We start from the raw sequence: 72,089 nt of genomic DNA on the forward strand, positions 1-72,089 counted from the left end.
GCAAACTAAATAAATGGAAATATAGGAATATATCTATATAATAAGCGAAAAAGTGTGTCTCTCTGTCTGTCTATCTGTCTATCTGTCTGTCTTTGTGTCCTTTATGCACAGCCAGAGTTTTGGACCTGGCGCCACCAAATTTGGCATGGTGGTGTAGTTTGACCAGGATTAGGTTTTTGCCTAGGTTTGGACTTCGTCAGGGCCACACACTGTCACACAACCGATAAAAATGGGGACACTCTTAAATTACACATGTTCTAGAGCTTGCTCCAGTGGAAATTGGCAGTCTGCTAAAAACCTGTGTGAAAGCTACAAATGTATCCTTTTAACCTCAGTCTGAGCAAACTTGATGACTCATGCAAGTTTATATTAAATCCTGAACCTCTGTGTTTGCATGCAAGGGCGTAACTAGAACTTTGTGGGCCACATAGTAAAATTTTAAAAGGGCTCCCCAGAGGTAAAAAAAAAAACCATATACATTTGCCCACACACAGCCCATTCAGGTTATGCCACACAGACTTCATTCAGATTATGCCACACAGAGCCCATTCAAATTATGCCATGCAGTAGTAAGTACCCCTTATACACATTATGCCATGCAGTAGTAGTGCCCCTTATACATTATGCCATACAGTAATGCCCCTTAACACATTATACCACAGAGTAATGCTCTTTACAAATTATGCCACATAGTAGTAGTGCCCTATATAACACATTATTCAATACAATAGTAGTGCCCCTTACACATTATGCCCCCCTAGCAACTCTCCTCCCCATATCCCTCCAGGAGTCACTCGCCTCCCCCTGTGTGCCATCAGCAGCCAACAGGTGTGGACTTGGGGCCAGGCCGCCAACTAATTTCAGCTGGAGCACCAGTAGGCAGCAGCAGACATGAACAGACAGTGCCGGCACAATTTGAAACTGGTGCCAGTCGTGAGCCAATAGAAGCTCATAGACCGGCATCCAATCAGGAGCCGCCACTGCTGATTGGCTACCAGTCTGCGAGTTCAACTGGCGGCATTGTCTCTCCATGTCTGCCTGCCAGTGCGCCTGCTGTAATCAGCTGTCAGGCTGGCACCAAATCAACACTGCTGACACCTGGGCCCCCTTCGACGGCCCTGATTGGACCAGCCCACCTTGTGTGCGTGACTGGGTGCAGGGGGAGCTGTGGGCAGCACAGGTACCTTGCACCCACAGTAGTTACGCCACTGTTTGCATGCATGTTACCATACAGTTGGGTCCTTTTCAGGATCAATGGATTGGAGTTATAGGCGAGGAAAATGTCAACAAATAAAGGTTGCAGGTGTACTTCAGGGTCCAGTCTTCATCCCGGGGAACGCTAGTAAGTCATAAACTGCTGAAGTCATGTCTAACTCTGGTACACTGCAAAGCACCTATTTATTAACATCTGACAGTTTAATCTGCACTCGTACACTGACAACCACAGAGAACATGTTAGGGGAAGGTAATAGCCTGCGGATATTGTGGACGAGTCATGACTCAACGCAAATCACACTGCTGTTGGTCTCCAAATTTCCATTTGTATTACCACAGGTGTTTGGAGGGTGAAATCACAAACTTAAGGCAACGTTTGCCGGGTTTCCCAACCTCGGTCCTCAAGGCACACTAACAGTCCTGGTTTTAGTGATATCCATGCTTCAGCACAGATGGTTAAATCAAAATAACTAAGGTACTAATTAAGTCACCTGTGCTCAACTATGGCTATCCTTAAAACCCGGACTGTTAGTGTGCCTTGAGGACCGAGGTTGGGAACCCCTGGCCCACATATTGCTAATGGTTTAGGTTATCAAGACATAAAAAAACAAAGAATATTGAAGAAAACCGTTATACTCCCCTCCACCCCATCAATTACAAACCCCCTAAATAGAGATGTCCATGTTTTGGTTTTGGATCTGTATTTAATAAATAAATAAATAAATAAAACTAAAATGATATAAAATGATATAATTTTGACCTGTTACATGCAAGTGAGAGTTCGGTGTTTAACTCAGAAAATCCGAATCGCAGGAAGATGAGAACCGGCACTCGATTCGACTAACTTACTGTATTCTGAGCGTGCAGCTCACGGTGAGGCCCTTTGTCAGCAACTTACTTACATGGAGCTGCCAGTGGAATTGGCGTATAGCTACGGTATATAGCAAAGGAAAATGTTCACTAGAAATGCCAAAAAAAATCAATGTTTGCTTTAAAAAAAAAAAAGAAAAAAAAACGCTAAATGTGATATCTCATTTGTATTTACTAAGCATTCACATCTTTTGATGTACAACCAAATTTCCGGAGAGACCGAAGTACAGGGAGGGAATCAGATAAGAGGATGGATAAATAAAGAAATAAAATAGAATATATTGAGAAATAAGAGAACAGTTTGGATCCAGCGCTGTTGGGCAAAAAAATATAAACTCTAAAATGTTTTTAATCAATTTAGTCAATCAGCAAAAATAAAATAAAAAACCATCATGCAAAAAAAAAGACAAATTGATTATTTTATTCATAATAGGGGGAAGTAACAATATAGGAAAGAGGTGAGGAACAACTGAGGAATGAGAGGGGAATATTAAACATCGCGCTGTCCCAGGCTGTCACCACATGGACACGTGCCACATGTGACGGGGGACGGGAAGGACACTTGTGCAACACTCAAGGTCATGCAAGAGAAACAGTCTGCAGAGATGACCCGAGCGGAGATGTCCCTGACTCCTCCCCTCCCATGGGCCTTTGTACCTGCACTATATTGTGCGCACTGATAATAGGATCCCTATTGTAAGTCATTCAATCAATGTCTCCACGCACCCAGCTGGTCCTATTATCCTCCTGATGACATAGCATTGACATCCATTGTGTACATACATTAACGCTTCATGGCCACGGGAAACTAATTAACGAAATGTGAAGGAATTTTGATAACTAAAATCTTTCATAACAATAATAATAATAATAATAATAATAATAATAATAATAATAATAATAATAATAATAATATAACATTATTATTATTATTATTATTATTATTATTATTATTATTATTATTATTATTATATAGCACTTAAAGAAACTGTTTAAAAAGGCAGCACTTGGGTGCAGCACAATGGTTAGAATGGGTGAATACAAAATATAATACAATAGGACAAAATACTATTACGAGATAACCAGAGATTCTTCACTTCCAGATTTTTTTCATCCAGCTCACAAAAGTTACAGGTGAGGCAGCCATCTTGGGCGTGATGCCAGTGCCATTAGTAAGGCACTAATCCACTAATGCACACAGGGCACATGTGGTGGAGCCAACCCAGAGTGGGATTTCAGATTTTGCCTGGGCAGATTGCAGCTTTTTCCCACAGGGATTACATCCATTTCCTGATGGGATTGCAGCATTTTCCCAGTGTGATTGCACCTTTCCTGGTGGTATTGCAGCCTTTTCCTGATGAGATTGCAGCATTTTCCCAGTGTGATTGCAGCCTTTCCTGGTGGTATTGTAGCCTTTTCCTGATGGTATTGCAGCCTTTTCCTGGTGGTATTGCAGCCTTTTCCTGATGGGATTGCAGCCTTTTCCTGGTGGTATTGCAGCCTTTTCCTGGTGGTATTGTAGCCTTTTCCTGATGGTATTGCAGTATTTTCCCAGTGTGATTGCAGCCTTTCCTGATGGTATTGCAGCCTTTTCCTGGTGGGATTGCAGCATTTTCCTGATGGGATTGCAGCATTTTCCCAGTGTGATTGCAGCCTTTTCCTGGTGGTAATGTAGCCTTTTCCTGATGGTATTGCAGTATTTTCCCAGTGTGATTGCAGCCTTTCCTGATGGTATTGCAGCCTTTTCCTGGTGGGATTGCAGCACTTTCCTGATGGGATTGCAGCATTTTCCCAGTGTGATTGCAGCCTTTTCCTGGTGGTATTGTAGCCTTTTCCTGATGGTATTGCAGTATTTTCTCAGTGTGACTGCAGCCTTACCTGATGGTATTGCAGCCTTTTCCTGGTGGGATTGCAGCATTTTCCCAGTCTGATTGCAGCCTTTTCCTGGTGGTATTGTAGCCTTTTCCTGGTGGGATTGCAGCATTTCCTGATGGGATTGCAGCATTTTCCCAGTGTGATTGCAGCCTTTTCCTGGTGGTATTGTAGCCTTTTCCTGATGGGATTGCAATGCCGGTAATACAGGCATTGTGGGGCCAAAATGATACATGATACAGTGTGCGATACATGAGCTATAACCAGGTAACAGTGCGGTACATGAGCTATAGCCAGGTAACAGTGTGATACATGAGCTAGAGCCAGGTAACAGTGCGATACATGAGCTATAGCCAGGTAACAGTATGGTACATGAGGTATAGCCAGGTAACAGTGCGGTACATAAGCTATAGCCAGGTAACAGTGCGGGACATGAGCTATAGCCAGGTAACAGTGCGATACATGAGCTATAGCCAGGTAACAGTGCAGTACATGAGCTATAGCCAGGTAACAGTGCGGTACATGAGCTATAGCCAGGTAACTGTGCGGGACATGAGCTATAGCCAGGTAACAGTGCGGGATATGAGCTATAGCCAGGTAACAGTGCGGCACATGAGCTATAGCCGAGCTATAGCCAGGTAACAGTGCGGCACATGAGCTATAGCCGGGTAACTATAGCCGGGTAACAGTGCGGTGCATGAGCTACAGCCAGGTAACAGTGCGGTACATGAGCTACAGCCGGGTAACAGTGCGGTACATGAGCTATAGCCGGGTAACAGTGCGGCACATGAGCTACAGCCGGTTAACAGTGCGGCACATGAGCTACAGCCTGGTAACAGTGCGGTACATGAGCTACAGCCGGGCAACAGTGCGGTACATGAGCTATAGCCGGGTAACAGTGTAATACTTGAGCTATAGCCGGGTAACAGTGCGGCACATGAGCTATAACCTGGAAACAGTGCGGTACATGAGCTATAACCAGGTAACAGTGCGGTACATGAGCTATAGCCAGGTAACAGTGCGGTACATGAGCTATAGCCAGGTAACAGTGCGGTACATGAGCTATAACCAGGTAACAGTGCGGTACATGAGCTATAGCCAGGTAACAGTGCATTCACATGAGCTATAGCCAGGTAACAGTGCGGTACATGAGCTATAGCCAGGTAACAGCGAGGGACATGAGCTATAGCCAGGTAACAGTGCGGCACATGAACTATAGCCAGGTAACAGTGCGGTACATGAGCTATAGCCAGGTTACAGTGCGATACATGAGCTATAGCCAGGTAACAATGCGGTACATGAGCTATAGCCAGGTAACAGCGAGGGACATGAGCTATAGCCAGGTAACAGTGCGGTACATGAGCTACAGCCGGGTAACAGTGCGGGACATGAGCTACAGCCGGTTAACAGTGCGGCACATGAGCTACAGCTGGGTAACAGTGCGGTACATGAGCTACAGCCGGGCAACAGTGCGGTACATGAGCTATAACCAGGTAACAGTGCGGTACATGAGCTATAGCCAGGTAACAGTGCGGTACATGAGCTATAGCCAGGGAACAGCGAGGGACATGAGCTATAGCCAGGTAACAGCGCGGCACATGAACTATAGCCAGATAACAGTGCGGTACATGAGCTATAGCCAGGTTACAGTGCGATACATGAGCTACAGCTGGGTAACAGTGCGGTACATGAGCTATAGCCAGGTAACAGCGAGGGACATGAGCTATAGCCAGGTAACAGTGTAATACATGAGCTATAGCCAGGGAACAGCGAGGGACATGAGCTATAGCCAGGTAACAGTGCGGTACATGAGCTATAGCCAGGTAACAGTGCGGTACATGAGCTATAGCCAGGTAACAGTGCGGTACATGAGCTATAGCCAGGTAACAGTGCGATACATGAGCTATAGCCAGGTAACAGTGCGCTCACATGAGCTATAGCAAGGTAACAGTGTGATACATGAGCTATAGCCAGGTAACAGTGCGGTACATGAGCTATAGCCAGGGAACAGCGAGGGACATGAGCTATAGCCAGGTAACAGTGCAGCACATGAGCTATAGCCAGGTAACAGTGCGGTACATGAGCTATAGCCAGGTAACAGTGAGATACATGAGCTATAGCCAAGTAACAGTGTGCTCACATGAGCTATAGCCAGGTAACAGTGTGGTACATGAGCTATAACCAGGTAACAGTGCGGTACATGAGCTATAGCCTGGTAACATTCCGGTACATGAGCTATAGCCAGGTAACAGTGCGGTACATGAGCTATAGCCAGGTAACAGTGCGGTACATGAGCTATAGCCAGGTAACAGTGCGGTACATGAGCTATAGCCAGGTAACAGCGAGGTACATGAGCTATAGCCAGGTAATAGTGAGGTACATGAGCTATAACCAGGTAACAGTGCGGTACATGAGCTATAGCCTGGTAACATTCCGGTACATGAGCTATAGCCAGGTAACAGTGCGGTACATGAGCTATAGCCAGGTAATAGTGCGTTCACATGCACTATAGCCAGGTAACAGTGTGATACATGAGCTATAGCCAGGTTTTAGTGTGGTACATGAGCTATAGCCAGGTAACAGTGTAATACATGAGCTATAGCCAGGGAACAGCGAGGGACATGAGCTATAGCCAGGTAACAACACAGCACATCTGAAGACGACTCACAGACAGGCCGATCTGCACAATCAGCGATTCATTCCAGATTGTATTCATTTCACGTTCTCCCTGTCAGCCACAGAATCCGGGAACCACATCTGATATACCAGGTGCAGACCCCCTGCACCTGGTATATTAGCAAAACATCACAAGAAGGAAGAGGATGTGACACCCAAGCCAGGGATTTTCTTATTTTGTGTTAGCATACAGCTTAGCTGCACTGAGAATAGGGGTCTAGGAGGAGGGAGAGGATCGTTTCAGTCTGTAACCCACCCACCCACCAAGTTAATCATCCAAATACAGCAAAACAGAATGAGCAGAGTGGGGTTACTCATGGGAATTAATGTATGATCTCATCTGCTTTGTGTTCTGCAGAACAAAGGACAACTCGGCTCCTTATTGTGTAATGGTGTTACGCTTGTTAACCCTTCCTTTATAGGGAGCAGGCCGAGGGAATAAAAGTTCATTACTGTGTATTGCGTCAGTCAGAGACTTTGTTGTGTCTTTTTCTGCATTCACCGTTGTATAATTATTCATTATTGTTTTATACTAATGTTTCAGTATTAATGAGTCTGAAAAAACTAGATCATAAAATAACATATGACAGTTTAAAGCAGGACATAGTATATAATACAGATAGGGCGATACGGCCTCTTTAAATCAGGGAGACGTCCAATTTGTTTGTGTTCACTCTTACTATTTCCATCTGTAAAACAAGTAATGCTGTAGGTAATACAGAACCCGGCTGTATATTTAGTGTAAATGTAAAATAGTTTTTCTTCACTATTTCATTTCAGTAGTGATTTCTGTCTGGTCAGATACACAAATATGGCAAGTTGCTCAAATCAATTTAGTGGTCCTCTACAGGTGCCTGCAAGGGAGGGGGCTAATCAGAGCTTCTACTATAGCCCACAGGTGACCCCATAAGCTATAAACTGGGGCAACTCTCTTTGTGGACATTTGGGGCTATAAAATGAAAGGTATTATATATACACTGTGCATTTTCTTGTTTATTGATTTAACACATACTTGCCTACTTTTGAAAAAGCATGTCAGGGAGAGTGTGAGAGCAGCACCTATGAGCGCGTGTTACAGTGGGCGTGTACTGATAAATCTGAGAGGCGTGTCATACATGTGATGGGCGTGTACTGATAAATCTGAGAGGCGTGTCATACATGTGATGGGCATGTACTGCTACATCCGAGAGGCGTGTCATGCATGTGATAGGCGTGTACTGGTACATCCGAGAGGCGTGTCATACATGTGATGGGCATGTACTGCTACATCCGAGAGGCGTGTCATGCATGTGATGGGCATGTACTGCTACATTCGAGAGGCGTGTAATGCATGTGATAGGCATGTACTGCTACATCTGAGAGGCGTGTCATACATGTGATGGGCATGTACTGCTACATCCGAGAGGCGTGTCATGCATGTGATAGGCGTGTACTGCTACATCCGAGAGGCGTGTCATACATGTGATGGGTATGTACTGCTACATCCGAGAGGCGTGTCATACATGTGATGGGCATGTACTGCTACATCCGAGAGGCGTGTCATGCATGCGATAGGCGTGTACTGCTACATCCGAGAGGCGTATCATACATGTGATAGGCGTGTACTGCTAAATCCGAGAGGCGTGTCATAAACCTGACTTACATCCAAATGTAGACGAGCCCCAAAGCAGATAGTTAGATACCACTTGAAAACACACTGATACTACTCAGAAAATGCATGTAGCCATAGGGATCACTGTGCCTTATATCCATAGGGATCATTGTGCCTTATATCCAATACAGGGAAATTATACTAATGATCCCAATTGCAACTGCTGAACATATATATCTCATTAAGGGGAGATATATCAACAGTTCTAAAAAGTGGAGAACCAATCACCTTCTACCTGTAATTTTATACCGTAGAATGTTCTTGATAAATGCTAGCCAGAAGCTGATTGGTTAATATAGAACTTCTCTACTTGTTCACTTCCCCACTCTTTAAAAAGTCTTGGTACATCTCCCCCTAAATCATACCACACACAGGCAAGTACATTATTTCAGATTTGCCTACTCTCCCGAACACGGTCAGTTCTAGATGTTGTTGAGCTCAAGTCAAAAGTTCCCTTTGGCCACTTCCCCAAAAATATAATACAAAGCAAAAAAAAAAAAAAGGGCATTCTTCTGTGTGCGCCGAAGGCATGCGCACTACTGAAAAGGGGGTGTGGCTTTGTGACACACCCCCTGTTCATCACTCTAGGGGGCAAGCCCAGCAGAAAGTGGATGCACTGCTACAGTGTGCTGCTGCTCCATCCTCTTCCGTGGCCTCTCCAGGAATACCATGCGCTATGATGTCACGACCACCGGCATTCTGGGAGACTGGGAGGGATTGGGAACAGTAGCAAAGTTTGTGAATATGGCACAGCCAGAGTTTATATGTCATGTCACACAGAGCCCATTCATGTTATGCCACACAGTACTACTCCTTATACACATTATGCCACACTGTAGTAGTGCCCCATATACCACATGATGCCATGCACAGTAATGCACCTTACACATTATGCCACACACAGTAATGCCCCTTACACATTATGCCACTCAGAATAAAACACCTTACACGGTATGCCACACACAGTAATGCCCCTTACAGATTATGCTGCACATAGCAATGCCTCTTACACAGTATGCCACACACAGTAATGCCCCTTACAGATTATGCTGCACATAACAATGCCTCTTACACAGTATGCCACACACAGTAATGCCCCTTACACAATATGCAGCACATGGTAATGCCTCTTACACAGTATGCCACACACCGTAATGCTCCTTACAGAATATGCCACACACCGTAATGCCCCTTACACAGTATGCAGCACTCAGTAATGCCTGTTACACATTATGTCACACAGAGAAATGCCCTTTATGATACATTATACCACACACAGTAATGCCCCTTACACATTATGCTACACATATTTATAAACATTCGTCTTATTATTGAGTTTTATACATAAATACCTGGCTGCTTAGAAGAGTATTCAAGTCTCCTGGAGCTGCCCATGTCCATCTGGCACTACCCATTTCCTGTTTAAAGTGTTCGGTCCGGGTGGGCGATCATGTTGCGCTGAATAGTGTCATCGTAGTCCCGCTCCCGGTTTGTAATGCTGGTAATCTTGCTGGTATAGTGGGGGGCGGGGCCACGATGATGTGATTGTTCCATCATGCCCCTGCACTACCCACCTATGTGCACCACGCCCCTCATTGTGCTAACCTTCTTGTCCCCCTCTCGGAAGGGGCAGCCAGAAAGTTGGCAGGTAGGCATTAGCTCCTGTAAGGGATGAGTGTGGCACTTTTATCTTTTGTCACGTTAATCAGTAGAACGACTAAGTTTGTTTGTGAATGTTGGCAGAAGTCCTCACTGTCACTGTATATACATACGTACAATGGAAACAATGTTCTTTTTTTAAAATTAACTGTATTTATCCTCTTCTTTAAACATAACACCTCGATATGTCCGATGCGTGACTAGTGTTTTATTATAAGAAGAATTGACATTCACGAATGATCGCTGGAAGCCGGGGATTATCACCACGCAAATTCTGTAGAGAAAAGTCTACAAAGACAGATGAGATAACGTTTAATAGGATAAATATAACAGATTCAAATCTTAAGCGTATAAACCAAGATAAGCTTTGCGGTATGCATTTTTCATAAGTCTACCACATTAATATGGGCTCCTGGTAACAACGCAGAAATAAATAACAATGGCGACCGATTATTATAGTTTTGTATCTATCAACATATATTTTTAGTTTGCATCCAGGGACCTAACAAGCTACAGTCATAATTTACTGTACAATCTTCTTGTTTATGGTTCTTGCACACTGGAGGTCAGGGAATGTACAGTCACATCCAGTGACCAATGCTGTATTTATTCCTGTATGTGCAGAAAGCTGGGCAATCAGCTGGTGCCAAGTGTCAGAATCAGTGTCCAATTTGGTATCTGGACTATAGATAGCCAGCTAACAGGTCACCAATGTCTAGATAGATATCAATAGGAACAAAAGGTCATCACAGTCAGGAAAAGGGTCGACGCAGGTTTTATTCAGGGTTATTATCGTTATTATTATTATTATTGTTTATTTATATGGCGCCACAAGTTTTCTGCAGCGCCTTACAAAGTACATAAACAAATAGCTTGATTTACAGTGACTTACAGTACAATACAATACATTACAGGACATGGATAATATACATTGCTACATTCGCGACCATAACACCCAGATAAGCAACAATGCAAAGCAATCAAGTGTTAGGTGCCCTGGTAGAGAGTAAGAAGTAGATGAAGGTATAGTAAGGAGAAGCACAAGAGGGTAGAGGGCCCTGCTCATAGGAGCTTACATTCTAAGGGGGAGGGACAGACAGACAGGGATGACACAGATGGGGTGGGCAGGGAGGAAGGAGTATGTAGCAGCAAGTTAAGATGAGAGCTGGATGGCTTTGACGAAATAGTGGGTCTTGAGAGCCCGTTTGAAGGATTGTAGAGAGGTGGAGAGTCTGATGGGAAGCGGGAGAGAGTTCCAAAGGTGGGGAGCAGCACGTGCAAAATCTTGGAGGCGGGAGTTAGGGTTAGGCACTTGGAGGGTTAGGCACTTACCCCAACAGTTAGGGTTAGGCACTTACCAGAGGGTTAGGCACCAGGAGGGCGGGTTAGTGTTAGGCACTTATCAGAGGGTTAGGCACCAGGAGGGCGGGTTAGGGTTATGCACTTATCAGAGGGTTAGGCACCAGGAGAGCGGGTTAGGGCTAGGCACTTATCAGAGGGTTAGGCACCAGGAGGGCGGGTTAGGGTTAGGCACTTATCAGAGGGTTAGGCACCAGGAGGGCGGGTTAGGGTTATGCACTTATCAGAGGGTTAGGCACCAGGAGAGCGGGTTAGGGCTAGGCACTTATCAGAGGGTTAGGCACCAGGACGGCGGATTAGGGTTAGGCACTTACCAGAGGATTAGGCACCAGGAGGGCGGGTTAGGGTTAGGCACTTACCAGAGGGTTAGGCACCGGGAGGGCAGGTTAGGGTTGGGCACTTACCAGAGGGTTAGGCACTAGAAGGGACGGTTTTGGTTCAGGCACCTACCCTTATGTATGGGTTAGGCACCAGGAGTTAGGGTTAGGTACCAGGAGGGATGGTTAGGGTTAGGTACCAGGGGAGGGTTAGGGTGAAGATTAGGGCTAAAAAACAAAACAATGTCGACCATTTGTGTGTCGATCATTTTTATGCCGACCTTTGTCCCTGTTGACCAGGGATCTTCAAACTTGGCCCTCCAGCTGCTGTGGAACTACACATCCCAGCATGCACTGCCACCTTTTTGATATAACAGCATGCTAAAACTATGTGCAGTGCATGCTGGGATGTGTAGTTCCACAGCATCTGGAGGGCCAAGTTTGAAGACCCCTGCTGTTGACCATATGTACCTGTCGACCTTCCATGTTGACCTTTGCTGTGTCAACCTTTTGTCCCTGTTGATCTTTTGTCCCTGTTGTCCAATTGCCTGTCTAGCATTTGGGGCCAAATGTAATAGGGTGAGAGTTTAGAATATGTCTTCAAAATGGGAAAACATCTGGATGAGAGTTTACATCGTGAGAGTTTTTCAAGTCTAAAAACAGTCGAGTTTGCATGTACTGGGACTGTGGCCCTGATTCAGAGCCGGACGCTCTGACAGAGCGCTCGCTCTGAATCAGGGCCGTCCTTCCTCTATCAGAGCCGAAAGCACTCCCACTGACATCACTTGTGATGTCAGTGGGGCCGGCCCCAGACGGTAGGCGTTCTCATGGGAACGCCTCCGTCTGGCCAGCCACTCCCCCGGCACGCCCACCAAATGGGACGTGCTGTCACTCACCATCGACAGCATGCCCCCTTGTCCGTCGCTATCTGGGTCTTGCGCATTAGCACGATGGAGCCGGGTCCGTCGTGCGCATGTGCACTGGGCCAACATCGACCCGCTCGCGAGCGCTCAGCGCTCACGAGCTTGTCTGAATTAGGCCCTCTGTTACATTGGCCGAGTATAATATATGTGAGAGGTTACATTTGGCCCTTGGTCTCTATCTTGATTAACGACCTGTAAACTGTATGGGGGAGATGTACTAAACTCTGGAAAGTGATAAACTACCAGCCAATCAGTTCCTAACTGTCATCCTACAGGCTGTGTTGGAAAAATGACAGATAGGAGCTGAGTGGCTGGTCGTTTATCACTCCCCAATTTGTGAGGCGCTGCGGAGCACATGGCGCCATATAAATAAATGATAATAATAATAATAATTTATCACTTTCCAGAGCTTATCTTTTATACCATAACCATCGAATCCATCCGCATTACATTAGTGATCACATTGGATGAGACCCAGCTGTTTGGCCCCTGAGCAGTCAGATTCCTTGCAGCATGCCTGGGGCCAATTAGTGCAATCAGAAGAAAACCACAAACGATTTTGATTGTATTGTATTATTGTTATATCGCCTGCGATGTAAGCGCATGACCTGGCCGAGAAGACCTGTTTTTTTCCATCGCTCCAAGGTTAGATGCCCTCACATATAAATCAGGGCTTCTCCGCCTGTTTTATCCCATTCCCCACTTATAACCGCAAATCTTTGCTTGAACCTCAAATCTATGAAATACTGTATATAATCGATACTATGTTTAATTCGTATGTTGTTTTTCTTTACTAAGATAATACATTGTTGCTTTGAGTGGCAGCATGATTTGTCCAGGTACAAATTTACACCCTTAGGGACCCCAATTAGAGTCAGGAGAAAATCCAGCTAATGGCTGCAAATCTACGCTTGGGTCTTACATCAAAAACAGGAAACCAGAAGAGTTTTTAAAAAAAAAAAAAAAGATTTTTTGAATGAGGGAATATTACATGTGTGTATTATGGTCACATACCTTAGACATGTTGGCGTATTTAGTTAAACATATCTTTTTAAATTAAATGGGCAACAACTCCCTCTCCCCTGCCCCGAAAGCTCGCTACCAGGGTGTCATCCTAGGCTTTGCCCTCTCTATCACCGATCACATCCAGTCCCTTTGCCACTCTTTCCGCTCACACCTCTGTAACATTCACAGTATCAGGTCATTTATCACCCTGGAAGTCACCAAACACTTGGATTTACACATTTATCATCTCTTGTAGCAATTACAGCAACTTCTCCTCACCTGTCTTCTCATCTCCCACCTCCCACCTCACCTATCTTCAGTCTCCCCTCTGCCCATCGAAATTCTCTTCCTCATCCCTCCACCTCTGTCAGTCCCTCTCTGTCCTATCCAGAATCAAGTGCAGATAACAATTAACCACCTGCAAAGCCTCCAACACTGATCTCCTCCCTACATCTCCAGCCTTGTGTTCACATACTCCCTCTCTGCTAATGTCTGCCGCCTCCCCTCCCCCCTGATCATCTCCTCCCACTCCTGCCCCCAGGATTTCTCCCCTGCTGCACTAAACCTAACCCCTGGAATTCCCTCACTCGCCCACTTACACTTTCACCCAGCCTCCGAGCCTTCAAATGTGCCCTTTACACTCTCTAGAATGTTAGGTTTTGCGTGCAGGGCCTCTTCTATTGTAACTTTTTGTATTTATGTCATCATCTGTATAAGCAGTAATGTGGGGGAGGGTTATTGTGTTAAACATTTACATTATAATGCAAGTGATCTTCACAGTGTGTACAAATCTATAATATAACCGAATGAGCAAAATGAATGACACGTAAACTAGTGATACATAATGTCCGTGTTCAGAATGCCAGGGATAGATATAACATGTACAGTAAGTAACATCTGTCCTTTATGAGCTGTTTGTAGAAGTTACAAAATAACAAGCATGTAATAGTAATGCCACGCTCCTGCGTAGCAAAGTGAAAAAAGTGTTCGGCTTCTCTGTTTATTGTGAAGCCACGGTCCTAGCTCTTCTCCATATGTTGCCAGTTGTGTATGTCTATATAATAATTCTCTAAGGTCTGTGCTGTCTGCAAGACGCATGCGTAGTGGGAACAGGGACACACGCTGCCCCTCTGAGGACCACCACTGCCAGGAAGATGGGATGCACCCAGGCAGAGAGGAGCAGGATCTGCAGAGCCTCCGGGAAAGGCATAAGTGCAGGAGACAGTGCGGCAGTCAGAGCAGGGGGTGGATAGAGTGAGGGGCGGGGCTGGCAGAGTGGGGGGGCGGGGCTGGACAGAGTGGGGGGGCGGGGCTACACAGAGTAGGGGCTTCCCCTTACTAGTATCTAACATTTTGATATAATGAAGAAGGAATTGGGGGACAGCAGTGTTATACTGTTTGGTGAATTAGTGGACTATGTAAGAAAAAAATTCAAAATCGGTACAAGGAAATAGTATAATATCCACTAATCTGTTTTACTTTTGTGCCTCCTTGGATTCTCTATTAGCTGGTCTCTTTGATTAGGAAAAAGAAGGAGATATACAAAGTGTATTATTTTTTTTAAACAGAATATATTTTAACAATGAAAAAAACTTGTACAAGAAATAAGCGTGAAAAATGCTTATCTGGCTTTGTACAGTTTGTCCCAGAATGGGGCAGACCTGCCCCCAGGAAAGAACCCTTGTGTCCCTGGAGGGACTGGAGCAGCCTGATACTGTAGATGTGAGATCCAGATATCACAAGGTAAAAGTCCAAAGTTGTCACCCAACTGCTGGGCAGCACAGCCAAGGGAGGTTAGTATCAAAGTATCTCTATGCGTTTAGTCTAAGTAAGACTTCATCAGGGATTTGCTTTTATCTTATTCATTACATATAACTGAGATCACTACTTTCTACTCTCTCTTCTAAATAACCAAAATAACTACCGTATGAACAAGTTGTGGTTATTATAGTGCAATGACTCAGTAATAGCTACAAAATCTCATCTGTACAGTGACGTGACTGAAATCAGTTCAGGGAACGTATTTGTAAAACTGTCTGTTTTTAGGAGTATCAGTTACTGTACTGCTTTTCCTTCCCCTGTAACTATCACCAATGCACTAATCATTTTCTTTATGCAGGCTGTACAAGTTCATAGAATGTAGAAAGCACTCTTATGGGGATTCTGTTGTAAATGTTATTTATCTGGGAGCTGGTGATGAAGGAAACACAGAGGTTAGGGCTGTGCCCAGAGCTACTGCTAAGAGTGATAGGAGGTAGAGTACTAGATGGTAAAGATTATTGAATTGCTGAGTCAGAGTGGTTTTGTTGCACATGTTGGTACTAATAATTCGTCTACCAGGGATGGTGGAATGGTGCAGAGAGGTTTTAGGGCCTGATTCAGCAAAGATCGCAATTGCAAAGCTGCACGCAGGCTATCGATATGTGATGTATGCACGCAGGCTATAGATATATGATGTATACACGCAGGCTATAGATATATGATGTATACACGCAGGCTATAGATATATGATGTATACACGCAGGATACAGATATATGATTTATATACGCAGGCTATAGATATATGATTTATACACGCAGGCTATCGATATGTGATGTATGCACGCAGGCTATAGATATATGATGTATACACACAGGCTATAGATATATGATTTATACACGTAGGCTATCGATATGTGATGTATGCACGCAGGCTAGAGATATATCATGTATACATACAGGCTATAGATATATGATTTATACATGTAGGCTATAGATATATGATTTATACACGCAGCTGAATGCGCAGATGAATAAACAGCGCCCATCTGCATGGATATCGGAATAGTGCTCGACTGAAAGTCAGGCCCGTAATGAGGCCTACTTGCAGTCACTATACTGATCCAGCAATGAAAACTACACACTTTGTGCTGATAGTTACGGTGTTAAGCGATATTGTGCGACTGTGCGTGTGTCCTAAAAACTCCTATAGCGAATGTGTTACACAGAGTGTACACACGAAGGCGCTATTGCAAATTAGATACATGGTATCAGAGATGCCTTGGAAAAGTGCTGGGCATTCCTGACCTGACAATAGGGATAAGGCCAGGGGTGTAACTAGGTATTTGAAGGCCACAGCAAAAGTTTGTAAGGGTCCCTATGAACCATCCAATGGTGAAATATATAGTATATTACACATGTAACTTTGACAAGGAAGATGGGCCCCCTCAGCTCTGATATGGTAGTTACATCCCTGCTTATGGCATTCCTCCCAACTGTCCCCATTTGTCGCCACAGATTGTAACTGTCCAACCATCCCAAGGATTAGGGGCTCTATTTACTAAGCGTTGGATGGAGATAAAGTCATCGGAGATAAGGTGCCAGCCAGGGGTGTAACTAGAGGTATGGGGGCCCAATAGCCAAATTTCCTCGGGCCTCCATAATTCTACCTATACAGTGCCCCTGTAGTTGTGCCAATTATACAATGCCTCCTGTATTAAAGCCCTTTATGCAGTGCACCCAGTAGTGCCCATTATGCAGTACTCCAATAGTACCCCTTATGCGGTGCCCCACTTAATGCCCTTAGTAGTGCCCCTTAAGTTGTGCCCCCAGTAATGCCCCTAATGCAGTGCGCCCAGTAATTCCCCTAGTTGTGCCCCTTATGCTGTTGCCCCCCCTCCCCTGTGCAGTACTTACCTCTCACGCTGGCCATTGGGCAAGGCTCCAGTCCATGCCGCCAGCTCTCCTCCCGCGTAGATGCTGCCGCTGACTGGATCTAATTAGATGCACATCCGCGTACTGCATCACTGGTAACGCTGGCCTGGTGGTCAGAGGTGTCTTTAGCAGTGGCGTAACTAGGGTATTTGGAGCCCAGGGCAAATTTGAAAAGGGAGCGCCCCCCCCCCAACATCCAGATATGTGCGCGTGCCTTTGGCGCGCGCGGAAAAAAATGGGCGTGGTTACTTTAAAAAGGGTGTGTCAACATGACACACCCCTTTATTTTCACGCTGAACATTCCTATCCATATGCACCTTAACCCCAGTAGTACTCCTTATACAGTACCGCCAGTATGCAGTTGTGGTCCCTTTTATGCAGGCCCATAGTAGTGCCCCTTATACAGTATCCCCAGTAGTGGTCCCCCTTATACAGCCCCCAATTAGTTCCCCTTACTCAGTGCCCCCAGTAGTGGTCCCCCCAAATGCAGTGCCCCCAGTAGCAGTCTCCACAATGCAGTGCACCCAGTAGTGGTATCCCCTTATGCAGTGCCCTTTATATAGTGCCCCCAGCAGTAGTCCCCCCCATGCAGTTTTCCCAGTAGTGATCCCCCCATATCTAGTGCCCCCTGTAGTGGTCCCCGCAGTGCCCCTAGCAGTAAGCCCCTTATATAGTGCCCCCAGCAGTAGTCCCCCCCCTCCCATGCAGTGCCCCCAGTAGTGGTCCCCTTGATGCAGGCCCCCAGTAGTGACCCCCCCTATCCAGTGGTCGCTGTAGTGGTCCTTCCTGTTATTGCCCCCAGTTGTGGTCCCCCCAGTGCAGTGCCCCTAGTAGTAGGCCCCTTTTATAATGCCCCCAGTAGTAGTTCCCCCCCAAGTAGTGGTCCCCAGTTGAGGTTCCCCCTCCCGATTAAGTGCCCCCTGTAATAGCCCCCCCCCAGTAGAGGTCCTCCCAATAATGGTGCCCCCAGTAATAGCCCCCCCAGTAGAGGTCCTCCCAATAATGGTGCCCCCAGTAGTAGCCACCCCCCCGTTGTGCCCCCACCCCAGTAGAGGTCCCCCGAGTGGTAGCCACCCCCTCCCCCATTGTGCCCCCAGTAGTGCTGACAGGTTTTTTAAAAAAAATATATAAAAACATACTTACCTGAATCCACGCTGCTGCTCCGGACCGCGACACCTCTCCCGCCGCCGCCACATCACCCGCCAGTCCTCCCAGGCTTGCTCGCTCAGCATAATGGGAGAGACGTCATGATGTAATGGCGTCTGTCCCATTACCCACTGCAGGAACCGGACGGAAGTCCGGCTCTTGCAGTGGGTGCTGCAGCAGTCAATGAGAGTCTATCTGACTCTCATTGGCTGCTGTTTAACACACGCATCGCTGTCAGCGCTGGCGGTGATGCGTGTGTTATGCACAGCCTGAGCCAGCCTCCTGGCGCTATTGGGCAAGCGCTCAGGGGGAGGGAACGTGCTCAGCTGTGAAGCACAGGACCGGCGCTGGAAGCCTAGCGCTGGTCCTGTGTAAATGTGTAGCGCTGACCGCACTCACTGCGGTCGGCGCTACACTGGTGGTTAACTAGGGCGGGCCGGACCGTGGCCAGTGGCGCCCCCCCGTGCCACCGGTCCCACGGCGCCCAGGGCACACACCCTGCTCGCCCTGCCCTAGTTACGCCACTGGTCTTTAGTTTATGATCGCTTCAGAGACCAGCGTTCCCAGTTGCACCAGCAACTTGGCCGGCCGTGCTACAGAGGGTGCAGGAGGACACTTGCTGGGATGGCAGGTCTCCTAAGCCGCCGGGCCCCATAGGAAGCACACCCCTTGCACCCTCTATAGTTACGCCACTGGATAAGGTTAGAAATCTTTGCTGCCTAATTAATGGTCACAAAACAGAGTTCCAAACTTCCAAGGTAACAGAAGTTCCCGTGAGAGGTTGGAAGTGGGACCACCCATCACCAAATGTCTAGTCTCACCTATAATCGCAGTGGCTAATTTATACACGCCCCTGCAACGGCGTTCAAATGCACCCCCCCGTCACCACCCACAAAATGGCACTTCATGTCAATCACTCTGTGATGGGACCGCGTAGTCACTGCGATCGCAGTCCCCGATCGCAATGGCTAGTTCGCCCACATGCACTGCAATGCATACTCATGTGCAGTACGCAAAAATCAGCCAATTGCGTGCGTATTAGCAACTGCGATGCACTCCGGGGCTTGGATGCGGTGGATAACGTGGAGTTACCCTATAGAAGTGTAGAATGGGCTTCTATTCGGAGAGTGGTGGGAGAGGTCTCCCCCAGTACCCCCCACAGCGTGTGCGTCCTTCTGTGCAGATGCACGCCAGAGGGACTTCTGGGTCATAGACTCGGAAGTCCCTCATTCACAAAGGACAGTTGCTACTGATGGAGCTGTCCTTTGTGATTTTCTTCATGCATAGCGGCGTAACTTACGTAGCTGCTTTTGGAGAAGTAAAACTAGTGCAGAAAAGCCCCGACGTCTGGCGGAAGGAGACGGACTCCTTCCCACATGGAAGGAGAGTGATGCGGGAGCAAACGCCATTTGAAGATGGCGAATGCTCCCACAGTCAAGCTCTGGAAATATTATATGGTCGGAGCTTGATGAATTTCTGTCCCCATACTAGTGTATGGGGACAGCAACCGTTCCGGGAGAGGAAGGTAAGTAGGAGATATCTGTGATACTAGTGTATGGGGACAGCGGCCATTCCGGGAGAGAAAGGTAAGTAGGAGATATCTGTGATACTAGTGTATGAGGACAGCGGGACATTCCGGGAGAGAAAGGTAAGCAGGAGATATCTGTGATACTAGTGTATGGGGACAGAGGGCCATTCCGGGAGAGAAAGGTAAGTAGGAGATATCTGTGATTCTAGTGTATGGGGACATCGGGCCATTCCGGGAGAGAAAGGTAATCAGGAGATATCTGTGATACCAGTGTATTAGGACAGCGGACATTCCGGGAGAGGAAGGTAATCAGGAGATATATGTGATACTAGTGTATGGGGACAGCGGGACATTCCGGGAGAGGAAGGTAATCAGGAGATATATGTGATACTAGTGTATGGGGACAGCGGGTCATTCCGGGAGAGAAAGGTTAGCAGGAGATATCTGTGATAATAGTGTATGGGGACAGCGGCCATTCCGGGAGAGAAAGGTAAGTAGGGGATATCTGTGATACTAGTGTATGGGGACAGCAACCATTCCGGGAGAGAAAGGTAAGCAGGAGATATCTGTGATACTAGTGTATGGGGACATCGGGCCATTCCGGGAGAGGAAGGTAAGCAGGAGATATCTGTGATAATAGTGTATGGGGACAGCGGCCATTCCGGGAGAGAAAGGTAAGTAGGGGATATCTGTGATACTAGTGTATGGGGACAGCGGCCATTCCGGGAGAGGAAGGTAAGCAGGAGATATCTGTGATACTAGTGTATGGGGACAGCAGGCTATTCCGGGAGAGGAAGGTAAGTAGGAGATATCTGTGATACTAATGTATGGGGACAGCGGCCATTCCAGGAGAGAAAGGTAAGCAGGTGATATCTGTAATAGTAGTGTATGGGGACAGCGGGCCATTCCGGGAGATGAAGGTAAGCAGGAAATATCTGTGATACTAGTGTATGAGGACAGCGGCCATTCCGGGAGAGGAAGGTAAGCAGGAGATATCTGTGATACTAGTGTATGAGAACAGCGGGCCATTCCGGGAGAAAAAGGTAAGCAGGAGATATCTGTGATACTAGTGTATGAGGACAGCGGCCATTCCGGGAGAGAAAGGTAAGTAGGAGATATCTGTGATACTAGTGTATGAGGACAGCAACCGTTCTGGGAGAGGAAGGTAAGCAGGAGATATCTGTGATACTAGTGTATGGGGACAGCGGGCCATTCCGGGAGAGAAAGGTAAGTAGGAGATATCTGTGATACTAGTGTATGAGGACAGCAACCGTTCTGGGAGAGGAAGGTAAGCAGGAGATATCTGTGATACTAGTGTATGGGGACAGCGGCCATTCCAGGAAAGAAAGGTAAGCAGGAGATATCTGTAATACTAATGTATGGGGACAGCGGCCATTCCGGGAGAGGAAGGTAAGCAGGAGATATCTGTGATACTAGTGTATGGGGACAGCGGCCATTCTGGAAAAGAAAGGTAAGCAGGAGATATCTGTGATACTAGTGTATGGGGACATCGGGCCATTCCTGGAGAGGAAGGTAAGTAGGAGATATCAGTGATACTAGTGTATGGGGATAGCGGCCATTCCAGGAAAGAAAGGTAAGCAGGAGATATCTGTGATACTAGTGTATGGGGACAGCGGCCATTCTGGAAAAGAAAGGTAAGCAGGAGATATCTGTGATACTAGTGTATGGGGACATCGGGCCATTCCGGGAGAGGAAGGTAAGTAGGAGATATCAGTGATACTAGTGTATGGGGACAGCGGCCATTCCAGGAAAGAAAGGTAAGCAGGAGATATCTGTAATACTAGTGTATGGGGACATGCGCCATTCGGGAAAAGAAAGGTAAGCAGGAGATATCTGTGATACTAGTGTATGGGGACAGCGGCCATTCCGGGAAAGAAAGGTAAGCAGGTGATATCTGTAATAGTAGTGTATGGGGACAGCGGGCCATTCCGGGAGATGAAGGTAAGCAGGAAATATCTGTGATACTAGTGTATGAGGACAGCGGCCATTCCGGGAGAGAAAGGTAAGCAGGAGATATCTGTGATACTAGTGTATGGGGACAGCGGCCATTCTGGAAAAGAAAGGTAAGCAGGAGATATCTGTGATACTAGTGTATGGGGACATCGGGCCATTCCTGGAGAGGAAGGTAAGTAGGAGATATCAGTGATACTAGTGTATGGGGATAGCGGCCATTCCAGGAAAGAAAGGTAAGCAGGAGATATCTGTGATACTAGTGTATGGGGACAGCGGCCATTCTGGAAAAGAAAGGTAAGCAGGAGATATCTGTGATACTAGTGTATGGGGACATCGGGCCATTCCGGGAGAGGAAGGTAAGTAGGAGATATCAGTGATACTAGTGTATGGGGACAGCGGCCATTCCAGGAAAGAAAGGTAAGCAGGAGATATCTGTAATACTAGTGTATGGGGACATGCGCCATTCGGGAAAAGAAAGGTAAGCAGGAGATATCTGTGATACTAGTGTATGGGGACAGCGGCCATTCCGGGAAAGAAAGGTAAGCAGGTGATATCTGTAATAGTAGTGTATGGGGACAGCGGGCCATTCCGGGAGATGAAGGTAAGCAGGAAATATCTGTGATACTAGTGTATGAGGACAGCGGCCATTCCGGGAGAGAAAGGTAATCAGGAGATATCTGTGATACCAGTGTATTAGGACAGCGGACATTCCGGGAGAGGAAGGTAATCAGGAGATATATGTGATACTAGTGTATGGGGACAGCGGGACATTCCGGGAGAGGAAGGTAATCAGGAGATATATGTGATACTAGTGTATGGGGACAGCGGGTCATTCCGGGAGAGAAAGGTTAGCAGGAGATATCTGTGATAATAGTGTATGGGGACAGCGGCCATTCCGGGAGAGAAAGGTAAGTAGGGGATATCTGTGATACTAGTGTATGGGGACAGCAACCATTCCGGGAGAGAAAGGTAAGCAGGAGATATCTGTGATACTAGTGTATGGGGACATCGGGCCATTCCGGGAGAGAAAGGTAAGCAGGAGATATCTGTGATAATAGTGTATGGGGACAGCGGCCATTCCGGGAGAGAAAGGTAAGTAGGGGATATCTGTGATACTAGTGTATGGGGACAGCGGCCATTCCGGGAGAGGAAGGTAAGCAGGAGATATCTGTGATACTAGTGTATGGGGACAGCAGGCTATTCCGGGAGAGGAAGGTAAGTAGGAGATATCTGTGATACTAATGTATGGGGACAGCGGCCATTCCAGGAGAGAAAGGTAAGCAGGTGATATCTGTAATAGTAGTGTATGGGGACAGCGGGCCATTCCGGGAGATGAAGGTAAGCAGGAAATATCTGTGATACTAGTGTATGAGGACAGCGGCCATTCCGGGAGAGGAAGGTAAGCAGGAGATATCTGTGATACTAGTGTATGAGAACAGCGGGCCATTCCGGGAGAAAAAGGTAAGCAGGAGATATCTGTGATACTAGTGTATGAGGACAGCGGCCATTCCGGGAGAGAAAGGTAAGTAGGAGATATCTGTGATACTAGTGTATGAGGACAGCAACCGTTCTGGGAGAGGAAGGTAAGCAGGAGATATCTGTGATACTAGTGTATGGGGACAGCGGGCCATTCCGGGAGAGAAAGGTAAGTAGGAGATATCTGTGATACTAGTGTATGAGGACAGCAACCGTTCTGGGAGAGGAAGGTAAGCAGGAGATATCTGTGATACTAGTGTATGGGGACAGCGGCCATTCCAGGAAAGAAAGGTAAGCAGGAGATATCTGTAATACTAATGTATGGGGACAGCGGCCATTCCGGGAGAGGAAGGTAAGCAGGAGATATCTGTGATACTAGTGTATGGGGACAGCGGCCATTCTGGAAAAGAAAGGTAAGCAGGAGATATCTGTGATACTAGTGTATGGGGACATCGGGCCATTCCTGGAGAGGAAGGTAAGTAGGAGATATCAGTGATACTAGTGTATGGGGATAGCGGCCATTCCAGGAAAGAAAGGTAAGCAGGAGATATCTGTGATACTAGTGTATGGGGACAGCGGCCATTCTGGAAAAGAAAGGTAAGCAGGAGATATCTGTGATACTAGTGTATGGGGTCATCGGGCCATTCCGGGAGAGGAAGGTAAGTAGGAGATATCAGTGATACTAGTGTATGGGGACAGCGGCCATTCCAGGAAAGAAAGGTAAGCAGGAGATATCTGTAATACTAGTGTATGGGGACATGCGCCATTCGGGAAAAGAAAGGTAAGCAGGAGATATCTGTGATACTAGTGTATGGGGACAGCGGCCATTCTGGGAAAGAAAGGTAAGCAGGTGATATCTGTAATAGTAGTGTATGGGGACAGCGGGCCATTCCGGGAGATGAAGGTAAGCAGGAAATATCTGTGATACTAGTGTATGAGGACAGCGGCCATTCCGGGAGAGAAAGGTAAGCAAGAGATATCTGTGATACTAGTGTATGAGGACAGCGGCCATTCCGGGAGAGAAAGGTAAGCAGGAGATATATGTGATACTAGTGTATGGGGACAGTGTGCCATTCCGGGAGAGAAAGGTAAGCAGGAGATATCTGTGATACTAGTGTATGAGGACAGCAACCGTTCTGGGAGAGGAAGGTAAGCAGGAGATATCTGTGATACTAGTGTATGGGGACAGCGGCCATTCCAGGAAAGAAAGGTAAGCAGGAGATATCTGTAATACTAATGTATGGGGACAGCGGCCATTCTGGAAAAGAAAGGTAAGCAGGAGATATCTGTGATACTAGTGTATGGGGACATCGGGCCATTCCTGGAGAGGAAGGTAAGTAGGAGATATCAGTGATACTAGTGTATGGGGATAGCGGCCATTCCAGGAAAGAAAGGTAAGCAGGAGATATCTGTAATACTAGTGTATGGGGACAGCGGCCATTCTGGAAAAGAAAGGTAAGCAGGAGATATCTGTAATACTAGTGTATGGGGACAGCAGGCTATTCCGGGAGAGGAAGGTAAGTAGGAGATATCTGTGATACTAGTGTATGGGGACAGCGGCCATTCTGGAAAAGAAAGGTAAGCAGGAGATATCTGTGATACTAGTGTATGGGAACATCGGGCCATTCCGGGAGAGGAAGGTAAGTAGGAGATATCAGTGATACTAGTGTATGGGGACAGCGGCCATTCCAGGAAAGAAAGGTAAGCAGGAGATATCTGTAATACTAGTGTATGGGGACATGCGCCATTCTGGAAAAGAAAGGTAAGCAGGAGATATCTGTGATACTAGTGTATGGGGACAGCGGCCATTCCGGGAAAGAAAGGTAAGCAGGAGATATCTGTGATACTAGTGTATGGGGACAGCAGCCATTCCGGGAGAGGAAGGTAAGCAGGAGATATCTGTAATACTAGAGTATGGGGACAGCGGGCCATTGCGGGAGAGGAAGGTAAGCAGGAGATATCTGTGATACTAATGTATGGGGACAGCGGGCCATTCCGGGAGAGAAAGGTAAGCAGGAGGTATCTGTGTTACTAGTGTATGGGGACAGCAGGCCATTCCGGGTGAGAAGGGAAGCAGGTGATATCTGTGATACTAGTGTATGGGGACAGCGGGCCAATCCGGGAGAGAAAGGTAAGTAAGAGATATATGTGATACTAATGTATGGGGACAGCGGGCCATTCCGGGAGAGCAAGGTAAGCAGGAGATATCTGTGATATTAGTGTATGGGGTTATCTCTGATATCTCCTGCATTACCTTTTTAATGAATGGCCCAGACACTTAGGGCCTCATTCAGAGGCGGTCGGAGGATGCAAGCGGTCGCTCAGAAACTGGGCGGCCACTTGCATCTTGACCGCCCACCTCTGTTGCGGTCGTTAGGCTGTGGGTTAACACCCACATCTCTAACGACCGCTCGGGTGATGGTCGCGATGGTCAGAGACCATCGCGACCATCGGGGCTTACGACGAGACCCTAGGGTAGGGTCTCACTTGTCGTAAGCCCCGAAGAGCTTCTCGCTCTGTCAGAGCCGGAAGCTCTCCACTGACATCACTAGTGATGTCAGTGGGGCCTCCCCTAAACGGCAGGCGTTCCCATAGGAACGCCTCCGTTTGGGCTGCCACCCCCCCGGCCCGCCTTCCAAACGGGGCGAGCTGTCAATCAACATCGACAGCTCGCCCCCTTTGGAAAGAGACCCGCTACGACCAGCGCTGTCGGTCGTAGCGGGTCTCACGCATGCGCACGAGGGAGCCGGCTCCCTCGAGCGCATGCGCACTGGCAAAACATTGAGGCGGCCGTGCGGTCGTAGACCGTACGGCCGCCTCTGAATAAGCTCCTTAATATCTACAAAAGCAGGTGACAATGTGCATTTTCACCTGCATTGGTAGAAATGAAGTGATAATGAATACACGGCCTGATTCAGCGAGGAACGTAGTTGCCAATAAGAGCTCAATCGGCCGATTGTTGCATGCATGTGCATCGCAGTGCGCGCGCGCGAACTAGCCAGTGCGATCTGGACTGCTATTGCAACGGCTGCGCAGACCCACCGCAGAGTGATTAACAGGCATGCCAGTGCGTTTCAACGCCGTTGCAGGAGTGTGCAAAAATTATCGACTGCCATGTCCTACGCAGTCTGAGGCCTGATAGCGTGCGATGAAGTTCTAAGTGAGGTCAGGGCTTGTACAAGTGTGCGTGAGGCTGCCATGGTAGTCGATGTTATCGATGGTTTTGTAGTCCTGCTAACCATTACGGATGTACAGTGGGCATCCTTATGTAGTGCTGAGATAGCATTGCAATGGATTAGCATACTATCGCAGTGAGACTGCGTGCGTAATCGCTATTGCATTCGCACTTGCGTTCCTTGCTGATTCAGGCCCAGAGCCCTTAATAACATCTCGCTAGCGTCTGAAAAACCTTTTCTATATGAATGAATCCTGTCCCTCTCTAGCCTGCGTGTGCTGGGAGCAGGATTATCCATATCACATTACTGCTAGTGGTCATCACTCCCGTCCTTACTGAGACCACCACGCTGATTAATGGCCGATTGGTAGCTTGGTAGCTGTGCCTTGAAAGCTTCCCGGATAATGCTTGTCACGGCAGCTCCAGACAAATGTCATGTTTATGTCGCTGCCATCGTGAAAACGACATCTGGTAAAAGGCGTGTGACATACCGGGCAATGCACTGACCCAGGGAGCCTGCGGCCTGTGACCTGCGTTCTTGGAGTAAAATCCATAGGGTGAAAGGTATCAGAGCTTCTCCTGTCTTGTGTTAAAGGAAGTACATGATGTATGTGGTCATTGCCAGGTCTCCATTACCGCTAAGTGACTCTTCCTCCTCCAGTCTCTCTGTAAGCAAGGGTCCATATATACAGCAGGGCCTCATTCTGAGCTGCACGCAAAGCGCACGCATGGAGCGTCTATTGGTGGCCACCTGTCTGTGACTTTATACAAATGCTGCTACACACTCCTGTCCATGTGTACATCTGTAGTCGCACCATGGTAACATGCAACAGCCCCATAGCAGGTGCAGTGTCTCCGTCTGACCACGGCCTCCGGAGGGAGCTGAATGTCGGCAAGTATGCTTTAATCTTGTCCGTGTGTCATTTTTCCCCCCAATACGTTCGGTTTCAACAATGTTTAACTTTATAAAAAATACATGTTTGAACCAATGATCCTATTGTTTTCATGTGTTTGTGATAGGCATATTTTAGTTTTTTCATTTCTTTATTTAAATTACCTTACGAATGTCACTGCATCAAGCCTATCATAACTCACATTATATTTTTTAGGCTGGAGGACACATGACTCATACAATAACCAATAGAATGGTTCCTGTTAATTTACCAACTACATTAGCCAATCAAATTTTTTCTCTGGCCTTTATTAAAACTGTTTTTTTTTTTTAAAAACCATTGCCATCATGAGAGCCTCCGCGTTTACCAGGCGGGAGCTTTTGGTCCTAAAGGAGGTGATGGACCGTCGGATCACCAGCCAGCCTCCCCCCATCAGCAACCACCAGAAGCGATCCGCCTATGCGGAGGTTCGCCGCCACCTGCGCTTCTTCGGCTCACGCCGACAGATCGGGCAGCTCAAGCGCAGGTGGTCGGATCTGCGCCGCCGCACGCCACGCTTGCTGGCCTGTTTTAGACAGCGGATAGCTGAAAGCAAGTATTTGTTTGTTTTTTTTCCTTTCTTTTTTTGCGGCCCTATCTGCGTGTGCTAGTTTTCAGTCTAGCCCTGTTGTTATTTTTTGGACAGGCCTGCGTGTGCATGTTTTCAAATTTTAAAATGTTCTAACATTTGTGTAGTTGTTAATTTGTGGCCCAACCCCCCCACCCCAAAAAATATTAAAAACATTTTTCTCTACTCATTTAGGGGCTGAACGCAGAATCCGCCATCGCCGCAGGCACAGACGCCGGAGTCGGCCCGTCAGTCCAATGCCAAACACAGCAGCCACTCCCCAACTTTCCCCCAATTTATGTTTTGTGTGACAAGTATGGGTGGGAAGGGGACCCAAAACACTGTGGTAGGTTCCTATGGGGCATCAAATCGGTTCTTAGTGACAGATGTACTGTATCAAATCTAAAGCAGATGAAGCAGCTACTAGCTATCATTTATCAAATGATTCTATAAAATGATAGCTAGAAGCTGATTGGTTGCAACTTCTCCACCTGTCCTCCCTTACAAGGTTTGATACATCTCCCCCTAACTGTCTACCTTCCAAGGCTGAGCTATCCTCCTGGCTGTCTGTGTAGAGGCCACTGCAGTATTATACCATTAATAAACAGTTACACTGAGGTAAAGGAAAGAGTCTGGAGGAATTTTCTTCTTACATGTAGCCGGCGAGGGGGAACAAAATCGCCCAATTGCCTCACTGTTGCGTTTTGTTTTATGTATAATGATTAGATGTTAATAAAACATTTTAGGCTTAGCGATCCTTTAATACGCAGCACAAAGCACTGAAACACGCATTATACCACCTCATATAGCAGAGAATGGAATTACCATCCATTTCCTAATACACACTGCATAAAGCGCTTTACCGCGCGTGAGGAAAATAGGCTCCGCTACACACAAATGGATAAATAGGTCTTGTTGGCTCACAGCCCGGGAAGTGTTATAGAGACACAGAGGAAGGGGGAATTCTCACATTTACTGCAATCTGTACAGGAAAAAAATAACAACCACAAGTTCACATTTATCAGTATGTTCTGATGGTCTTCTGCAGATATGCTGTGGCCCATGTTAGCTCTACATGACCTGTACATTAGCTGGATTATTTACAAGCTCCGTTTAATGCACAAATTAAATATCTGCAGTAAAACTATCTTTTGCATGTAATGTATTTCTTCAGATTTAGGGCCGTATTCAATTTGAGTCGAAATGTCGGAATCGGCGATAATTTTTCCCCAATGACGTCATTTTCGCCTACTTTAATTATCCCCGTATTGAATTACATTGACTTTTCGCCGCTGCGATAAGTCAATGTAAAAAAACGGGGATAAATATTCGCCAGCCTTTAGCAGGCAAAAAAAAGTGCAGAATTGGGGTTTAGGGGTGCAGGCTTAAAAATAATAGCCTGCACCCTTGGGAATGCCCCCTAAAAATGAAATGTGCAAAAAAAAGTAATGAAAAAAAATCGGGACACCCCAAAAAAATTATAAAAATTTTTTGGGTAAAAAAAAAAAAGGGGGAACAGTGTTTAAAAATAGTGAAATAGGTTTAGGGGTATTCTGTAAGTGAGCGACAGGTGTTTTCTAGAATAGGCTATTAGCGGCAGGTGTTTTTTTTAAGAATTTGTAAAAATCATTTATGGAACTTACAAATATGCTTGCACCCATTTTCAAGTACCGTATATACTCGAGTATAAGCCGAGTTTTTCAGCACAAAAAATGTGCTGAAAAAGTACCCCCTCGGCTTATACTCGAGTCAAGTGTAGCGCTGACCGGACGGAGTTCGGTCAGCGCTACACACTGCCAAACACACAGCCGCCGGAGCCGGCAGCTGCGTGTTTGGTGTAATCAGCAGCCGCTGAGAGTCTGTCAGACTCTCAGCGGCTGCTGCTGCTCCCACTGCGGGAGCCATCTTCCGGCTCCCGCAGTGGGTGATGGGAGACACGTCGTCATGACGACGTCTCTCCCATGCAAAGCGGCCAGCGGCGGGAGCGGAGGAGCGGACAGCGGCGGGACCAGGAGCGGGAGTTTAAGGTAAGTGTTTATTTTTTTTTTATTCTTTTCACGTCTCTCTCTACTAGGGGGGGGGACTACAGGGGGCACTACCAGGGGGCGATGACTACAGGGGGCACTACCAGGGGGCATTATCAGGGGGCACTACCAGGGGGCGATGACTACAGGGGGCACTACCAAGGGGCATTATCAGGGGGCACTAAAAGGGGGGATTACCACTGGGGGAACTACAAGGGGGGATTACTACAGGGGGCACTACCAGGGGGGGATTACTACAGGGGGGGATTACTACAGGAGGCACTAAAAGGGGGGATTACTACAGGGGGCACTAAAAGGGGGGATTACCACTGGGGGAACTACCAGGGGAGGATTACTACAGGGGGCACTACCAGTGGGGGATTACTACAGGGGGCACTAAAAGGGGGTTTACTACTGGGGGTACTACCAGGAGGGGATTACTACTGGAGGCACTGAAAGGGGGGATTACCACTGGGGGCACTACCAGGAGGGATTACTACTGGGGGCACAACCAGCTGCTGCCATTTCCCACACTAGGCTTATACTCGAGTCAGTAAGTTTTCCCTGCTTTTTGGGGTAAAAGTAGGTACCTCGGCTTATATTCGGGTCGACTTATACTCGAGTATATACTGTACCCAAAATTTGATGGGCATAGTTATTTTTCCCCTAAAAAACCTCTAAATGCTCTTCTGCATCACCTTCTTCAAAGCCGCATTCATGCACCTGCCGCAGCTATTTAAAAACCCGACTTTCTTCTGCAGGCAAAAACGGGGGTACCCATAGTAATCTCCCAGGTCTGGACATCATTAGGGGGGTCCTACAATTATTTCCCGAAAATTCCCGTATTTTTTCACCGACCAAAGTTTCACCTGTTCCCGATTTCGCCTACTTTGGAATTGAATACGGGGAATAGCGGGCACGCGCGTGATACTTTTCCGCCTTGAAAACAGGCGAAGGAGGCGAAAAGTCCAGCAGGCGAAAAATCTGGACTTTTCGCCTCAAATTGAATACGGGCCTTTGTCTCCTCCCTGCAAACCTACAATACAGATATGTCCAGTTACATTGTTGCCGCTTGTACGGTAAATCGTGAAGGGTTATGCGCACCTGCCATCCCATAGGACTGCATGGTGTGATCGCAGTGTGTGATATAGCGTACCTTAGCGTATGCAGCCGCATGGCGCGATGCGTGCGCACATTTGTAGCGCGATCAGCAACGATGTAAGCGGAAGCATCTGTAGGTGCACTTAGAGTTAACAGTGATATCTACAAGAGCCAGAGAGTAGGCATCTACGTTACGTAGCTTAAACTATTCAGGGATGACCAAATAGACCCAGAAGTGCGCAGAAGTGCGCTCAGCAAACGAGGGTTTTTTTTATAAAATCACAAACGTGAAACAAAATTACCTTTTTCTAGACGTACATTAGCTGTGTTAAAATATTGGGATACGTAAAAAATTGAATAACGAAAATAATATTGGCCAAAGTTATCTCTTTTATATTTTCAACTATTATGTTATGTGCCCTTATTTTTATATAACTATTAACTTTTATTTCTTTACATTCTTTTGAACTATTGACACTAACATGTACAACATATTACACGTCTACCCCAGTAGTGCGCCACATAAATGAGTGTTGACACTGTTATTGCTATTACTAAGATTACTTTCTGCAGCGTAATGCTGGTGTAGGCCTGATTCTGATTCGCACTCTGCGCCGATATCGGATGCAGAGCGATTTTTTTTTACAGTGCATGCATGTAAGTCGCACGGCGCGTGCATCCCAATTATAGCCATTTAAGGCTCACGCACAGAGAAGTGTATAGAAGATGTAGTGGGCATTCCCGGGGCGGTGACTGGAAGATGGCTATTCATACACGCGGACGTGCGGCGTCAGGTGTTAGGGGAGTGTTGCTGAAATGCTTACGCATAAGCTTACTCGCTCATATTAGAGGCCACACTCAGGCAGAGAACCTGCACCCGCCATAGGATTGCTGCACGTTTTGATGGTGCAACCGATGGCGGCGTCTAAAGGCGCACCAGGCGTGATGTAGACGCTGTGAGTGGGTGTACACCATATATTTGGCTGTACACCAAAGACAGGGCTTTGTAGCGACATTAGCACAAAGTCGCAGGCGTGCCACCGCCAAAAGAAGCCAAGATGGCCGCGGCTGGTTCATCTGACAATCAGGCCCAAAATGATGTTAGAATTGGTAACTGATTTCTTTTACTGCTAAAAAATGGTCATTACCCCAGAAAGTATGACGGTGATAACGCTACTTGGCGTTATCCAGGGTCTCCCCCGGTTACCGGACTCCTGCTCCGCTCTAACGGACAGAGCAGAGCCCGGAGCCGGTCCCAGTGATCAGCTGTGTGGTCTAAACAGACCACACGCTGATCTCTGCTAAAAAATAATAATTAGTAAAAAAAAAAATACTTACCCGAGTCCAGGGACCAGTGATCGGGGCTCTGGGTGATGTCCTCCCTCCGGTCAGCTGGTTTCCCAGTCTGCACTGGGGCCCGGTCGTCAGCTGATCGAGTCCCAGTACAGTATGGGATGTCAGCTGACCAGAGGCACGGAGGACATCTCCGGAGCACCGATGACTGCAGGTAAGTGTAATTATGGAAGGGGGGGGTCGTGGGGTCCGCAATTGCAGTGGGTGGGTCTTAGCATCGGGGGTGGGGCTTAGCGATTGTCGGTCAGCGCATGCGTTGGCACTTGTCACGGTATTGTTTGTGAAAATACCGTGATAAGTGTGCAGAGGGGATTCGCAGGGACAGAGCTTTATCGCACGCTCTGTCCCTATAAGGGATTTGTAGTAAATCCCTGTGATATTGCCTGAATTCGCAATGTGGATTCAGTCGGTAATATCACACTACAATCTGCATTACCAATGCGGATTGTGGTAAATAGAGCCCTAAGTGTTAAGGGATTATCTTGCAGTAAGGGAGTAGACACACATCAGACGATAGGGCGTTTAAGTAATTGCCGCTTTACTAAATAAAAGAAAACATAAACACATGAGGCCATAGTCCTATATTACTGGTGAATGAAGAAAGGCAGGACCCACAGAGGCTTGGCCTTTATTCCATTGGCAGGATATAGGGAGGAAAGTGGTGACGTAGGTACAGGAAACGCACAGACCTTCGGGCATTCAGGCTGCCTATAGTTATTGGCTCGGTCATCGCTGCACCTTACTGGCGATCTGTGTCCGCTGCCGTTCGTGGTACGACCTGCTGCCTTTGTGTGGTTCCTACAGCTTAGCACTAATGAGTCATAGTATCTCGCTCTGGGCGGGATGTACTAAAGTGGAAAATGTGGTAAAACCTCCAAAAATTTCATTTTCCATATGTACTAAGCACCGGATGCATCGCCCGGTGGGTAACGCCATCTTCAGGTGGCGTTTGTGCTCCAATCCTTCCTCGTGAGAGTGTTATTGGGATTATTGGAGGAAGGGTGCGATTTCCATGTCGATATTTAAGCCTTGTGGTGTCATGGTTCCCTTTTCATAGATCATTCTCGTTTACTCTTTGCTCAACATATTGTCCATATTTCCTCCTCTCCACGGAGTTGTTACTATCTTAAGTCCCACAAATTGTAAGCCTTTTGGGTCACTACTTTGTTTATCCTTAAAGTGTAGCGGAATACTATGATTTTCTTTTTTATTGCTAATGTTACATAAGTGCTCCTGTATTCGTGTATGTAGTTTCCTTTTGGTTTTTATATATACCGGAGTCCGCATGGGCAGGTTATCATGTATATCACTCCTATAGTGTGGCAGCTGGTCCTGTCTTTTATGGCATTTTCTTTATTGTTACTGGAGGACTGTACTTTTATTTACCACTTTCATGGTATTATTATTCTTGGGTTTTTGCAGGCTGTACAGAAACCGCATCTTCAGAAACCCATAGTAGCTGGTGTTTGTTTACTAGAGGAGTTTTGAAGGTGGCTTTTGACCAATACGGACCTTACTATAGGGGCTCGTCTGTATACTATATCTGGGTATACAGGAAGGCTTTCATTCAGATCTTCATCTGCTTGTAGTATGTGCCAATGCTTATTAATACTTTTTTCCGGTAGATTACTTTGAGCTGAAAAGTTTGAGATAAAGAGAATATTCTCTGGATCTTTATTGTTTTTTTCTTTATATTCTAAAAGATCTTTCCTGTTGATGTTCTCTATTCTAGATATTTCACTTGCCAGCAGATTTAATTTATACTTCTTTTCCTTGAAGTGTTCTAGCATTTCTTCTGACTGTATCTTAAAGTCCTGCTAAACTTCCTGCACGCTCAGGCTGCGTATGTCGTCGCATTGGCTAATTTACTGCACGTCCCTGTAACGGCGTTCAAACGTACTGGCACGCCTGCGTTACATTGGCCACCCCCCGTCACCACCCCCAAATGGCCACTAGCTGTCATTCACTTTACGCTTCCCGATCGCAGCGGCTGGTTCGCACACGTGCACTGCGACACATACGCATGTGCAGGATGCAAAAATCAGCGTGCGAATTCTCATCTGCGCTCCTTCCTGAGTCAGGCCCTCTAGTCACTAATATTACATTACCTATATAACTGAGTCACTAATATTACATTACCTATATAACTGAGTCACTAATATAACATTACCTATATAACTGAGTCACTAATATTACATCACCTATATAACTGTGTCACTAATATTACATCACCTATATAACTGAGTCACTAATATTACATCACCTATATAACTGAGTCACTAATATTACATCACCTATATAACTGAATCACTAATATTACATCATCTATATCACTGAGTCACTAATATTACATCACCTATATCACTGAGTCACTAATATTACATTACCTATATAACTGTGTCACTAATATTACATTACCTATATAACTGAGTCACTAATATTACATTACCTATATAACTGAGTCACTAATATTACATTACCTATATAACTGAGTCACTAATATTACATCACCTATATAACTGAGTCACTAATATTACATTACCTATATAACTGAGTCACTAATATTACATTACCTGTATAACTGAGTCACTAATATTACATCACCTATATAACTAAGTCACTAATATTACATCACCTATATAACTGAGTCACTAATATTACATCACCTATATAACTGAGTCACTAATATTACATCACCTATATAACTGAGTCACTAATATTACATCACCTATATAACTGAGTCACTAATATTACATCACCTATATAACTGAGTCACTAATATTACATTACCTATATAACTGAGTCACTAATATTACATCACCTATATAACTGAGTCACTAATATTACATCACCTATATAACTGAGTCACTAATATTACATTACCTATATAACTGAGTCACTAATATTACATCACCTATATAACTGAGTCACTAATATTACATTACCTATATAACTGAGTCACTAATATTACATTACCTATATAACTGAGTCACTAATAGTACATTACCTATATAACTGAGTCACTAATATTACATTACCTATATAACTGAGTCACTAATATTACATCACCTATATAACTGAGTCACTAATATTACATCACCTATATAACTGAGTCACTAATATTACATTACCTATATAACTGAGTCACTAATATTACATTACCTAAATAACTGAGTCACTAATATTACATTACCTATATAACTGAGTCACTAATATTACATTACCTATATAACTGAGTCACTAATATTACATCACCTATATAACTGAGTCACTAATATTACATCACCTATATAACTGAGTCACTAATATTACATCACCTATATAACTGAGTCACTAATATTACATCACCTACATAACTGAGTCACTAATATTACATTACCTATATAACTGAGTCACTAATATTACATTACCTATATAACTGAGTCACTAATATTACATCACCTATATAACTGAGTCACTAATATTACATCACCTATATAACTGAGTCACTAATATTACATCACCTATATAACTGAGTCACTAATATTACATCACCTATATAACTGAGTCACTAATATTACATTACCTATATAACTGAGTCACTAATATTACATCACCTATATAACTGAGTCACTAATATTACATTACCTATATAACTGAGTCACTAATATTACATTACCTATATAACTGAGTCACTAATATTACATCACCTATATAACTGAGTCACTAATATTACATCACCTATATAACTGAGTCACTAATATTACATCACCTATATAACTGAGTCACTAATATTACATCACCTATATAACTGAGTCACTAATATTACATTACCTATATAACTGAGTCACTAATATTACATCACCTATATAACTGAGTCACTAATATTACATTACCTATATAACTGAGTCACTAATATTACATTACCTATATAACTGAGTCACTAATATTACATTACCTATATAACTGAGTCACTAATATTACATTACCTATATAACAGAGTCACTCACTAACTGAATCGTGCACAGGTGACTGACTATGAGGTTTATTACTGTGTTATATTCAGTCCTTATCTAGAATGTACTATTTACACAATTCATTACATCCACATATCACACAACAGCTAAGGTCAGGATTATAGCGCCTGGGTGTAGTATGATTTGCCGACAGCTGTCGTGTCAACATTCATCATGCTGACACGGATGATATGTCAACATGATAACTGTCCCTGGCATCCTAGTAGTGTCTTATCTACTCCTAGCCACAGCAACTCCATCCACGTCACGTGTGGAGCTGTTTTAGTTCGGTGACTTGTCAACAGCGGCGATCCGGTGAGTATTTTCCCCATTATCCCAAATCCTAATTCCTACCTACTAATCATAACCCTCCCCCTAGTGCCCAACCGGGGGAGGGGGCTGTCCCGGCCTGTGTTCGGAAACGGAGTCATGTCTCCCCCGTTTCCTGGGATAGGCTAGGCCAGTCTCGGTGTGGAAAGACGCAGATTTCCTGGCATCAGCAATGCAAGTAAGACGCCATAGTGAGAAGCCTTTGGCTTTCTCAGCTGGCCTGAAGTTGCGATCAATTGTCGCCATGGTGATTCGCGGTTGCGTCTTTGGATACAGCGCTCAGATTGCAGATGCTGACAGGAGGCGTCTATTTCCGTCTGACGTTTCCTGCAGCATTAGCCTATTACACATCGCTGGTGTGACCACAGACCTAGTAGCCATGTGTCCTGCGCCTACATCAGCATCCGGTCCCATGCTACAAAGTATTGTTCTGTGTCAGCCATGGGTGTACTCTATCTATAATGGCTGCAGTGTGGTTGTGTTACCCTCAGGCCCGTGCCAGTAACTGGAGTTTGTGTGTACACTGATTGTATTTACCACATATTCCGTTACAGCGTTATCATGACGCTGTTATGTATTTATGTTACACACTGGATTATCGTCCTACGGATTATTATTACTAGTAACGGAATTACACATTTACATATAAAGGCACAGAGGGGCCCATTCATCATTACTAACATTCTCTGGCGGTAATTAGGTTTAGAACTGTCATGGAGATCTCCCTAATTACCAGAGGATTCATTATTCCTCCTCTCCATAACTATCTATTCCAAAAAGCTGTCATTTTATGTGATGATTTACCGCAGCTGTAATCAGTGCTGCGCCTGCGCCGTTCCGTTCACAAAAGCGACTCATGCGCAGCACTGATTACAGTCATTACAGCTGCGATAATTCTGTTACCACCCCCCCCTCATCCCCCTTCACTTACCTGGCCAGTTGTAGCTGCGGATCCCGACCTCCCGCCAGGCCCCGGTCTGCAGCAGACAGCACGGACAGGCAGAGGGGGCTGAAGATTTTTTTTTTTAAACTTTATTTTGTTCTCACAGCCGCAATACTTCCAGAGCCTAGGAAGGGACCAGAGCGATGGAGGGAGCAGGAGGAGGACCTGCCCAGCTGTCAGCAGGTAAGTGTTGCCCGCTGTATACCACCTCAGAGCGGCGTATAGTAACACCATCACATTCCGAAAATACATAATTATCGGAATTTGATGAATACCATAATTTCCACATCCCCATACTAATGTACTAATATCCCCATACTAATGTACTAATATCCCCATATTAATGTACTAATATCCCCATACTAATGTACTAATATCCCCATACTAATATACTAATATCCCCATACTAATATACTAATGTACTAATATACTAATGTACTAATATCAGAACATACTTATATACTAATGTACTAATATCCCCATACTAATATACTAATGTACTAATATCCCCATACTAATATACTAATGTACTAATGTACTAATATCCCTATACTAATGTACTAATATCCCCATACTAATATACTAATGTACTAATATCCCCATACTAATGTACTAATATCCCCATACTAATGTACTAATATCCCCATACTAATGTACTAATGTCCCCATACTAATATACTAATGTACTAATATCCCCATACTAATATACTAATGTACTAATATCCCCATACTAATGTACTAATGTACTAATATCTCCATACTAATGTACTAATATCTCCATACTAATATACTAATGTACTAATGTCCGCATACTAATGTACTAATATCCCCATACTAATGTACTAATATCCCCATACTAATGTACTAATGTACTAATATCCCCATACTAATGTACTATATCCCCATACTAATATACTAATGTACTAATGTACTAATGTCCCCATACTAATGTACTAATGTACTAATATCCCCATACTAATGTACTAATATCCTCATACTAATATACTAATATCCCCATACTAATGTACTAATGTACTAATATCCCCATACTAATATACTAATGTACTAACATCCCCATACTAATGTACTAATATCCCCATACTAATGTACTAACATCCCCATACTAATATACTAATGTACTAACATCCCCATACTAATATACTAATGTACTAATATCCCCATACTAATGTACTAATATCCCCATACTAATATACTAATGTACTAATATCCCCATACTAATGTACTAATATCCCCATACTAATATACTAATGTACTAACATCCCCATACTAATATACTAATGTACTAATATCCCCATACTAATATACTAATATCCCCATACTAATATACTAATGTACTAATATCCCCATACTAATATACTAATGTACTAATATCCCCATACTAATGTACTAATGTACTAACATCCCCATACTAATGTACTAATATCCCCATACTAATATACTAATGTACTTATATCCCCATACTAATGTACTAATGTACTAACATCCCCATACTAATGTACTAATATCCCCATACTAATATACTAATGTACTAACATCCCCATACTAATATACTAATGTACTAATATCCCCATACTAATATACTAATGTACTAATGTACTAATATCCCCATACTAATATACTAATGTACTAATATCCCCATACTAATATACTAATGTACTAATGTACTAATATCCCCATACTAATATACTAATGTACTAACATCCCCATACTAATACACTAATGTACTAATATCCCCATACTAATGTACTAATATCCCCATACTAATATACTAATGTACTAATATCCCGATACTAATGTACTAATATCCCCATACTAATATACTAATGTACTAATATCCCCATACTAATGTACTAATATCCCCATACTAATGTACTAATATCCCCATACTAATGTACTAATGTACTAATATCCCCATACTAATGTACTAATATCCCCATACTAATGTACTAAAGTACTAATATCCCCATACTAATATACTACTAATGTACTAATATCCCCATACTAATGTACTAATATCCCCATACTAATGTACTAATGTACTAATATCCCCATACTAATGTACTAATATCCCCATACTAATATACTAATGTACTAATATCCCCATACTAATGTACTAATATCCCCATACTAATATACTAATGTACTAATATCCCCATACTAATGTACTAACATCCCCATACTAATATACTAATGTACTAATATCCCCATACTAATGTACTAATGTACTAACATCCCCATACTAATATACTAATGTACTAATATCCCCATACTAATGTACTAACATCCCCATACTAATATACTAATGTACTAATATCCCCATACTAATGTACTAATATCCCCATACTAATGTACTAATCTACTAATATCCTCATACTAATATACTAATGTACTAATATCCCCATACTAATATACTAATGTGCTAATATCCCTATACTAATGTACTAATGTACTAATATCCCCATACTAATATACTAATGTACTAATATCCCCATACTAATATACTAACATCCCCATACTAATATACTAATGTACTAATATCCCCATACTAATATACTAATGTACTAATATCCCCATACTAATGTACTAATCTACTAATATCCTCATACTAATATGCTAATGTACTAATATCCCCATACTAATATACTAATGTACTAATGTACTAATATCCCCATACTAATGTACTAATCTACTAATATCCCCATACTAATATACTAATGTACTAATATCCCCATACTAATGTACTAATGTATACGGTAAGTGTGGAAATTATCGCAAGGGGACTTAGCAAGTGATATGTCCTGTATCTTCATGAATACTAAAATAACGTTAATTAAGGAAAATGACCTTAAAACCGTTATTTATATACTAATGTACTAATATCCCCATACTAATGTACTAATATCCCCATACTAATATACTAATGTACTAACATCCCCATACTAATGTAATAATATCCCCATACTAATATACTAATGTACTAATATCCCCATACTAATGTACTAACATCCCCATACTAATGTACTAATATCCCCATACTAATATACTAATGTACTAATATCCCCATACTAAAATACTAATGTACTAATATCCCCATACTAATATACTAATGTACTAATATCCCCATACTAATATACTAATGTACTAATATCCCCATACTAATATACTAATGTACTAACATCCCCATACTAATATACTAATGTACTAATATCCCCATACTAATGTACTAATATCCCCATACTAATATACTAATGTACTAATATCCCGATACTAATGTACTTATATCCCCATACTAATATACTAATGTACTAATATCCCCATACTAATGTACTAATATCCCCATACTAATGTACTAATATCCCCATACTAATGTACTAATGTACTAATATCCCCATACTAATGTACTAATATCCCCATACTAATATACTACTAATGTACTAATATCCCCATACTAATGTACTAATATCCCCATACTAATGTACTAATATCCCCATACTAATATACTAATGTACTAATATCCCCATACTAATGTACTAAAGTACTAATGTACTAATATCCCCATACTAATGTACTAACATCCCCATACTAATATACTAATGTACTAATATCCCCATACTAATGTACTAACATCCCCATACTAATATACTAATGTACTAATATCCCCATACTAATGTACTAATATCCCCATACTAATGTACTAATCTACTAATATCCTCATACTAATATACTAATGTACTAATATCCCCATACTAATATACTAATGTACTAATGTGCTAATATCCCTATACTAATGTACTAATGTACTAATATCCCCATACTAATATACTAATGTACTAATATACTAATGTACTAATATCCCCATACTAATATACTAATGTACTAATATCCCCATACTAATATACTAATGTACTAATATCCCCATACTAATATACTAATGTACTAATATCCCCATACTAATGTACTAACATCCCCATACTAATATACTAATGTACTAATATCCCCATACTAATGTACTAATATCCCCATACTAATGTACTAATCTACTAATATCCTCATACTAATATACTAATGTACTAATATCCCCATACTAATATACTAATGTACTAATATCCCCATACTAATGTACTAATCTACTAATATCCCCATACTAATATACTAATGTACTAATGTACTAATATCCCCATACTAATGTACTAATGTATACGGTAAGTGTGGAAATTATCGCAAGGGGACTTAGCAAGTGATATGTCCTGTATCTTCATGAATACTAAAATAACGTTAATTAAGGAAAATGACCTTAAAATCGTTATTTTAGTGTTGATGAATAGGCCCCTTAGTGTTACTATAGGACCTGATTCATCGAAACTGCGATTACAGCTGCGATAACGCACGCAGACCCGCTGCAAAAATATGCTACTGTGTGTGATCATAATGTGTCCCAGGCCAACATAAGGACACCTACATCCCCTTACTCACATCGGTAATAGCTGGCCAGTCTGCAAAGACATTGGTACCATCCAGTAACATCGGAGCCTCTCGCACAATTGCACAAGGTCAGACCATACTCAGAAATCGCTAAACTTCCAGCGCACAGTGAGAGCTCAGGCTATGTACGCCATCACAGTGGCTAATTTATGCACGCCCCTGTGACGGTGGTGAGACGCACTGACATATCTGCGTTTCCCCGACCACATACAGATTCCAAAACTAATGGTGCGCTTATGGTCACCCACTCTACTTCCCTTATATTGTTCCTGCAGCTCAAAACGTGGCTCCTGCAATCCATTAATAGTCCAAATATACAGAAAAAGAATATGTGAGCGCTGGTCCAAGACAGTGGGTGAATAAAAAATGATTTATCAGCAATAAAATGTATATTTATCATATGCAGTATTACTTTAGAAGATTTAAAAAAAAAAAGACAAATAGGCGTAATACCCCCCTCCCGTCACTCCCCCCCTAACGCTCCCTTCCTGTCAGTCACTCTGCGGCGGGTCTGCGCGGTGACTGTGATCGCAGTGCCGCCTTCACCCACGTGCACTGCGTTGCTTACACATGTGCAGAACACAACAATCGGCCAACTGCGTGCGTAATCGCGGGTGCGATCGGTAATGAATCAGCCCCATAGAGCACTATGTATTTATTGTCTATCAGGCTACAAGTTGGGATATGAATCAGCAGATACAGTTACTTGAGCAGCGCATAGAGACACTATGTACCATCCTCAGTGCCATCTCCTGTATTTCTTACTCACTTCTTATTCACTCTGAGAGTAATATGATAAGTAATCAGACTGTCTGCTGGGATCATTACCTAACATGTATATCCAATAGTGTTATTACGTGATTATTGGAGACACTTTGTATTTTTATATGTAAAATGATGGATTTAAAAGGTGCTCAGGTGACCATACAGTATGGTAATGACTTAATAAATAATAATAACAATAATATTGTATTTTATTTAAGTAACAGTTTCTTATATAGCGTAGCATTTTCCGCTGCGCTTTACAATTATAAACATTAATAGAACAAAACAGGGTAATAACAGACGGATATATAGGTAGGAAGGCCCTGCTCGCAAGCTACATCACATTGTTTGGAGAAGTTGTGTTTTATGCTCCTAGTGATCAGGATGTTATTTTTCTTGTAGTGCCAGACCCTAACCCTCGCTCTCCCCCCAAAGGGGGCGTGGTTATATCACATTGTGGGTGTGGTCATACCATGTTGAGACGTGTTTACTGTCAGACTCCCATCCCCCGAAAGCTCCTGGGAATCAGGACCTCATTCAGAGTCGGTCGAAGCGGCCGCACGGTCGACGGAAAAAGGGGCCGGATATGCAAATGATTCCCTCGCAAGTTGCGTCCCTAAGTTCAGATCGGTAGTTGGCCGACCAAGGGGAGGAAGCGGTAGGAAGACAAAAAAATACGCCCCCTTCTCGTACGCATTGCACGTCATCTCCGGGCATATAAGGATTAATCGAGACCGTCAGGAACCATCGGAACTGGTCGTAGAGCTTAAGGTTGACCATACCCTCTCTTAAGCGCTACGATCATGTCAGTGTAAAAACCTCCCAGGTCACATGTGCAATGACGCTACTTTGTTAATTATGCACTCCCATAATCCGTATGCACTCCCATAATCCGTATGCACTCCCATAAAACGCCGTTCGCATAATGAGGCACACCTGCGTTCGGATCTCCACTCCCCCGTTTTCAAGCACCTTCCCCTGTTACCACCCACAAACGCCTCCTCCTGTCACTCAAACTACCGACCTGGCTGTTTTCAAGGAGAGAGAAATTTCTGATCGTAGCGGCTAGTTTGCGCACGCGCATTGCGAACTTTACGCATGCGCAGTATAGCGAACATCGGTGGCATACGACCGTGCGGCCGCAACGACCGACTCTGAATGAAGTCCTCATTGTGCACATTGGTGGTAGTGACCAAATGTTTTTCTTGGCAAAGGCTGTCACCGAGAGCAGACACGTGCGGCAATGGGGAAGCGAGATGTAACCAGCAAGGGCAGCAGCGGTACCAGTCTCATCAGGTGACGATGGGAGAAGTTGGGGTGATCTCAGTGATCAGTTGCACAATTACATCCGGTGCACCCTGGGACTGTGTGTACTTGTGGGACTGGATTAAGTATATTATATTACTTCTCTCCTCCCTGTTAGTACATAGCACATAATAATAATAAAGTGCATTAAATAGCGCGCTGTTAAAAATAGAGCGTGCTGGTAAATATTGGATAAAGGGATCATTCATCCTCTACCCCAAGTGACCCAATAACCAAAGAAGAGAAATCTGTCATTAGCCAGCGCTCCCTATTTATACATGTATAATTACTACCTAGTGACTATTGCACACACTTAGGTGACTGAGCCCAGTGAACAAATAAGAATAAAATCAGTCATCAAAATGAGTTTTGCACAGTCCCATTAATTCCTGTGTATAGTAATTTTCTTTTATTATCAGGAAGAAGCAGAGAGTCCCATAGGGAGATCATCCCATAGATATACGGTGTCCTTCTGGTATCTTCTCTGTAACAAGAGATGTGTCCCCCATACATGTGACCAGTGACAGTGATCGGAGGACATAGGAACAAGCCACAGTGCAGAGACGTAACAATCACATTTATCACACAATAGTCACATAGATAATAAGCCAGGCTTAGCACGTTTCAGACCACACCGGATCCTTGTCAGACGGATTGTTGGAGGAAGTGGGGCCCCATATCGGTGTCTTGCTTAGGGCCCCATGAGGTCTAAATCCGCCTCTGTTCGCCAGTGTGGTCCTTTATGCGCAGCGGCAGCCTCCACTCCACCTCCTCTGTGGCACCTCGGAAAGGCGAACGCTGGCAGCTGGGCGTCCCTCTGCTCTCACAGGAGGTGGTCCTGTGACAGTATTCCTGGGGACCTCCATTTGGTGGGTAGGTATGGCGTTCCGGGGCAGATAGTGCCTTATAGCCCCTCCTAGATGGACATTTCTCTCTCGTCTCCACGCCCAGTGATCGTCCCCTCTCATCACCTAGTTAAAAACATAAAAAAATAAAATTATAATTCAGCTTGTCAGGGACATAGGGGTATAGTCATCATTACATAATTATCAATGGTGATAATATCGGGAGAATGAGGCTGAGATTTCCGTTCTCGCCTGACAGATCGGATAATGGAAGGAATGTGTTTCTGGATGTTCTCTAACCATTTTATCTGTAAAACGCTAAAACGATCGTTCATACACACTATAACATAAATCAGGCCGATCACCCGATTACTGACAAATCGCCCCAATAATTGTATAGTGTGTAGGTAACATTACTCCCATTGTGATCCATGACATTCTCACCCATGAACTTAATCTACTACATTACTCACCTCTTCCAGCTGTTCTGGAGCCACGTATGTGCGGCGCTGGATCCTGGCCCAAAATGCATCTTTTTTCTTCCGGAAGAACCATAATGGATACACCCAAGTAATGTCATCGTACATTCTTACATAGAACAGTTCATCTTCTTCCATTTGATTGGCCAGAAAGCTACAGAAACAGAAGAACACAGTAATAATAAGCATCACATCTGCAAACATGTCTAAATTACCAGTATTACAGAGGACCTACCATGTATTCCCGAGCTCCTTGTATGCCAAGTACAAGGCTACGGATAGACTGTGGTGTGGAAGGGTAGAGCCCTGCTCTGGGCATAATGGTGTAAAGGGCCTCTCTTTACTGAACACAATTTAGTAATGAGATTTCCATAGATCATTTCCTCTCCAGCTATTGTATCATTTATCAACTATCCAAAACGATTCCTATTTGGTTAGCGCCATCTCAGGATGGCAGTAACAGAAAGAATCATCTTCATCTTTTTAAAATAATGGGTGTAACGTTCCTCCCCCAGAAATAAATAGTATTTCTGGGAGATAATGTTGTATTATTACATTACTCTGTCAGGTATATTGATGACCTGGCCACGTACATTCTCAGATGAGAACGGAGGTCTCTAGAGTGATAACTAACTTTTATTGCTATGGATTGTTTTCTCCATGGCAGCTGGGTATTGGTGCTCACCTGCCATGGTGATAAATCACTGTTGAATCACTGTGATACGTACACTTATATTGCCACGATAATCAGTGATAAAAGATTAGACTGGCCAGTACATTGCTGTGTCCTGATATTACACTGATAGCTACGGTATAATTTGGGATGTTTAGTTTGAACAAACAAAACTTTATTGTCTGGAAGTACAGTAAATTATATTTAGATGAGTAAATAACCCCTGACTTGGTTAGTTAGTTCTTCTGGAACATTTTGCATTCCGGTTTCATTTGATGAATCAATGAGTTAAAATACTTACAGTGCGCAGTAAAAGTTGCCGACGGTGTATTCAGCCACAGTGAGACCGGCCCTCGTGAAATAGATGAGAGCCATCGCCAGTAAGTACTAGAATAAAAATATCAGATACATTATTAGATGGAGAAATGCATGTATACATACACCAGCAGTACTATTGTCCACTGTTGGGAATACAATTGGTAACATGGCTATGGGATTTGGGAGTGTAGTTTTAGAGGATCTAAATGTGGTCTAGTAGTGCCCACTCTAGCATTTGTTTGGCAGGGTGCTGACCACCGAGGAGGGCACATGTTAATTTTGAAGAGCAACATTTTGGGCACGATGCATTGCTAATCGGAAACATAAAGTTATTGAGATACATTTAAATATATACATAGAACCACTGATTATTATTTAAACCCTTTTGAATTCAATTCAGTAATTCATAATATGCCACACAATATTGCCCTCACCAATTCATAATATGCCACACAATAGTGCCCTCGCCAATACATAAAATGCCACACAATAGTGCCTTCACCAAGTCATAATATGCCATGCAATAGTGCCCCCACCAATTCATAACATGCCACACAATAGTGCCCCCACCAATTCATAACATGCCACACAATAGTGCCCTCACCAATTCATAATATGGGGCATTTTTATCACAATCCGCATTTATTAATGCTCACGACTTTCAAATGAAGTAATGTAGGTAAGTAAGTGTATGAGTACGATGCAGATAAATCAGTGGCGGGTCTATAATGGGTACAGGTCATCGTATCTTTCCGGAAATGTTTTGGGATAGATGGAGCCACCACAACAGATAGCAAAGACTCGGCCACTGTGCCAGATACATTGCTGGAAAGATGGCCGTACAGCCGGGAGCAAGTAAGGGGAGGGGCACTACATGGGCACAAGCACAGCCAGCACTGGTATGGGGGGTGCTTTACTATGAGAGCCCCCTCATCTCTTAGCATGCCTCTGTGATAATGATCCTTATGTCAGAAGATACAGTCATTGGTATATGTTGGGAAGTACATTACTGGGAGCGACATGGGGAACTTCCATAATGAGAGATACAGCAAACACTAAAACATATGAAGTTGGAATCCCCTATAAAGTGCTGTATAGTGAGAGAAGTACTGGCTAATAATAATAAGGAAATACCTTGTCAGACATCCTCATTTTCTTATCCCTCCTGAGAAAACGCTGGATTGTAGGTAATTCTGAAATGAAAAGCATGAAATGTAATAATGTTACAGGATATAGTGGGAAAATGACAGGATTTCATTGGTTGATAGGTAACTGGCTTTCTACATAGCTACCCATATAATAGTATTCATTATGCTATACATGTAATACAGAAAGTAATGTAACATAGAAACAAAACTTTGTAAGTGAATTTTGTCTTATTACAGGTGAAATCTTCTTGTGAGCTGCCTGATACATGTATCAGAGATGGAGGGATGAGCACAGCCACTTGTGTCCCGCTCTGTACATCTGTCCTTCCCTGTATCAGGCCCAGTAGTCACTGATAAACTCCACTTGGAAGAACCAATAGTTGGTAAAATTCATCCATCACCAGAAAATGGAAAGAGAGGATTCTACAAACTATTGGTTCTTCTAAGTAGAGTCTCTCAGTAAATACTGATTATTAAGCATCTGTAGGGAAGTGCACCCTGATACATTATGTGTAAGTGATAATACATAATAAGAGAATAAGCCTTACCCAGCAATTCACAGAAAGCCTCTCTCTCCTTCTGTCCGAGGAAAGTAGACAGGGAATCTTGGCTGCTGTCTACTCTCCTCCTCTTAGCGGGATGTAACTCGGCTGGTGTCCTGTGATTAGAAAGTTTTCTCTATTATATATGATAATAATGATCAATTACAGTATTTTCAAATGAAGGATAATGGATACTATGTAGCATCCTTACATGCCCCTCTGCAATTCATTGTTTGCTGTATTATGTGTGCGCCCAGCACAGGAGGGTAACATACCACTTTTGGGAAATGCCATCATAAAATGGGGGTGCAGATACTTTTGCAGGATTGTAGATCTGGCTAATATGCTCATAGTGATAACGTTATAATGTGATGTTATAATGTCATCCTACTGAGAGTATAACAGCAATCCCCAATTAGTGCCCGCTCCTAAGTGCCAATAGTAATCCAAATAGTTTTGCAGGTAGAAACTCTGCAGCCACCCACAGATCAGGTCATTCCTCTGTAATTGTGATTTAATCTTATTTAAATACTTTGTCCCAGAAAATGATGATTTGCATGTGGAATCATTATTAGGGTCATATTGGCTCTATGACTGAATACATTTTTTATATTTATATTTTCAAAGAGAATATTAGATCTAAAACTATAACAAAATTAGGGGTGTATTTACTAAGCCTTGGATGGAGATAAAGTGGACGCAGATAAAGTACCAGCAATCAGCTCCTAACTGCCATGCCACAGTCTGTTTGAAAAATGACAATTAGGAGCTGGTTGGCTGGTACTTTCTCACCATACACTTTATCTCCATCCAAGGCTTAGTAAACAGACCCTTAGTTACAAATCTGTACCCTCTATACTGGCCTGCAGAAGTCAGTGGTATTGTATTTCTGCATAATATCTGACTCTACTATGTGCACAGTTACCTATATACTATATATAGCCCCTTACCAGCGTGACCCCCATTACTACTCCCCCTATAGCTCACTATTGTAGTGACTCGCTTATGGTACTTACCCACTGTCCATAGCTCTGCTTGTCACTCACAACCAGCAAAGACTGAGGAGTATAAGTCCTAAATAAACTAAATATATCTAAAATCTATCTAAAAAGTTAAAAAAAATATAGAAAATATAATAAAATACTAACTAATTCTAAGTAGAAAATATTAAAATAAATGAAATATATATAAATAGAAAAATATAAAATATAATAAAATACAAATATAAGTAAAACTTATCCTACTGCCTATATCTAATTCTAAGTATAATATAATAAAATAAATGAAATATAAATATAAAAAACGTATAAAATATAAATATAACTTATCCTACTGCCTATATCTAATTCTAAGTATAATATAATAAAAAAATGAAATATATATATAAATATAAAAAACTTATAAAATATAAATACAACTTATCCTACTGCCTATATCTAATGCTAAGTATAATATAATAAAATAAATAAATAAATGTATAACTAACTAACTAACTAACTAACTAATGAAATCAATAAAGAAATACAACTAAAGTCTTATGCTCGTCAGTGGTCTGGCTGTTATGTCATAAGACTCCAGAGCTCTCAGCCAGGTTGAACAATCACAAGTGATGTCACAATGACAACCTTTAATAACTAATGTTTTAGTGCTGTTGTCATGGCTACAATATGACTTAAAGGGCCACTGAGGCTAAAATGCTGCATTACATAAAGGAACTAATAGTAACATTTACAATTACATATCGCATCAATCTCAGTAACCTGTCAGCAATGAATATATGTGACATGAGGCAGTAATTGTGGTGGAAGACTTTGTCATATGCATATCGGCTTTCCAGTTTTTAGGTCTACTGAGAAAACTTGCAGTTGTCCTGTCTTAGGCCCCTGATTTGGCTGCTATGGGGCCCAGAGGTGAGAGGCCCAGGCAATGCTAAAGGAGTAGAGCAATGGGTCCAATGCATTCCCAGTGATGTCCCAATTAGCATCTATAGGGGGAAGGGGGTATAAGCGAATACTATCTACAGATGTTGCTATAGGCACAATGGTGCAATGTTCCACAGAGGTGTATTAGTGATAGTGACCCGGATCTCTGTGATTACATTGTCTGCTATATTATGGAAAGATAAAGGGACTTATTTATCAATGAGTTTTATCATTCACAACCAGTGACAAACCTCGCTGCGTATGATAATGGTGACACTGCGCAGGCAGCAAGGAGGTGGCAGAGGGATCCGCTGGGATCCCTCTTCGTATCCCTGGATCTCCTTCCCATATGAAGATGGCGCTTTTTCCTGCAAGCAAACTCCGAAAACTGTCAGTATTGTTAGATTGCTGAATATTAGGTGTTCCTATTCAGACCTCTGATGATGAATGGCCCGGTAACCTAAATATGCGCAATAATAGTGTTTCCTCATGGTTACCGGGCATTTATTGTGTGATGAATAGGCCCCATAGCCCTCATGCATTTATGAATATTCTAATTGCACATACTTCAATTTGTGTTTTACTTACATCAGCTACTGACTATTGGGCCTGATCCAGCATGGAGCGCAAATGTAACCGCGTACGCCATTACATGGCCGTGCATAAATTAGTCACTGCGATGAAGTTTGTGTGCTTACTTAGAGCTGATGTAATTGTGCGTGAGGGGCCGATATTACGCGATGTTACTGATGTGTGCGCAGGACTGCGAGGTATTGTAGATGTGAGAAAGTGGTCGTGTCCATCTCTATGCCGGCTGTGCGATTGCAAACATTAGCTTATTATCGCAGCAGCTCTGCATGTGATTACGTAATAGCGATTTGTACGGAATCAGGCCCATTATGTTCTGCGCTAATTTACAGCTTATTAGTTATTACATTCTAGGGCTGATTATGGATTCTTCAGGGCTCTGGGCCTGATTCAGCGCGGATCACAAGCTTGTACTCGCACGCACCCGGCCGCTGAGCAATTATGTAAATGAATGCGATCACACTGCCGCCGCAGCACAAGATGCAGACCCCCAGCACTACACAAAGCCGCCCCCTTACCTTTACTCACAGCCACAATAGTTATCAATACAGCGAAAACATCGGTAACATCGAGAACCATCGGACCCATACGCACAGTTGTGGATGACCTGACCTCACTCACAAACAGCTAAACTTCCTGCACGCAGTGAGCGCTCAGGCTGCGTATGCCATATCATTGGCTAATTTTCTGCAAGCCCCTGTAACGGCGTTCAATCGTACTGGCACTCCTGCATTTCACTGGCCACCCCCCGTCACCACCCCCAAATGGCCACTTCCTGTCAATCACTTTACGCTTCCCGATCGCAGCGGCTGGTTCGCACACGTACACTGTGATACATACGCATGTGCAGGACGCAAAAATCAGCGTGCGAATTCTCCTCTGCGCTCCTTGCTGAATCAGGCCCTCTAGTCACTAATATTACATTACCTATATAACTGAGTCACTAATATTACATTACCTATATAACTGAGTCACTAATATTACATCACCTATATAACTGAGTCACTAATATTACATTACCTATATAACTGAGTCACTAATATTACATCACCTATATAACCGAGTCACTAATATTACATCACTTATATAACTGAGTCACTAATATTACATTACCCATATAACTGAGTCACTAATATTACATCACCTATATAACTGAGTCACTAATATTACATCACCTATATAACTGAGTCACTAATATTACATCACCTATATAACTGAATCACTAATATTACATCACCTACATAACTGAGTCACTAATATTACATCACCTATATAACTGAGTCACTAATATTACATCACCTACATAACTGAGTCACTAATATTACATCACCTATATAACTGAATCACTAATATTACATCACCTATATAACTGAGTCACTAATATTACATCACCTATATAACTGAGTCACTAATATTACATCACCTATATAACTGAGTCACTAATATTACATCACCTATATAACTGAGTCACTAATATTACATCACCTATATAACTGAGTCACTAATATTACATCACCTATATAACTGAATCACTAATATTACATCACCTATATAACTGAGTCACTAATATTACATCACCTATATAACTGAGTCACTAATATTACATTACTTATATAACTGAGTCACTAATATTACATCACCTATATAACTGAGTCACTAATATTACATCACCTATATAACTGAGTCACTAATATTACATCACCTATATAACTGAGTCACTAATATTACATCACCTAAATAACTGAGTCACTAATATTACATTACCTATATAACTGAGTCACTAATATTACATCACCTATATAACTGAGTCACTAATATTACATTACTTATATAACTGAGTCACTAATATTACATCACCTATATAACTGAGTCACTAATATTACATTACCTATATAACTGAGTCACTAATATTACATTACCTATATAACTGAGTCACTAATATTACATCACCTATATAACTGAGTCACTAATATTACATCACCTATATAACTGAGTCACTAATATTACATTACCTATATAACTGAGTCACTAATATTACATCACCTATATAACTGAGTCACTAATATTACATCACCTATATAACTGAGTCACTAATATTACATCACCTATATAACTGAGTCACTAATATTACATTACCTATATAACTGAGTCACTAATATTACATCACCTATATAACTGAGTCACTAATATTACATCACCTATATAACTGAGTCACTAATATTACATTACTTATATAACTGAGTCACTAATATTACATCACCTATATAACTGAGTCACTAATATTACATCACCTATATAACTGAATCACTAATATTACATCACCTACATAACTGAGTCACTAATATTACATCACCTATATAACTGAGTCACTAATATTACATCACCTACATAACTGAGTCACTAATATTACATCACCTATATAACTGAATCACTAATATTACATCACCTATATAACTGAGTCACTAATATTACATCACCTATATAACTGAGTCACTAATATTACATCACCTATATAACTGAGTCACTAATATTACATCACCTATATAACTGAGTCACTAATATTACATCACCTATATAACTGAGTCACTAATATTACATCACCTATATAACTGAATCACTAATATTACATCACCTATATAACTGAGTCACTAATATTACATCACCTATATAACTGAGTCACTAATATTACATTACTTATATAACTGAGTCACTAATATTACATCACCTATATAACTGAGTCACTAATATTACATCACCTATATAACTGAGTCACTAATATTACATCACCTAAATAACTGAGTCACTAATATTACATTACCTATATAACTGAGTCACTAATATTACATCACCTATATAACTGAGTCACTAATATTACATTACTTATATAACTGAGTCACTAATATTACATCACCTATATAACTGAGTCACTAATATTACATTACCTATATAACTGAGTCACTAATATTACATTACCTATATAACTGAGTCACTAATATTACATCACCTATATAACTGAGTCACTAATATTACATCACCTATATAACTGAGTCACTAATATTACATTACCTATATAACTGAGTCACTAATATTACATCACCTATATAACTGAGTCACTAATATTACATCACCTATATAACTGAGTCACTAATATTACATCACCTATATAACTGAGTCACTAATATTACATTACCTATATAACTGAGTCACTAATATTACATCACCTATATAACTGAGTCACTAATATTACATCACCTATATAACTGAGTCACTAATATTACATTACTTATATAACTGAGTCACTAATATTACATCACCAATATAACTGAGTCACTAATATTACATTACCTATATAACTGAGTCACTAATATTACATCACCTATATAACTGAGTCACTAATATTACATCACCTATATAACTGAGTCAATAATATCACATTACCTATATAACTGAGTCACTAATATTACATCACCTGTATAACTGAGTCACTAATATTACATCACCTATATAACTGAGTCACTAATATTACATCACCTATATAACTGAGTCACTAATATTACATCACCTATATAACTGAGTCACTAATATTACATTACCTATATAACTGAGTCACTAATATTACATCACCTATATAACTGAGTCACTAATATTACATCACCTATATAACTAAGTCACTAATATTAAATCACCTATATAACTGAGTCACTAATATTACATCACCTATATAACTGAGTCACTAATATTACATCACCTATATAACTGAGTCACTAATATTACATTACCTATATAACCGAGTCACTAATATTACATCACCTATATAACTGAGTCACTAATATTACATTACCTATATAACTGAGTCACTAATATTACATCACCTATATAACTGAGTCACTAATATTACATTACTTATATAACTGAGTCACTAATATTACATCACCTATATAACTGAGTCACTAATATTACATCACCTATATAACTGAGTCACTAATATTACATTACCTATATAACTGAGTCACTAATATTACATCACCTATATAACTGAGTCACTAATATTACATTACCTGTATAACTGAGTCACTAATATTACATCACCTGTATAACTGAGTCACTAATATTACATCACCTATATAACTGAGTCACTAATATTACATTACCTATATAACTGAGTCACTAATATTACATCACCTATATAACTGAGTCACTAATATTACATTACTTATATAACTGAGTCACTAATATTACATTACCTGTATAACTGAGTCACTAATATTACATTACCTATATAACTGAGTCACTAATATTACATCACCTGTATAACTGAGTCACTCACTAACTGAATGGTGCACAGGTGACTGACTATGAGGTTTATTACTGTGTTATATTCACTCCTTATCTAGAATGTACTATTTACACAATTCATTACATCCACATATCACACAACAGCTAAGGTCAGGATTGTAGCGCCTGGGTGTGTGACAGCTGTCGTGTCAACATTCATCATGCCGATACGGATGATATGTCAACATGATAACTGTCCCTGGCGGCCTAGTAGTGTCTTATCTACTCCTAGCCGCAGCGACTTCTTCTGGGGCACGGGTGGAGCTGTTTTAGTTCGGTGACTTGTCAACAGCGGCGATCCGGTGAGTATTTTCCCCATTATCCCAAATCCTAATTCCTACCTACTAATCATAACCCTCCCCCTAGTGCCCAACTGGGGGAGGGGGCTGCCCTGGCCTGTGTTCTCGGAAGCAGAGCCATGTCTCCCCCGTTTCCTGGGATTGGCCAGGCCAGTCTCGGTGTGGAAAGACGCAGATTTCCTGGCATCAGCAATGCAGGTAAGATGCCATAGTGAGAAGCCTTTGGCTTTCTCAGCTGGCCTGAAGTTGCGATCAATTGTCGCCATGGTGATTCGCGGTTGCGTCTTCGGATACAGCGCTCAGATCGCAGATGCTGACAGGAGGCGTCTATTTCCGTCTGACGTTTCCTGCAGCATTAGCCTATTACACATCGCTGGTGTGACCACAGAGCTAGTAGCCATGTGTCCTGCGCCTACATCAGCATCCGGTCCCATGCTACAAAGTATTGTTCTGTGTCAGCCATGGGTGTACTCTATCTATAATGGCTGCAGTGTGGTTGTGTTACCCTCGGGCCTCTGTGCTAATAACTTGTGTTTGTGTGTACACTGATTGTATTTACCACATATTCCGTTACAGCGCTATCATGACGCTGTTATGTATTTATATTACACACTGGATTATTGTCCTACGGATTGTTATTACTAGTAACGGAATTACACATTTACATATAAAGGCACAAAGGGGCCCATTCATCATTACTAACATTCTCTGGCGGTAATTAGGTTTAGAACTGTCATGGAGATCTCCCTAATTACCAGAGTATTCATTATTCCTCCTCTCCATAACTATCTATTCCAAAAAGCTGTCATTTTATGTGATGATTTACCGCAGCTGTAATCAGTGCTGCGCCTGCGCCGTTCCGTTCACAAAAGCGACTCATGCGCAGCACTGATTACAGTCATTACAGCTGCGATAATTCTGTGTCCACCCCCCCTCACCCCCCTTCACTAACCTGGCCGGCTGTAACTGCGGACCCCGACCTCCCACCCGCCCCGGTCTGCAGCAGACAGCACGGACAGGCAGAGGGGGCTGAAGATTTTTTTTAAAAAAACTTTATTTTGTTCTCACAGCCGCAATACTGCCAGAGCCTAGGAAGGGACCAGAGCGATGGAGGGAGCAGGAGGAGGACCTGCCCAGCTGTCAGCAGGTAAGTGTTACCCGCTGTATACCACCTCAGAGCGGCGTATAGTAACACCATCACATTCCGAAAATACATAATTATCGGAATTTGATGAATACCATACTTTCCACATCCCCATACTAATGTACTAATGTACTAATATCCCCATACTAATGTACTAATATCCCCATACTAATGTACTAATGTACTAATATCCCCATACTAATGTACTAATATCCCCATATTAATGTACTAATATCCCCATACTAATGTACTAATATCCCCATACTAATGTACTAATATCCCCATACTAATGTACTAATGTATACGGAAAGTGTGGAAATTATCGCAAAGGGACTTAGCAAGTGATATGTCCTGCATCTTGATGAATAGGCCCCTTAGTGTTATTATAGGACCTGATTCATCGAAACTGCGATTACAGCTGCGATAACGCACGCAGACCCGCTGCAAAAATATGCTACTGTTTGCGCTCACAATGCTGTCCCAGGCCAACATAAGGACACCTACATCCCCTTACTCACATCGGTAATAGCTGGCCAGTCTGCAAAGACATCGGTACCATCCAGTAACATCGGAGCCTCTCGCACAATTGCACAAGGTCAGACCATACTCAGAAATCGCTAAACTTCCAGCGCACAGTGAGAGCTCAGGCTATGTACGCCATCACAGTGGCTAATTTATGCACGCCCCTGTAACGGTGGTGAGACGCACTGAAACGCCTGCGTTTCCCCGACCACATACAGATTCCAAAACTAATGGTGCGCTTATGGTCACCCACTCTACTCCCCTATATTGTTCCTGCACCTCACAAAGTGGCTCCTGCAATCCATTAATAGTCCAAATATACAGAAAAAGAATATGTGAGCGCTGGTCCAAGACAGTGGGTGAATAAAAAATGATTTATTAGCAATAAAATGTATATTCATCATATGCAGTATTACTTTAGAAGATTTAAAAAAAAAAGACAAATAGGCGTAATACCCCCCTCCCGTCACTCCCCCCCTAACGCTCCCTTCCTGTCAGTCACTCTGCGGCGGGTCTGCGTGGTGACTGTGATCGCAGTGCCGCCTTCACCCATGTGCACTGCGTTGCTTACACATGCGCAGAACACAACAATCGGCCAACTGCGTGCGTAATTGCGGGTGCGATCGGTAATGAATCAGCCCCATAGAGCACTATGTATTTATTGTCTATCAGGCTACAAGTTGGGATATGAATCAGCAGATACAGTTACTTGAGCAGCGCAGAGACACTATGTACCATCCTCAGTGCCATCTCCTGTATTTCTTACTCACTTCTTATTCACTCTGAGAGTAATATGATAAGTAATCAGACTGTCTGCTGGGATCATTACCTAACATGTATATCCAATAGTGTTATTACGTGATTATTGGAGACACTTTGTATTTTTTAGATGTAAAATGATGGATTTAAAAGGTGCTCAGGTGACCATACAGTATGGTAATGACTTAATAAATAATAATAATATTATTATTATAGTTATTATTATTATCACATTGTTGGAGAAGTTGTGTTTTATGCTCATAGTGATCAGGATGTAGTTTTTTTGCTGCCACTGATGCACAACATACTTGCCGACAATCTGGCTGCTCCTTCCGAGAGGGAGCAGCCAGATCGGCAGAACAGGGGGCGTGGCTGGCAAAAGGGGGCGGTCCAAATGAGCTGAGGTCGGTTTGCGGGCGTGGCAGGGGGTGGGGCCATGCGATCGCAGCATTTTAGCCCCGCCCCCGCTACACAATGCAGAAAAAACGTATTGCGTAGCAGGGGGCGGGGCCAAAATGACGCGAATCGCGTCAGCGCCCCCCCCGCTGCGGGGGTTTATCAGGTAATGGGGAGGGGGGTTTGGGGGATCGGCGGCAGGCGGGAGGCTTGCCTGCCTTTCCGGGGGGGCGGGAGCAGCACCCGTTTATCGGGAGGCTCCCGCCCGAATCGGGAGGGTAGGCAACCCTGATGCACAAGCGTTAGCGGATTGGGTACTGGTTGCCAGCGATTGGGATCCTTCCAGTCAGAATCGCCAATGTCGGATTCCCGACCAGGTTACAATCCCGACGCCTAGAGGTAAGTAAGCCTTACCAAACCCCTAACCCTCCCCCTAAACCTGCTTTCTGGCATAGTCCATAGTGCCGACAGCGAGGAGCTGGTGAGCGCAGCAGGGCGTCTTTTGGCTTCAAGTGTATAATGCACAGGACTTACCATTTACCACAGCCCCTCTCCCTTCCCAGCTGGGCCGATTCATAATTGCCACGATCGGACAGTGTTTGTCTCCAGTTTACTGGTCTCCTCAGGGACCAGCCAATTTATAGCAGCTTACAGCGCATCTCCTGTTCCCTGGTGTGCGCCCCCGTGATCAGGAGACAAGAAGGAAGGAGTCAGCTACCTCCTCCATGGATCCCACATCACCATGTATGCATTCTGAGCACGAGTCATGTGTACACACTCACCGCACCACTGACGCCTTCATCCATCCTCCATGTTGTATCAGTCTCCAAGTCAGGACTCGCTACTCAGGATCTACATATGAGCCAGCACCTGCTTCAACAGGCCATCTCTCCAGGAACCTTTGAAATGTGGTGTGAAGACATGGGGTTAAAAAACACTTGAATTGGGATCAAACACCTAGCACCTATTTTTTAGGCCAGCATACACCTGAGTGATTATTTCCTCATCCCATGAATTATCTACAAAGTAAAGCACATTATACATATTATGTTTACTTTGAGCAGTAGCTGTTGGAAGATTTTTATTTTCTCCCCTTTGTTAGTCCCATCTCTCTTTTCCGTCTCCCCTATTGCTCTCCCCCATTCTCTTCTCTCTCTCCCAATTGGTTCTCACTTTTGTCTCCTCCTCCTCATTTTTTTCCCTATTTTTCTATTCTCCTTCTCCCCCAATTCCTTCTATCTCTCCCCTGTCTCCCCCTATTGCTCCCATCTCTCTGTCTTCTCCCCTTATGCCTTCTCTCTTTTTCCCATCCCTCATAGCACTGTCATTATTAACAATCTACATTAGAGATGTGCGCCGATCCCCGTGTTTTGCTTTTGAATCTGTATCTCTTTTGTGTTTTGGATCTGGATTTGGATAAGCCAAAACCACCCTTGCACGTTTTGGTTTTAGATCTGTTTTTTACCTAAAAAATCATGAAAACAGCTGAAATCACATAATTTGTTCCTACAGTATTATTAACCTCAATAACATTAATTTCCAGTCAATTTTGACCACCTCACAACTTACAATATTGATTTCATCCAGTTTAGGCCAAAAGGTTGCATCGGATTAGCTGGCTAACTAAGCTAAATGATAGCAGTGGGCGGCATTAACAAGTGGCAGTTCAACTTCCAAAATTGCATGGAGTGTCACTGCAGTGGTAGACAGGATGGCAGTTTAATAAACTATACGACCCTATAGGAAGTTAATTAAAACATTCTTGGTTTTTAAATCACTAGGTCAGAGGCCCGAGGGAGTTGGATTATGTTTATGGACTGAAGACAGGGAAAGGACAGAAGGATTGATTTGTTGTTGTAGATTTATTTGAAGGTTTTGATTCTGAAGAAAGGATCAATGTAGGATCAAGTTCTTCAGTTTCTGAAAGACATCTTTTTTTTATACATCTAATAGAAATGTGGTGGCCTTGCTTGTGGAGGTGCTTCTACATAGTACACACTGTAAACAGACATTTACTTTGTGCTCAGGGAGGTTGTTAGGGATAATAGGACCAAGACTTGCTGTTTACATCAGAAAATAGCAGCCTGTAGCTCTCCAGCTGAACTACAACTCGCAGCATGCGTGCTTTTTGCCGAGCCTGCTGGAAGTTGTTTGTCAACAATGGATGGCATGCCTACTAATATCTATATATATATATATATATATATATATACCGTATATACTCGAGTATAAGCCGAGCTTTTCAGCACATTGTTTGTGCTGAAAAAGCCCCCCCTCGGTTTATACTCGAGTGATGCTCCAGGACCAGGGCCGGTTCTCCTGTTACACAGCTGAGTAGGGCACCACATATTGGAGGACGCCTCACTCAGCTATGTACCATGCGGCCCGCGGTGCAGACTGTGTCTCTGTGACACAGCTGCACCGTGTGTGTAGCGCTGACCAGACGGAGTTTGGTCAGCACTACACAGTGCCAAACACACAGCCGCCGGAGCCGGCAGCTGTGTGTTTGTTGTAATCAGCAGCCGATGAGAGTCTGTCAGACTCTCAGCAGCTGCTGCTGCTCCCACTGCGAGACCCATCTTCCGGCTCTCACAGTAGGTAATGGGAGAGACGTCATGATGTCATGACGTCTCTCTCATAATGCAAAGCGGCCAGAGGAGCCGGTAGCAGCGTCAGGACCAGGAGCGGGGTTTCAGGTAAGTGTTTTTTTTTTTATTTTATTACGTCTCTCTTTACTGGAGGGGCTACTACTGGGGGCAGTACCAAGGGGGGGATTACTACTGGGGGCACTACCAGGGGGGTATTACTACTGGGGGCACTACCAGGGGGGGATATTACTACTGGGGGCAGTACCAAGGGGGGGATTACTACTGGGGGCACTACTAGAGGGGGGGATTGCTACTGGGGGCACTACCAGGGGGGAATATTACTACTGGGGGCACTACCGGGGGGGATATTACTACTGGGGGCACTACCGGGGGAGATATTACTACTGGGGGCACTACCAGGGAGGGGTTACTACTGGGGGCACTACCAGGGGGGGATTACTACAGGGAGCACTACCAGGGGGGATTACTACTGGGGGCACTACTAGAGGGGGGGATTGCTACTGGGGGCACTACCAGGGGAGGATATTATTACTGGGGGCACTACCAGGGGGGATTACTACTGGGGGCACTACTAGAGGGGGGGGATTACTACTGGGGGCACTACCGGGGGGGATATTATTACTGGGGGCACTACCAGGGGGGATTACTACTGGGGGCACTACCAGGGGGGATTACTACTGGGGGCACTACTAGGGGGGATTACTACTGGGGGCACTACCAGGGGGGATTACTACTGGGGGCACTACTAGGGGGGATTACTACTGGGGGCACTACTAGGGGGGATTACTACTGGGGGCACTACCAGGGGGGATTACTACTGGGGGTACTACCAGGGGGGGAGATTACTACTGGGGGCACTACTAGGGGGGATTACTACTGGGGGCACTACCAGGGGGGGAGATTACTACTGGGGGCACTACCAGGGGGGATTACTACTGGGGGCACTACTAGGGGGGATTACTACTGGGGGCACTACCAGGGGGGATTACTACTGGGGGCACTACCAGGGGGGACTAGTACTGGGGGCACTACCAGGGGAGGGATTACTACCAGTAGCTGCTGCATTTCCCACCCTAGGCTTATACTCGTGTCAATAAGTTTTCCCTGTTTTTTGTGGTAAATTAAGGTACCTCGGCTTATATTCGGGTCGATTTATACACGAGTATATACGATATATATATTATATATATATATATATATATATATATATAGAGTAAATATGGAGCTAAACATTTTCCCTATTGTGTGTTGTTATAACATGATGCTCTTATACAGGGATATATCACGGCATTTTATGCAATGCCACAAGAACGTGTGCTATATTTCTATAATTTTTTCCATACGGCTGTTGGCTAAATGGTTAATAATGATAGCACTGTACATCTAATAAACCTGTACTGTAAAATAATGTCTTTCATTTATCTTTCAGCAGAAGCCACTGGAAATGTGGCGTACAGTATACTCCCGCAGTTCCTTCCTCTCCAGCATATTACGCCATCCTAACATAGTTTATGCTGTTAATTAGAAGCTGTGTTGCTGTGCATTTAGAAAACGTAAAATCTCCCTGCCGTTCAGTCTGCTCTCCGCTCCTCACTGTGTCTCCAGGGAGATTAAAATGGCCGCCCTCCTAAACACTCCAACCTTTCTCTTCATATAATGGAAGAAACTATATAGTATCTCACCATCTAGATATATGCATTGAAATGCAATTAATCAGTATCGTGTGTTCGTTTTATCGTTAGTAAAAAGGTGCCACAGAAGTCACTGCAGTGTAGAAAATGTTATTAGAATAAGTCCAACAGCTTCGCCAATGTGATCTGCTGATCAATACTAAAATGATTACAGTATGCAGCTTAATGCAATGGAGACCTCAAGTCGCTAATGTATTCATGCAGATCAGCTCATCGCTTTTATCTCAGGAAGAGAACAGCCGAGAGATGGTCAGTCTCTGAGCACCAATGGGGAGCGTCAGGGATGTGACACCATGCTTACGCAGTGCTAATAAATCGTACGGCACGGGATCAGGCCGGTCGCAGTGGGCTGAAAGGCCAAAGCTACTTTGCCAATAAACATATATTACGAATCCACAGATGCTGGTCATTAAAGTGTTGCGTTTCTTTAATGCATTTAAATGGCGATGTAGTCAATTTTCCATTGAGATGTGAACACAGAACACAGTTTTACTGGCCCTGCGTCATGCTAAATACAATATTTATCAAAAATAAAACTTGCAATGTATTTACTTATCTATTTACCTAACATGTAGGTATGGGGTCTACTATCTGGATTGCTTGAGACTGCCTTTCCCATAGAAGCTTTTTTTTCTTAAACCAAGTAAACCATACTTGCCAACTCTCCCTGATTGTCGGGGAGACTCCCTGAAATAGCAGCAATCTCCCTGTCTCCCTGAAGAGTCCAGCAATCTCCCTGATTGCACCTTACCTACATTATGAAGCTGTTTTATATGTAAAAAAACACAGAGATATATACATTCAAATGGGACCATTAGTATCATTTCCCTGCATTGTTTATAAGGCACAGTGATCCCTATGGCTAAATACATTTTCTGTAAAGTATCAGTGTGTTTTCATCAACAAGTAAATCTTAGTAACTGCTTTGGGGCTCGTTTACATTTGGATGTAAGTCAGGTTTATGACACGCCTCCCAGATGTAGCAGTACACTCCACTTTACCGCCGCGCTCATAGGTGCTGCTTTCACAATCTCCCTGAAATGCTTTTTCAAAAGTAGACAAGTACGAAGTAACGGCTGAGGTGTGGCGCGGGTGTGTATTCATCATACATTACAAAACTTATCCAAAATAAACACACGGAGACAGAAATGGAATTAAAAAAGGTCAGGCATTTATTTGTTTAAAGAACTTTATTTTATTTTAAATTATTGTATGGTGGCTAGAAAGGACGGCACAGAGCAGCCCAACAATGCACGCCAAACAACCAAACACTGCATTGCCGGCGGTATCTGCCCAGTGGATGCAAAACCTAACACTAAGGTACAAAGCACAAACCTTCTACTATCACTATACCATCCGGAGATGGCCATACTGCCCCCGTAAAGGTGGTACAGTACTTCTCCACAATTACTAGAAGGTGAGTGCACCCAATACACCAACTGCACCCGGGCTGATGATATGCCGTACTTTCACGCCTAGAACAAAACTAACATCAAACAAAACAGCAGGGAAGGGCGGGCGGGCAAATGTTCTACAGGAAAGAGGCCTAAAGCCTGCCGTCCAGGACTTAAATAACCTTTCCAAAAAAACCACACCCCTAACTGTGTAATAGGTTAACTGACTGCATGTGATCACCACCCAAGCCAGCCCCAGCCTTCTGGTTTAAGCCACCCCTGGCTCATCCAAGTCCGCCGTTATTCTTTTTTGCCTAATTGGGAAAACTTAGGTAAATTAATTTTTATTAAAATGTGACCCTTTTTTTTTATCCTTTTCATTGAATTATTTTGCAGAGATCCTCACAGGGATTGTAGGAGATTATCACCAATCAACACCAACTTTTATTTCTTATAACTTTCTGAATAATGGGATCCTGAATAAAAGATCCCTCCCATACCTGTATATTTGGCTCGCATTACCCATTGGCTTGGATTGTCTATTCCCCCTGGGTCACCTGCATGACACATCAAGCAAATGGATGAGCCCCTTTTACCCTCCATGGTTACTCAGACCCTACATACCACATCATGCTTGTTATCGGCAAGACTGGTGCACCAATCACCTCGCTGCCAGCTCACAGCACGTCTCCCTTCTGAGCCAATCAGCTGTCCATGGTTCTCTCCATCACTGGAATCTGATTGGCTGTCAGACATCAGTGCAGAGTGAGCAGGACCGAGTGGCTCAAACTGGGAGAAATCAGGGAAGGGCAGCTCAGCCTAGTGAGATATATAACTAGAATGGGGGTAATGTGGGAGAGGTTAGCACATTGGGCAATTATAGCTGCTACCCTACATGGTTCTGTACTTTATGCCGGGCACTAGAGACATGGCTCTGCGCAATAATCTCAGTACCAGATGTGGCTGTGCAGACCCCATAACTTGCCGCATATACTTACTATATATTTGCCTCAGAACTATGCCTCCCTCCTCTATACTGTGTATATATAAATATCCATGGTATTGTTTTAAGGATACTGGATTTCAACCTCTATACGCACCTATCTATACCTTCTAAACCCTGCCTATAAACCTCTAAAATTGACGCTATTTGCGTACACAGTCATACAGTAAAATAAAGACTTTAGACCTTGAACCTGTGTTTCCAAAGCACAAAGTATTATTCAAGTAAAGTACAGTCAGTTACATGCTGTGATCTAAGTACAATTTAGCGCAGAGAATTATACAGACCCAAGATACAGTTATACATACGGACGCTCTCTGGACCAGATACCAGCATCAGCAAGAAACCTCCAGCAATCAGCAAGAAGACTTCTGACTGGGGTCACAACACACACATTTATACCCTCATAGAAACAGACAACACAATAGAGAGGTTTGTTGCTGATCCCATTGGTTCCCCATCGTGGGGCGTTTGTTACAGGGCATTTAACAGGTTGATTCAAATGGACACAGAACAGCCTCTAACAGCTTGTTGCCTCAGCTTTCCCGCCTCATGCAAATCTAGGCTGTTGGTTTCACAAAATACATTTTGGTGCTTTATATCTCTACGGTCCATAAGTTGAGAATGCATGTTGCGATCTTCACACCGATGATACCATGAAGCTGTTGAGAAAGTGCAGATCAGTATAATACAAAACACGGCTTACTTATCATGTATTAAACCTTAGATACCAAGATAGTCTTTATTTCACAGCATTTGTAATAAATTAATAAAACTTGGATCTTATACTTTATAGCTGTGGAACCTTTTATGTGAGTGTGCATTATGTAAGTATTAGGGGTTTGGGAAAAGACGCTAGTTAGGTTTATCTGATTTGGGGCAGATGTGCACGCATGCAGCTAATAAACAGCGTTCGCATGCAGGATATTGTGCATTCGCTACTGAGCGTCATGTTAGCAGCTCAACTGTGCGTAATGTGCGGTGTTTATGCATGAGATTCTATTTATGATGGATTTAATATATATGTGTATATATATATATTGTGATAGGATCACTGGTAAAGTGGTTTGTGGCAGGTACATTTGTCCCAGATTCCTGTCTTTTGTGTTTTAAATCCCCAGGAGAAAGTCTGCAGTGTAGCAGGCTTGAGTTTCGGCTTTTTGAAAAGCCGGTTTGGGACCTGGGGGTTGTGGGTGAGAGGAGAGGGAGGGCTCCACCCACGGCCACTCCAGGTTTTGGTTCTCGCAGCCTGGTAACAGGATTGTTAGTTTTCCACCTGAGAGTGGCCAATATAAGCCTAGTTTGTTTAGGGCTGATTGTCTCACCTGGGAGAGCAGACAGGGAGTTTGCTCAGAGACACTTGGAAAACCTATCTGTGAGTACTCTGCTGTGCTTTGTTGCTGGCGAGGGCATTAGGCCCTGCCAGGTTCTGGTAGTGAGGGAACTACCTGTGAAGTTAGTGCCCCGACAGGGCTAGGATTTACGTTTATGTTTTCTTTGTGTTATTTCTGACATTGTACAATAAAGACTGGCGCCGACCAGCTTGTACTTGCATCCAGACTGGTGTGCTGCTTCCCTGCTGCTGTGTGTGTGTGTAAGGAAGGAGTCCTCTACCCAGAAGAGGGACCCCCTAACCTAACTGTGTCACAATATGGTGGAGAATGCGGGCAACCACACACACTAAAGTTGCAGCAAGAGGAAAACTTTCCATTTAAAAATTAAAGGGAGAGACACCCAATTTGTGAGTGTGGAAATAACACTGTGTCCTTGGAGTCCCATAGAGGAGGCGTCAGCCAATGCTCAGAGAGGCAAGGTTCAGCTTCCAACCTACACCCCAGGACAAAATGGAGGACCTTATTAAGGCCTTGCTCCAAGCTACAGCAGCTCAGCAGGAGACGAACAAACTTCAGCAGGAAGCTACCTGGGCTCAGCAGGAATCTACCAGGGCTCAGCAGGAATCCACCAGGGTGCAACTGTTGGCCTTGGAGACAGCCCAGAGGCAACAACAGGTCGCCATCGCGGAAAACAGCCAGGCCATAAAAGAGGTGGTACAGCACCTGGTCGCCCGGCCCAGAGATGTTAATACGGGTCCTCCCACCACCACTCACTCCGTACGAGCCAGTCACTTCCTCCAAAAGATGACTTCGGACGATGATGTGGAGGCCTATCTCGCCGCATTTGAAAGAACGGCCGAAAGGGAGAGTTGGCCCCAGGAGCAGTGGGCAAGTCTGGTGGCACCTTTTTTGTCTGGGGAGCCACAAAAAGCATATTTCGACTTATGCCTGGCTGATGCCAAGGACTATAAAAAACTAAAACAGGAGATCCTAACTCGCTTGGGAGTCACCACCTTTGTTTGTGCCCAACGGGTCCACCGCTGGGAGTTCCATAAGGACAAGCCTCCACATTCACAGATGCATGACCTCGTCCATCTGTCCTCAAAATGGCTACAGCCCGAGACGCTGACGGGACCACAGATCGTGGAAAGGGTCGTGATGGACCGGTACCTGCGATCATTACCTGTGACTCTGCGCAAGTGGGTGAGCCATGCAGACCCTAAGTCCGCGGACCAGTTGGTCGAGCTGGTGGAGAGGTACGTGGCGGCTGAGGAGCTGATGAGTATGCCCCACCGAGCCCCGATGGCGCACCGGCGAACTCCCAGAGACACTGGTAAGACTGTTCCAGGGGAGAAGGGTGCTGGGCGGTGGAATGTACCTAAGACTGAGGGTGTAGAACCTGGAGACAGGCCTGCCAGGCCGGGAAGGTTCTTGCCCCGTAAACGACTAGACATTAATATGACTCAGTGTTTCCGATGTGGTGGCTTCGGCCATATTGCCGCTAATTGTGCACTTACAACTGAACCTATGCAATGTGACACTGCTCATGTCTACCGCAGGGGGTCTTTGCCGTCGAGCAGTTGAATGACCCTACTTTGGTAAAAGCCAGGGAGAATGTAAAAGTAGTTGATGGTAAACCCGTAGACCCTGATAGTCCTTTGTCCTATCCCCACATGGCAATGTGTCAGGATTTGTTATATCAGGTGACTAAGGAGGGGGAAGATGTTGTGGAACAACTAATAGTTCCCAAAGCCTACAGAAGAACAGTGTTGGATCTGGCCCATGGTCATATAACGGCAGGCCATCTAGGGGTAGAGAAAACCACTGAGCGAATAATGCAGAGGTTTTTCTGGCCCGGGCTTCATAAAGAGGTATCTGACTTTTGCGCATCCTGCCCTGAGTGTCTGTATCATGCTCCCAGGCCACATTTTAAGGGTCCACTAGTTCCATTGCCTATCATAGAGGTGCCGTTTGAAAGAATAGCGATGGATTTGGTTGGACCCTTAATGAAGTCTGCCAGGGGACACCAGTATATTCTGGTCATAATGGATTACGCTACCAGGTACCCGGAAGCGATCCCGTTGCGCAATACGTCAACCAAGACCATTGCCAGAGAGCTAGTTCATGTCTTTAGCAGGCTGGGTATACCTAAGGAGATACTAACTGACCAGGGTACACCGTTTATGTCCAAAGTCATGAAAGAGTTATGCTGCCTGTTCAAAATCGAACAGTTAAGAACTTCGGTTTATCACCCCCAGACCGATGGGCTGGTCGAAAGGTTTAACAAGACGTTAAAACACATGCTTAGGAAAGTGGTCGACAAGGATGGTAGGGATTGGGACTACTTATTGCCGTATTTATTGTTGGCCATAAGAGAAGTTCCCCAGTCCTCCACCGGGTTTTCACCCTTCGACTTGTTGTATGGGAGACACCCAAGGGGGTTACTAGACATTGCCAAAGAGACATGGGAGGGGCAGTCTAGTCCTTACAAAACGGTGATTGAGTATGTTTCTCAAATGCAGGAGAGAATTGCTGCGGTAGTGCCGATAGTGAGAGAGCAACTGGAACAGGCTCAACAGGCACAGCAGAGGGTATACAACCGCAATGCTCGGTTACGCAGCTTTGCTCCTGGGGACAGAGTGTTAGTATTGGTTCCCACTGTGGAAAATAAACTTTTGGCTAAATGGCAAGGGCCCTTTGAAATCTTAGAAAGAGTGGGGCAGGTCAATTACAAAGTTTACCAGCCGGGGAAAAGAAAGCCGGAACAGATATACCATATAAATCTGTTAAAGCCCTGGAAAGATAGAACGGTACTGTCGGCCGTCCGAGACCCTCCAGTAAGTCCAGGGCCCTTAGTTCCCGAAGTGACAGTGGCAAAAACCCTGTCGGCAATTCAACAACAAGAGGTCAAGGAGTTTCTGGTTAGAAATAGGGTGCTGTTCTCTGACGTACCTGGGAAAACCTCGGTCATTAAACATGACATCATTACTGACCCAGGGGTTAAAGTTAATCTAAAGCCCTATAGGTTACCAGAAGCACAAAGAGAATCGGTGTCGAAAGAAATTAAAAATATGCTAGAGTTAGGGGTTATTGAAGAATCACATAGTGAATGGTCAAGTCCCATTGTGTTGATTCCAAAGCCCGACGGGAGTGTGCGTTTCTGCAATGACTTCCGAAAGTTGAACAGTGTTTCAAAATTCGATGCCTACCCGATGCCAAGAGTGGATGAACTGATTGAGAGACTATGGACGGGAAGGTATTTAACCACTCTTGACCTAACCAAAGGGTATTGGCAAGTACCGTTAACCGAGAGCGCCAAACAAAAGACAGCTTTTTCAGCGCCAGAGGGCTTGTTTCAGTACAAGATGTTGCCCTTCGGGCTACATGGGGCACCTGCTACCTTCCAAAGAATGATGGACAGGATTCTAAGGCCCCATAGACGGTATGCGGCTGCTTATCTGGATGACGTGGTCGTTCATAGTCCTGATTGGCAGTCTCACTTACCCAGGGTACAAGCAGTGTTGGACTCCATCTATAAGGCAGGTTTGACAGCCAACCCAAAAAAGTGTTGTCTAGGCATGGAGGAAGTAAAATATCTGGGATACACCATTGGCAGAGGCCTGATAAAGCCTCAGTTCAATAAAGTTGATGCCATACAAAACTGGCCACGGCCTCTGAATAAGAAGCAGGTGAGAGCCTTCTTGGGAATTACGGGGTACTACAGGAGGTTTATACCCAACTTTGCCACCATGGCAGTCCCACTGACCGACCTGACCAAATGCAAACAAAAAGTCATGGTAGAATGGAGTCCTGAGGCAGAGAAAGCTTTTCAGGAGTTGAAAGTAGCGTTGTGTTCCCAACCAGTCCTGATGACTCCTAATTTTGAAAGGGAATTCATAGTACAAACCGATGCATCAGAAGTAGGTATAGGAGCGGTCCTGTCCCAGAACAAGGAGGGTGAGGAACACCCTATTTTCTATCTTAGCAGAAAGTTGAATGTACATGACAGAAACTATGCCACAGTGGAGAAGGAGGCGTTGGCCATAAAGTGGGCGTTAGAGGCTCTCAGGTACTACTTGGTCGGAAGAAAGTTCAAATTGATCACTGACCATGCCCCTCTGAAGTGGATGTCTGAAAATAAGGACAGTAATGCGAGAATTACAAGATGGTTCTTGGCGTTACAAACTTTAAAATTTTCAGTGGAAAACAGGCCAGGAAGCCAGCTGGCCAATGCTGACGCGTTGTCACGCATTCATTGTTTGGGGGCTTCAGTTGTTCCGCCCCACAGGTCGAAACAAAGGGGGGGGGATATGTGATAGGATCACTGGTAAAGTGGTTTGTGGCAGGTACATTTGTCCCAGATTCCTGTCTTTTGTGTTTTAAACCCCCAGGAGAAAGTCTGCAGTGTAGCAGGCTTGAGTTTCGGCTTTTTGAAAAGCCGGTTTGGGACCTGGGGGTTGTGGGTGAGAGGAGAGGGAGGGCTCCACCCACGGCCACTCCAGGTTTTGGTTCTCGCAGCCTGGTAACAGGATTGTTAGTTTTCCACCTGAGAGTGGCCAATATAAGCCTAGTTTGTTTAGGGCTGATTGTCTCACCTGGGAGAGCATACAGGGAGTTTGCTCAGAGACACTTGGAAAACCTATCTGTGAGTACTGTGCTGTGCTTTGTTGCTGGCGAGGGCATTAGGCCCTGCCAGGTTCTGGTAGTGAGGGAACTACCTGTGAAGTTAGTGCCCCGACAGGGCTAGGATTTACGTTTATGTTTTCTTTGTGTTATTTCTGACATTGTACAATAAAGACTGGCACCGACCAGCTTGTAATCGCATCCAGACTGGTGTGCTGCTTCCCTGCTGCTGTGTGTGTGTGTAAGGAAGGAGTCCTCTACCCAGAAGAGGGACCCCCTAACCTAACTGTGTCACAATATATATATATATATATATATATATATATGTATATATATATATTTATTATCTCATTTCTTACTAACATTTTCAAACTGCAATGCAAATGTGTTATGGGCAGTGAGCTTCACTCTCAAACAGGGTGGAGACCCCCAACCGGTGCCAGCCTGTCTGAAAAAGAGCAGATTTAATTCAAGTGTCTGGGCCATATTACAATTGCCACAGCTACACCTGTCCACGTGTGGAGTCTCTCCATTTACATGCAAAAACACAAGCAGTTTCTGGTGTTTTGTTCTTTTATAATTCCTTTTCTCAGGAAGCGGTTTTTCTAGTTGCTAATTGATACTGTGTTTGTTTTGGTATCAAGGTTGTCCCCAGAATGGGCTTTGTGTACATCAGGGCATGATTTCTGGAAGGATCACTAAAAAGTGTTCTAATGTTAATAAGTCATTTTTTATGTATGTTAAACACTGTCGGTATGTGTCTGGGGAAGAGTGCTACTCTGTGGTTTTGACAAAATGGCGTTGTGTGATCTATTTCTAAGATGGAGTCTTGTCGCCATTCATGAGATGGCGTCGCGCAGATTCCGATTGTAAACAGATTCTGTCTCAGCTGATTATCCGGCTTTGACAGTATATAAACATGAAATGCTCTATACTTCACCTGTTACATTCCCACACAGAAAAGTCATGTGATTGCTGCGGCCACAGAGGGTGGGGGGATGTTTGCATTGCGTTTCCCTATATAAGCAGCTTTCTTTCTGCAGATAGCTGCCAGAGTGTGAGGCTCATTACCAGGCTATAGCCTTGTGTGACATCTACTCTGTTTGC

At 43.7% G+C, this 72,089-nt stretch overlaps 1 protein-coding gene across 1 annotated transcript; it reads right to left on the reverse strand.

Annotated features, from left to right (window-relative positions):
- Positions 1–10,087: 10,087 nt before the first annotated feature.
- LOC148477119 (speedy protein 1-A-like) lies at positions 10,088–47,825 on the reverse strand. Its single transcript, XM_088457204.1, has 5 exons — positions 47,808–47,825; positions 46,657–46,742; positions 45,677–45,836; positions 45,186–45,329; positions 10,088–10,231 (listed from the first exon to the last, which is right to left on the reverse strand). The coding sequence occupies exons 1-5, from the start codon at positions 47,823–47,825 to the stop codon at positions 10,088–10,090; spliced, it is 552 nt and encodes a 183-aa protein (XP_088313330.1).
- Positions 47,826–72,089: the final 24,264 nt, after the last annotated feature.

The sequence above is a fragment of the Taudactylus pleione genome, unplaced genomic scaffold (assembly GCF_031769625.1).
Source record: "Taudactylus pleione unplaced genomic scaffold, aTauple2 ptg000746l, whole genome shotgun sequence".
In the NCBI taxonomy this organism is placed as follows: domain Eukaryota; kingdom Metazoa; phylum Chordata; class Amphibia; order Anura; family Myobatrachidae; genus Taudactylus; species Taudactylus pleione.

Coding starts and splice junctions, on each gene's coding strand:
- LOC148477119 (XM_088457204.1), bottom strand. Junction 45,330..45,676: donor CTCCAGAACAGCTGGAAGAG/GTGAGTAATGTA, acceptor GTTTTTAACTAG/GTGATGAGAGGGGACGATCA. Junction 10,232..45,185: donor CTGTCACAGGACCACCTCCT/GTGAGAGCAGAG, acceptor CTGTCTTTGTAG/ACTTTTCTCTACAGAATTTG.